This window comes from Ochotona princeps, chromosome 3 (assembly GCF_030435755.1).
Source record: "Ochotona princeps isolate mOchPri1 chromosome 3, mOchPri1.hap1, whole genome shotgun sequence".
Taxonomy (NCBI): domain Eukaryota; kingdom Metazoa; phylum Chordata; class Mammalia; order Lagomorpha; family Ochotonidae; genus Ochotona; species Ochotona princeps.
Window position 1 is genome coordinate 39,910,914 of NC_080834.1, and position 72,089 is coordinate 39,983,002.

The following is a 72,089-nucleotide window of genomic DNA, read 5'->3' on the forward strand; positions in this document are numbered from 1 at the left end:
ACATATTGCAAAATCACTTGTACGTATTGATAGATGCATTTCCTGCTAAATCTGACATATGTTGATATCTTGTTTTCTTGGCATTAAATGAAAATAAAAACAGATTTCCACTCAACTTAAGAACACTTGGCTAAAAAAACTGGAAAACAACTGAATTTAATTAAGCACAAAAACTATGGTTGGAAGACATTTTCAGGCATGGAGCCTGAATGAATCCAGCTATTTTATAATTCTTAGTTCATATGAACAAAAGATATTACAATTTCAATTTAATAGTTGCAATCTTAGGAAACTTAAATCAGTATGATTTGAGTCAACTTTTTTCATACATACACTCTGTGAAACCAAGTGCCATTCGAATGTGGTAGCAGTTGGGATCTTAGCAATCCCTGATGGTTACTCGATTATTGGCAAAGACCGAACAAAGAAAGTTATCAGAACTCTAACAGGGCAATTGAATAAGAATAGAAATTGGTGAACAAGTAATGACTATTGATAGTGTTCCTGTAAAGTTTATGAAATATTTTGGGATGTTTCAGTTTGGGAATGAAAGTGAAAAAAATTGTGACTCAATAATCCAGATGCTAAACAGAACAGTTGGTAACAGTCTCCAGGGAGGAACACCAAGTTGTTTCCCAGATCCTACACTTCAACAAAGTAATGGGTCTATTAATGGTTCCTAAGGCAGACCAGGAAAGGGACCCCAAGTGATGGCAGCATTGTGATTTGTACTCTGTTGTGTTCCAACTATGTGAGGAAAATGGGTCTAGTAGTTCAAATCTCTAAATTTTTATGTCTAAAGCAAATTTATGTAATTCTTTGTTTCCAAAAAAACACATAAAACAGAGCCAGACAAATAGCGAAGGAAGAATGGTTGGTGTTAGGGATGAGCTCCTAAGGAATTCCTGACATGAAATGATAAATAGATAGTCTCGAGGCCTTCCTAAGAGACCCTACAGGGCTAATTGTATATTGTTAACAGCCTTACATGGCTTAATGAGAGTTGAAATTTAAACACGCAAGACATTTTTAAGCTAACTGATGCCTTAGAGTTGGCTAGTATTAAAGAAAGGGTCTTGAAAAATATGTGGAATATGCATGTGATGTGCAAACTATGTATGATTTTTTTTAAAACTTGAGAGATACAAACGAAACACAGAAGTAAAGTTCCCATCTTCTGGTTCTCTTTGAAAATGCTATAAAAAGTTTGCTTATTTGTTTGTCTGTTTGTTTGTTTTGGGGATGAAGGAGGGAGCCAAAGCCAGGAGGCAAAAGTACAGCCTGGCTTCTTAAGTGGCCGAAGAGCATGCCAATCCAACTATTTGGGCAATTACGGATTACTTCCAAGGTCTGAAACAGCAAGAACTTAAAATCAGGAGGGGAACTTGGAGTCAAGTCCAGTTACTCTCATGTGAGCAAGGGCACCCCAAGGAGAGGTTTATGTGCTAGAAGGAATGTCTGCCCTTGATTTAAATGCTTAATTGTGCTAAAATGAGCTCATCTATTAATTTCATTTTTCCACCAATATTTTGAGATCCCCTCATGTTTATACCACAACAGTTTATAAACACTATGCTTTCCCATATCTGATTCATCACCCTGCTTCTACCTAAAGAGATATCTGAGCTCCTGTATATTTAATGCAGTGTCAACGTACAGCAATCTACTTTTGGGACGAGAGTGAATCTTTCTAGCAATGCCCAGAAAGAATCTTCAATTGTTTGATTGCCTTATAAAAACTCTTTATCAATCAACAATGAAGTCACTTGTAAGGAGCATAATTCATGCAGATCATAAACACTGTTGCTTCATTTCATGTTTTGGACTATTGATTAGATTACGGCGGAGCTGTGACATGCCTTATTTCAAGACGAGGTAGGCATGCTGGTCTCAAGGATAGCTGACTTACCTCTGCATATATTTATGCATGCTTGTTTCTGTTTTTCTTTTATGATAAAAGACATTTTTTTTAAAAATCGATATATTTATTTGAAATACAAAGAGAAAGAAGAACGGAGAGACAGAGGGAGAGAGAATTTTCCATGTGTCTATTCGCTGCCCAAATTATAGTAACAATCTTGCTCACAACAGCCAAAAATGGGCCAGACTACAACCCTATATCCATCTCCGATACAGTGCCTACTGAGGTAGTGTTTGCTATGATATAGGGGAGAGAGTGGAGAGAGTAGGTGGGAGAGGATATAAGGGGAAATCCTGGGGCCTAAGGAACTGTGTCATGAAAAATAAACTATGAAAAAGAAGAAATGTTAAATAAAATATTTTGTTCTAAGAGGGTGAAGGAAACAGAGTCAGGCTAGAGGTGAACATGAACAGTGACGCATTCACAGTGATCTTGAGACAAACTCCAAGGATAAACTGGCCCTTCAGAGATGATATTCATTAAGCCAAAGGAGAAAGGTCCTTTAACCAGCTTTAATCTTTGTAGCAGGCATTCGTTGGTCAAGAGCAGGTTTAACTTCAGGCAAAGCATAACTCTAGGTTGAGAGAAATTTCCAAAAAGAACCTAAACAAGACTCTTCAGGATAGGCCAGCACGGTGACATTATAATCTAAGCTTCTACTGTGGCACCAGCATCTTTGTGGGAGCCAGTTCATACCCCAGCTTCTCCACTTCCCATCAACCTCCCTGATTTTAGCCTGGGGAAATGGAGAAGGATGGCTCAAGTCCTTGAGCCCTTGCACCCACACAGTAGGTGGCTGGGAGGAGAGGCCTGGCTTCTGGCTTCAGATTGCCCTACCTCCAGCCATTATAGCCATCTGTAGAGTGAACCAGCCTTTGGAAGACCCCTCTTTCCTTCCTTCTTTCTGTAGTTCTTTCAAATCAAAATAAAATAAATCTGCATTTTAAAGAAAATAGATCCCTCATCAGACAACACTTCCAGTAGACAGGGGGGAGAGATTTTCCCATCCAGAATGGGACAACATCGTCATAGCATCCACTACAATATCATTGTGGTTAGAGGTTACATTCCTCTTGACTTATACCTCAGTCCCTCAGTAACCTGACCTCATGACTATTGCAATACAGTTGCCTATATCCTTGTTTAAGTGTGGATCAGTGTGATTAACACTCATAGCTTAATATAAATAAATTAGCTCCTAATAGATTCTGTCCTCCAGATTGCTTACACTACAAGAAGAGCTGCTTTCTTGTTATGCGATACAGAGGATTTTATTACTGCAGATGATGCAGTATTTAAAAACATTTTTCTGTTTATATAATTCTGATCCAAAACACAAATACCGTATTTTCCAAGAGGCTGATGTCAGATAATTCTGTCTACAGTTTACTGACCTCAAGGAATTAAAGAACAAGTATTAATAGGAAATGCATTCTTACTGATATTTGAAGAAAGCATGAAAATAGAACTGTATTTTATGGATTTTTGTAGTTATTTTGATTCAAAAAATGTTTGTGCCACAAAATGAATGACATTTTTCCAATGCCAAAAGGGCCAATTAATAATACTCGTCTCTGTCTGATTTTAGAAACTTACAGAATATACGAACTCAATGTATTTTGAAATTGTGTAAAAATTACCATCTCTGATTCATTATGATTGATTCATTTGATTCCTTAAAATTAGTTAGATGTGTATTAATCATTGGTATTACAGTCACAGAGAATGCGATGCCTTAACTTACTGGATGAACAATGGATGTTCCTGTGTTTGAATTTTCCGGCACTGAGTACCACGTGTCACCTGTGGGCAGCAGAATGAGCGCGGGATTCTGTCTCCAGAGAAGCCGCCAACACTTCCTGGGACTCCCAGCACACACCACCTCTCTTCCAAGACCAGCCGCGAAGATGGATTCACAAAGCACAGACTCACTGTCCTTCTTTCATACTTTCGGCAGCATTTTGTGTCTCTTTTGAATTTATTATCTTGAAATTTCTATAGTTGCATTATGCCTGTGAGATTCCTCTATATCACCCTGGATGTTTCATTCAAGAAAGTTTGTTCACTATTTTCAAGGTGCTCTACAACACGATGATGCTTTTATTTATTTTTTAAAAAATTATTTTTTAATAATCTTACTTAGTTGATTAGGGAACAAAGGGTCAAGGGCTACAGGGTGAAAGTGGGTAATACCATTGTTTCCACACCAATATCATTTTTCCCTGTATCTGGGGTCAGGGAAAAAAACCAAAGGGAAAAGCCCCACCCAAGTTCCCACCCATCCCAGATCCCCAATGGGAGGCACGCTCTGAGGGTCCTGCTCATACAGTTTGATAGTTCATCAGTTCTGGATTGCTGCCAATCTCTCAGTTCCAATCGCAATGAATCCTATTCAGAATCCACTGGCTGACAGTCTCTTCATGGTTGGGGTTCTAAGATCAGCAGTTCAGTTGCAGGGATCTCCAAAGAAACTTCATCTGAGATGATCCCAGGCCTGATTCTTGCACGAGTTTGCTAGTACACAGTCCAACACCGTCCGTCACACCAATCAGCTTATGCTCATGCTGGTCGTTGGGATTGCTGGGTTCATTCTGTTTCCAGCCCTGTCTTCCTCGTGAACCAACGGGTGTTGTAGTCCAGTTTGATCCTGCCCACTTCATACTCGGTCCTCACGCAAACCAGTTGGAGCTGCAGCCTAGTTGGGGTGACTCCCCATAACCCCCACCAGTTCTGCCCCCTACCCTGGTTCCATGCTTGCCAGTACGCACCGCAGGTTTGTCAAGTCTGTCCCACATCCTGTTTAGCTCTCGCACGTGTCGATGGGCATTGAAGCCCAGCTCAACCCAACCAACCTACTATCCAGCCCACACACCTACTGGCAGGTGCCCTTCTGTCCAGCCACCCCTGCCCCTGTCCTGGTGTTCATGCTGTCCAATGAGAGTGGTAGCCCCAAAGGAGGTGCCCACTACTTCCCTTCTAGGCCACACTCACTCCCAGATTATGCACTCTCCAGGTAGTTCTGGCATTTGACTTGACAAAATTAGCTCCCAGTGCCAGCCTCTGCCAGCTAGTACTGCAGCTAGCCCAACCAACCCTCACCCACTCTAGTTTTTGCTTGCACCAGTCGGAACAGTCAGCCCACCGTGGCCCTTCCCTTATCTAGTCCACATGAGGCCCACAGGTGTTACAGCCCTGCCTATTCTGATCTGCCCCCATCCCGACTCACGCTTTCCAATGGAAGTAGTTGTCCAGTAGGGGAGCCCACATTCCCCTGTCAGCTTTGCCTCCTCCCCCTGATTGTCACATGTGCTGTTTGGGCGCTGCAACCACATCTGGTACGGCTCATCTCACCTTGGCATTCCTTATTGTGTACTAGTATATGTCGCAACCGAACCTGGTTCCACCCACACATGATGATGCTTTTAAACATTCCACATATCCCAGTAAAGGGATACTTGAAGACAAATTTAAGAAGTTGATGGTCGCTCCGACTAAGCTGTAGTCCCATTGGTTGATGTGAGGGCCGAGTATGTGCTCGGCAGAACCAGGCTGGACTGCAACACCCATTGGTTCCAGTTGAAGTTGGGACTGAAAACAAAACCAACCTAGCAATTGCAACCACCAGCTGATTGTGGCGATGGACTGTGCCGGGCCCTGTGCTTGCTAGAACATGCAAGAATCTGGTCTGGGAATACCTCAAAGTTTCTTTGGGGATCTCCCCAATGAAACTGCTGGACTCAGAACCCTAGCCAAGAAAAGACAGAAGAAAGAACAAGTCAATCAACCACCTCAGCTATATGTTGGCAGTGAAATACTGGGCAAATGAAGACTCTGTGATGGACTATGTCAATCAGTGGATTCTTCAACAACCTCATCGTGCTGGGAGAGGTGAAACTGGCAGCAATTCATAACTGGTGAACTATTAAAACCACTTGAGCAAGTATCTCAGAGCATGCCGCACATCCGGGACTTGGGGTGGGTGGGAAACTGGGTGGGGCTTCCCCCTCAATATCCCCCTTTACAAGAAGGAAACAATATGGATGTAATAGTCTTACCCACTTCCCTATAGCCCCTGAACCTTTTTTACTGTAATTAACTATGTAAAGATTGCAAAAAATATAATAAAAAATTAGCATGATTCAAAAAAAAAAAAAAAAAAAAGAAGTTGATGGACTCCCTGGAAGAAGCAATTTGGTAAGTAAAGTTACATTTTGGCTAACCATGTTGGCCGCTTTCAGTTACCTTTGACAGCAGTGGAGGTTGCAGTCACTGCCCAGCAGGAACCGAAATGTATGAAGTCTGCCAAAATGATTATTAGCAAGATTCATTGTTAAATCCAACAGGATTTGGAAACTCTAACACAGTGTAGTCTGAGTTTAGAAAACAATGCTGAAACACAAATAAGAGAAATTTGCACAATGAGGAATAATATATCACATATAAGTTCATTCAATGAATCAGTGGCTACTTGAAATAGATAGCCCATCGAGTGATTAATAAGCCATATTTTCATTAAATGCCTCAATTCCACCGTGTTTTAGAAGATCAGTATTTCTCAAGTTCTTTAGGACTTCAAAAATTTCTGGCAGAAGTTGTGGTTCAGATTGCCACATTTGCATCTGATGGCAAAGTCCAACTTTGAATCCTGGCTGCTGCAATTCTGACCCAGTTCTTTGTTAAAGCACCTGAGAAAATGGGAGATGGTCCCAGCAGTCAGACCACTGCCACTCAAGCGGGAGACCCGGATGGCGTGATTAACACAGACCTGACCCAGCCCAGGCTGTGTGACCGTACAAGTAACTAGATGATGAAAGGGTTTTATCTTTTTCTTTATATCTTTCTGTCTTTCCTTTTCTTCTCTGTCACTCTGACACCCAAGTTGCTGAGGCAAATTTGTCATCTGAACAAAAGGACCCAGCAGAGCACATGATATAAGCCTCTTCTACAAAATAAAAATGCCTCACCGTACACTCTAGGGGCACATGTGTGTAGTATATGCACGACTTGAAACCTACTGCCTTTCTTGAAGGAACCAATTCGTGGCGGGTTGAAAAGTTGAGGAGTTCTCTACTGATAATGGGAAACAAGTTTGTGGTTAGGTAAAGTCATGTCTTCAAAATTCACTTCATAAGAATAACCCATATTGTGGTTTATATAAATATGGGAAGCCACCAACTCTGTACAGCAATATTCTAGTAGCATTAAATAATTGTGGGCATGTAGCAAAGTGGTATTAACCAAAAATAAGAAAGAAGGAATTTGAAAAATAGTGTAGGGCTTGAATTCTAGAAGGTAAAACTACAGCACCGGAAGTTTCTTATTGAAAGCCCCGAACTGAGTAAATGTCAAAGTCACTGGAAAGCAGACACCTACCTGATCAAGTGAGGGAACACTGTCCACAGTGACGAAGTAAGACATCACAGGAACTGATGGATGCTTTTCATGATCTTTGGCCTTGATTTTGAAAGTGATGGGAATCCAAAAACAGGCTTTAGAAAGCATAATTATCTAATGTTACATTCATTGTTAGAGGGTCAGTATAGAATGAAGAAAAAAAATCACAAATGATAGTAAATGAGCTGACTGAAGCTTGGTGAGGTAACTTCAGAAGAAATAATACACGAGTTATAAAACATAACTGCCAAGGTTGTCTTCTCTAAACATCATACGCGGGGGTAAATAACCAACTAAACTCAAATTTTAAGTGCAGCAATAATAAGTGTATTTATTATATAACTGCAAGAAGCAAATGGAATCATATAAAGACCTTAATACAATCCATAAAGCAGTGATGTACAGGCTCACCAAGAATATGCAAAATTTCCATGAAAATTGTCAGTAATCATTAGATTTTAAGAACAGAGGATTTAATGTTTTCCCAAATAAATATTTTAGTGATTCATAAAAATTTTATCAATGACAGTTACCAATTAAAACTTCTTTAAGTAATTGAGGACTTACATAGCTTCACACACACACACACACGCACACACATACGTACACACACTCACACTATTCCCAAGTGTTAAAAGAACTTATTATTATATTATTTTTCCCAAGGTACAGATCACTTTGCCAGCTTCACTGATATCTTATACTTCCGTGGAACACAGTGCAGTTGCGGTAAGGCATGCCATTGATCACGTTGACATCTTAGATTCATGTAAAAAAAAAATACACAACTTCATTAGGTTCAATGATGACAATCCTTGACCGGTTTGTTTTGTTTTGTTTTGTTTTGTTTTGTTTTGTTTTGTTTTGTTTTGTTTTGTTTTGTTTTTTGGATACTTACGTCTCTCGTGAATAAGTGTTGAAATTCCATGGAGTAAAATATGTTATTTGACTTGGATCTTAAGAAAATCATTTTCCTCCTGGGATAGACAGGTGGTTACCAGCGCAAGTAGAAGTCAGAGTGAAAACCCAATGATGTTGTTCAACATTTTTGTATAAACTAGGACATTACTGATAAGTTAGAGCAAATTTAGTTTTAGTGCTTTTGAAAGGTGGTATTTTTATAGCACACATCTTCAAAAAGAAATTTCATTTTAATCTAAGTCATGTTTTGCTTTGTTGTCTGAGGTACCTGTTAGTTTCAACTACAAATCAACAATGACCTTTGATTACATGGAAGCTTAGGTTTGTTACCAACATATTTTGTAGACATTTTGTATTTTAGAAAGATTGACTAGAGGGAGGAAGGAATGAAGGAAAACAGAAAGGTGTGTAAAGAAAAAATTAGAAAAGGTGGATGGCTGGCCATGGTTAGGATATTCTTCCCCTGATCTAGTTTCCTACTAAAGAATGCCACGGATGAAGCTGTTGACTCAAGTGTTTGAGCCTCTGTTATGCTGGAGACCCCAGTGGAGTTTCAGACTCCTGTTCTCAGCCTGACCCAGCCCTGTGGATGATGTTTGGAGGGTGGATTAGAAAAACACAAAATCTGCATCTCTGGCACTCTCTTCTCTAATCCCTGTTCCCTTCAAGCAGTCAAAAAAAAAAAAAAAAAAGTCAACAATGAAATAAAAAGTACAGAAGGAGGGAAGAAAGAGCAAGCAAACCAAAAAATGAAAGAATAAATTTAACCATAGCTCATTGTTCCGAATTTGAGACCTTGTTTTATGAATTCTAAGTGTTAGCTGTGTATTTTGAATTAAATCAAATAAACAAACGGATTCATAAGGAATTCATATACAACGAAAGAACCCTAATGACCAATGGTATCTCAATGGTATCCTCCACTACTATTTGGTCAACAAGAATAACTTAACAAATCTCAAAAATCTAGAAGGAACAATAAATACTTAAAGCAGGCATTTCCTTTTTTTTTGGCTTCATACCTTATAGTTATAAAAAATATGAAATCTCCAAAGATATTCATGTATATGAAATTCAGTTAAGCAATTGTATGAAGCTAGTATAAATAAAGTTCTTCATAAAAGGTAGCAAAGACATAAAGCTGATCATGAGGAAAGAGTGATCTTAGCCTAAATCAGAACCATGAGGCCTATTCCTAATGTTTGTGCTAGGTGGGAGACAGTCAAGCACAATACATTCCTCTGAAATTATTTTCAGTCTGCTGACTATGATTTTCAAGAGATTTATTCATTTTTATTGGAAAGGAAGATACATAGAGAAGGAGAGCCAGAGAGAAAGATCTTGCATCTGCTGGTTCACTCCCCAAATGGTTATAATGGCAGGAACTGAGACAATCTCAAGCAAGGAGCCTGGAGATCATTCTGGCTCTCCCACCTGCGTGCAGACCTACAACCCTTTGGACTGTCCTTTACTGCTTTTCCAGGCCAAAGGCAGGGAACTGGATGGGAAGTGGGGCAACCGTGACATGAACTGATGCCCATACAGTATCTCTGCCTGTTCAAGTGAGGATTTAGCCATTAGGCCACCATGCCGGCCCCTGATTATGTTTTCTTACACAATGGCTTACTTCTCCTTCAATTGTCTACATATATTCTCCTAGATTTCTTTAGTCTCAAGAATCATACTATACTTATAACAATTCTAAAACCAAAACTGAGACACAAAATAAGGGTATTGCTATATTTTAGGTATATTTAATAGTTATATGTGATCTGATTTTATACATCATATCCTCTTGAAATAAGGAGAACATTCACTCAAGTTCACATGGAAGTGCTAAAGGGGCTATGTCATGGGGAAAGTATGTTTTGGAGGGTTGTTATAATGATTCTACTTAAATTTCTTAGGAATATGTAGACCTATGTTATGAGAACATTTCTAACAAAACTGGTAAAATGTGTTTATGATGCTCTTAGTAGAGTTAAGTCATGCAGTTAAAGTTGACCTTTCCTCAATTACTGAGCTCAATCATTAACAACTTGCAAGTTGAATAAATTAAGAACAAATTACTGCATCCCCTGAATCATGAAACAATCTGTTCTCCTACCTACAAATCTGTAAGCACATTGGGACTATCAAAGTTACATTTTATTTTTCTGGACTTGGAGAATGCTGTAGCAATCACAGTTGAGTATCTATAAAACTTAGCTAGCAAAAATGTGAAAGAAATGTTAAATATGAAACATAAAATGGAAAACAGGTGCTCTACTTTTAAATGAAAGGAAAACTAAGTAAAGAAGGGGTAGGAGCTTCATTGGAAAGTGAAGCAAATATAATGTATTCACAATCCCCTAATATGTGTGAGCATACACAGAAGAGAGTGAAAAAGTAGTAGAAGGAATATCCATAGATCAAGAGGAATGTGCCAATTTCAGGGTATATTGGATACCATCTAATTGATATTTTTCATGATTTTTACAACACAGGTGTTTTTTTTTCTTTTACAAATAAATAGTAAAGACTACAACGTTTAAATGATTTTCCCAACATCTTCTTTGGAGGTAAGTTGAATCGTGTATGCACAATCCCCAATGGTGTGATCTTTCTATTACATGAGCTCTGATTAATTAACCTTTGTCTTAGCATCAAGACAAAATTTCTCCACCAGGTGGAGAGAGTATAGACGTACACATTTTTACATAAGAAAATGACTATTGTCTGGCACCGGTCTAACTACTATTTAATGGAGCATTTGTCCAATACTTAAAGCCTCAGAGGACTTCTCTTCTCCCTACATCTCTCCTGCATCCTCTTATCTCCTTTTCTCTCTGCCTTCCCTCTCCCTTTTCTTCCCTCTACCTCTCCCTCCCACTTCCTTATTCTCTCCCTCCTTTCATTCCTTGGTATCTCTTTTAGCTCATTATGCTTTTTTTTTACTTCAATATAAATAGGATGTCCCAATAGTGTATTCTCTTTCTTAACTTTAAACAAATCCATACTAATTGTGGTCTTCGGTTTATGCACACATGTGCTAGCCCTATGAATTCTGGGTCAAACGAACAAGTCAGTCAGTCTGAATACATTTTGCCTTTCACATTCAAAAATCTGGCCATTAGAAAGGGAGGCTGAGTGTGAAAGATTCTGGTACTGAGGGATGGAGGAGAGTTGGGGGGAATCTGGCATCACATTTGTAACAGACTCTTTACATTTGATAAACCATCAAGCTTCCTCTACTGAAAAACTATGCAAACTCAAATCAAAGTTTGCTTGCTTTGTGCCACTAGAAACACCTTTGAGTTAATGCAAATTTTGCCCTATGCAGTTGGAGGGAGATTCCTCACTGGCTCACTTAATGGAACACATTACGATGGTTTTATCTTGGCTGGAACCACATTCACAATGGATATAATATTTAGCGTGGCAATTTGATAGGACACTTCATTGTTTGTATATGTCTGCTCTACTGGCCACAATTTGGCAAAACAGAATTTTTTCACGGCTAAAACAATCTAAGAACGTGGCATACATCTTGCAGAGAAACAGAAACATGTAAATGAAAGAGAAACTCTATACACTCCAAAACCTTTCAACCAAAATAACAAGAAGAACCGTGCAACGAAGAAGAAAGGCCAAGATTCCTTCTGTTTTAACCATGTAACCCTTCCAGAAGTGAATTATTAGTTTAGCCTGAGCAAGAGCCAAGATTCAGACTAGACTGTGGTAGGAAAAGGCCATAGGTATTTTACATTAGACAAGAGATGTTTATTTAAAAGAGCAGCTTGGGGTGTGTGTGTGTTTGTGTGTTTGACAGTGTAGCGTACAAGAGGATTTCAAAAGTACTCGTGAGGTGAATGTTTTCCTAGTGATTAAGACCCTGTCTCCAAGTGCTGACTTTATTATTTATCTATTGCAAATCCTGGAAAGCAGTAGTGAAGACTCAGGAGATTCAGCTTCTGCCACCTGCATGTGGCACTGGAATTCTGCTCCTGCCCTCTGGCCTCACTACAGCACAATCTTGTCCATCTTGGGCATTTGGAAAGTGAACCAGTACATGAAAGCTCACTGTTCTCTGTCTCTTCCTCTCTCAAAAAATATTCATGGGAAATCACAATTTTCTTTAGTTCAAAGATTCGTGAATTGTTGAAGTCACTTCATATATGAGATGCAGCACACATCTATCTCATCCTATAGAACTGAAGGCAGTGTAAATGCAAGAAACACTGATGACTTCTTTTTTTATAACTTGCATTTTTTTTAACATATTGGTTACTCAATACCATATCAAATAATTCCATAATGATGTAAATTGTTATTGACGTTATGTTGTGGCTTTTAATTGATCAGGACGATATTCTGCCAACTCTGCCTTCAGACCAGAGATGGTCTCCCCAAGAAACCGCTGAATTTATCTGATCAATAGGATGCTGGACTCTATGCTTGGTATATGCTTTCAATAAAAGAATCTTGACTGAATTTGAACTGTAATACTGCAACAAGGTGGAGGAATCCACCATGGGGGGATTTGGGGAGGGGTTGGGGGAATCCCAGAACCCATGAAACTGTGTCACATAATGCAATGTTATTACTTTTTTATGTCTGTCATATCTTCCAATTATCATTTTATTTCATCGTCCCTATACTTGATTCAATGGTAGATGGTTTCCCTAGAGCCAAGCTTAACGTTTGAGTTAAAATGCTTAATTGTAGAAATAGAACAAACATATTTGAAACAAAACTGCACATTTCCTGTTAGCCTTGATGATTTATCACAATGGATCTCAATTTTTGTTTTCCCCAAATAGTTATCAAAATAGTTGCGCTAATATCCAGGACAATTGACTTCTCATCCTTCCAGGCTGAGTTTTACGCAATAACTATCCTGTCCATTTCAGTCATTACTTGCTGTCTCTGACTTGCTGTTGTAAGGAGGTACACATCGATACACCAAGACATTGTGCATGAAGGCTGAAAGCACTGTGTGCCTAGTGGCTCTCAAATACTAAGAGGATTGTGATGATTCAAATAAATATTTAAGAAAGGTCCTAAATCAGCACAATATTTTAAAATGTACACGTTCATGTAAGATAGCTTCAAGTTCAAGCCAAATTACATCATTTTAGCCATGAGACTTTAAGGAAGTCATTCAATCGGCTAAGATTTCCCTGTGCTATGTGAAAGATTCTCCTTGAGGTTCACGGAATTATTAAATTAAAACAATATTTAACAAGAAGTAAGACCTCCCCAGAATAATTGTAATAGTGGAGATATTGGTATATAATGAGGATATAAAATATTTATTTATTTATTTTTGATTAAAAAGGCCTGTTTGCCTAGAACAGCACTGATTGTCACACACCAGCCCACACCAATGCTAAGGATGGGGGCCTCTTTGGCAGTGATGGGTACCATTACCCAACTGTTTGGTGGAGTGGTCACATATGGCAGGGTCAAGACTCTATCCAGCACACGAGAGAACCTGGTCTGGGGGTAGACTCTATGGGGTTGTGTGGGCCCAACCCTGTGGAAATACAAGTCCCCCTGGTTAGTTCGCAAGCTGGGATTGGGATGAACTAAGCTAGATGTGACCATGCCACCTGCTATCACACACGGGTGCAGGAACCCAAAACAGTCAGGGCTGGTCAAAGCAGCAACACCTGAAAGTGCATCCCTTAACAGGATGTGGGGTGGGCCGTGCTGCCACTGGAAGAGGACAGAATGGGCAGGGCTGAACAAACCTTAACTCACAAGAAACAACAGAAATTAGGTTGGAGCACAGGTCATGCCAAGAAGGTCCTTGCACCTACTGATCTGCGTAAGACAGGGATGCTAAGCCACAGCATCTAAGGGGACAGGACAAGAGAGGGGCTCTACCAAGTTGAATCAGAGCAACCACTGGCCTTCACGAGATCTAAGGCTGGGAATAGGCCCAGTTGGGCAGCTAAGGGAATACTCTAGCTGGGTTGAGTTTCCCACCAATGAGGGCATGGGCTGTAAATGGGGCTGCATTCCGATCAGGATACAAGTATAATCCCACTTGGCACAAGTGTGGACTGGGAATGGACGCACCAGGCCGGGCCAGACTCCAACACCATCTGGTGCTCTGCAGAACCAGGGAAAATGTATGACAGACTAGGCTAGGTCTCAGCCCTTACTGAACCATGTGTAAGCTGTATGGGGGTATGGAAGAGCCATGGCTGGGTTGAAACATCCAACAATAAGAACCAGATTGGGTTGAAGAACAGTCAGGAAACACCACTGTTCCTGCTAAGACAGGAGGTGAACTGAACAGGGCTGGCTCATGGACCCACTGCTATGCGCGAAACCTGGCAATGGGAGAGTTTCTGATGGAGGAGCCTGGGCAACTCCTCTGGCAGGACATAGTCCCTGCAGGTAAGCACAAGAAGCACAATAAGAAACAGCCCAGAACAGGCTATGGAAATTATCCCACTGGTATACACATGGCATGGATTGGGGGCAGACCAGGCTGAACCAGTTCACATCACCCGCTGGTGAGTCCGAGCGCCAGAACAGAGCGTGGATCGAGCCAGGTTCGGTTGCGACATATACTAGTACACAATAAGGAATGCCAAGGTGAGATGAGCCGTACCAGATGTGGTTGCAGCGCCCAAACAGCACATGTGACAATCAGGGGGAGGAGGCAAAGCTGACAGGGGAATGTGGGCTCCCCTGCTGGACAACTACTTCCATTGGAAAGCGTGAGTCGGGATGGGGGCAGATCAGAATAGGCAGGGCTGTAACACCTGTGGGCCTCATGTGGACTAGATAAGGGAAGGGCCACGGTGGGCTGACTGTTCCGACTGGTGCAAGCAAAAACTAGAGTGGGTGAGGGTTGGTTGGGCTAGCTGCAGTACTAACTGGCAGAGGCTGGCACTGGGAGCTAATTTTGTCAAGTCAAATGCCAGAACTACCTGGAGAGTGCATAATCTGGGAGTGAGTGTGGCCTAGAAGGGAAATAGCGGGCACCTCCCTCGGGGCTACAACTCTCATTGGACAGCATGAACACCAGGACAGGGGCAGGGGTGGCTGGACAGAAGGGCACCTGCCAGTAGGTGTGTGGGCTGGATAGCAGGTTGGTTGGGTTGAGCTGGGCTTCAATGCCCATCGACACGTGCGAGAGCTAAACAGGATGTGGGACAGACTTGACAAGCCTGCACTGTATAATGGCAAGCATGGAACCAGGGTAGAGGGCAGAACTGGTGGGGTTATGGGGAGTCACCCCAACTAGGCTGCAGCTCCAACTGGTTTGCGTGAGGACCGAGTATGAAGTGGGCAGGATCAAACTGGACTACAACACCCGTTGGTTCACGAGGAAGACAGGGCTGGAAACAGAATGAACCCAGCAATCCCAACGACCAGCATGAGCATAAGCTGATTGGTGTGACGGACGGTGTTGGACTCTGTAGTAGCAAACTCGCGCAAACTGGCTGATCTTAGAACCCCAACCATGAAGAGACTGTCAGCCAGTGGATTCTGAATAGGATTCATTGCGATTAGAACTGAGAGATTGGCAGCAATCCAGAACTGATGAACTATCAAAACTGTATGAGCAGGACCCTCAGAGCGTGCCTCCCATTGGGGATCTGGGATGGGTGGGAACTTGGGTGGGGCTTTTCCCTTTGGTTTTTTTCCCTGACCCCAGATACAGGGAAAAATGATATTGGTGTGGAAACAATGGTATTACCCACTTTCACCCTGTAGCCCTTGACCCTTTGTTCCCTAATCAACTAAGTAAGATTATTAAAAATAATTTTAAAAAAAGGCAGATTTACAGAGAGATGAGATATATATATATAGAGAAAGACCTTCTGTCCACTGATTAACTCCCAAGGGGTTGAAATGGCTGGAGTTGAGCTGATCCAAAGCCAGGAATCAGGTGCTTCTTTTGGGTCTCCCACATGGGTGCAGGGTCCCAAGGCTATGGACATTCCACAACTGCTTTCCCAGACCACAAGCAGGGATATGGATGGGAAGTGAAGCATCTGGGACTTGAACCAATTCCATTTGGGATTCTGGCCTGTGCCAAAAAAAGGACTTTAACCACTAGGCTATTGCACCGGGCCCTGTTGCAAACATTTTTTCGCATGAGCTAGTGAATGAGATATTCTTTCTCTCTCCCTTTCCCTCCTTTCAAATACAAATACAATAAAAAGATAAAGCCCCATTAAGATAAAAATCCACCTACCAAATTGTGGCCCAGGGATATAAAAAACTGTCTTTCATTACACCAAGATGGAAAGGGAAATCAAAGTGGCAAGAGGTTTGGACTGTGTTACCGAATGCATCACCTAGACAGTGTGGGTAGAAATGTTGGCATCATTCTCAAGGAAAGACAAGTCCCAGGTGACAACCATCAAGGAAGCAAGTGCCTTGGTCACATAGCTACAGGGAAATGAATTCACCCATGACCCTGAGAGCCAGCAGGCAGATTTTTTCCACATGGCCTTACAATAAGGAATGTAATCTTACCAATAACTGGATTGCTGTATTGGGGGGCCAAAGCAGAGGAGTGAATCAATTTTACATGAATTTTGAGACCATAGAATCTGTGAGGCAAAACGTATTTGCTATTTTATCCTGTGGTGATCATGATAATTCGGCAGTTGCAATCATAATCTAGTCTAATATAATAATGTAAGTCAATCTCTACTAGTAAACTCACAAACTATAGCTATGGTGTTGTAAAAGTTTTTATAAATTTATATTTAAACAAATCAAAATATGAGATGTGATGAGCATTTTAACTTTGCATCTCAAACTAGAGACTTGAGTGTATATTTCAGCAGAGGAAATGTTAACTCAGAGATATACTGCAATTTCCAAGTCTTGCATCATAGTAAAAATCACGACCAGGTTTTCTCAATATTGAGGATTGTGAAGGAGGAAGAAAAGCACAGCAATAAGAGTCCAAAATTAAAACGCCTTATGATTCCCAGATGTCAGTCCAGAGCTACTACAACAGTGAAAAGGCCTAGCCAGGCCCAGGGTGCTTCTACAAACCTCCTCCAAAGATGCTTCACAAAAGGAGATGGCTGCATAGTAACTCAGCCTTTGCTGAAACTCCAGCATTTGTTAAACTATGTGAACTCTAGGAAGATGGCCGACCATAGAGAGCTGGTGTAGGGCAGTGTGGGGACAGAGGGGAACCGATTCAGCAGAGAAACAAACCAGGAGACACAGAATTGAGGGGATAGGTGTAGGAAGGTCACTGGAGTTCGCTGAAGTAAGAAGATCTACACAGCGTGGAGAGACAACCATAAAAAGGAAAAAAGAGGAGACAGCACGCCGTGAGAATCTTGGTGAGTCGTGATCCCAGCCAGGGGGAAGGCGGCGGAATCTCAGCCGTTCCTGGGAGGACAAAGGCGGTTGGAAGGACAGGGGTCCAAACCCACAGGGGCGCAGACCACTGGAGTGCAGGAGATCCTAAAGGAGGCTACTGGATTGAACAAAAGGGGCATCATCCCACGAAGATAAGCGGGGGGGGGGGGTTTCCCAGAAACTTGCCTCCCAGCAGGTCAGCAACTTTGAGAGAGTGCAGAGGAGACTGGAGCTGCGCTCTGGGTCCAGGTTACAGTAATCCCCAACTCAGCTCCGAAAGGTTGACTAACTGCAAGAGTCCCCAGTGGAAACTGCTGCTGGGCTCAGTCTGAGCATTAGGAACGGGGCAACACTCGGCAGAGCCTCCCTGGACAGAGGTGCAGGCTGGTGGGAGCACAGCTACATGACTCCCACGGCTCTGCTCCCAACAGCGGAACACCTTTGAGAAAGTGCAAAAAAAAAAAAAAAAAAAAAAAAAAGAAAGAAAAAAGAAAAGCCTTGTAAAGGGGGCAGGGCAGGACTGTGAACTTGAACAGATCCCCTGCTGTGCTCAGCTCAGCAGGAGACCCCGAAGCAAAGCCTGTTCTGCAGAACCGTGGGGCAAGTTCTCCCAGCGGACCTGTGTCCTGAGGTGGCACAGGGGCCCCAGCTACACGCAGCTCCCACCCCGAGACCAAGAGGTGGGACTGGCTCTGTAGACCTGTGGCCTGAGGTGGCGCAGAGGCCCCTGCTACACGTGGCCACAGCCCCCGCCTCGAGCCCAAGAGGCAAAACGAGACTCTGCGGACCTGTGGCCTGAGGTGGTGCAGAGGCCCCAGCTACACGTGGCTCCCGCCCCAAGCCTAAGAGGTGGGACCAGCTCTGTAGACCTGTGTCCTGAGGTGGCCCAGAGGCCCTGAGCCCAAGAGGCAAAACACAGCTCAGTAGAGTCAACCAACCCAGACGGAGGCGTGGAGCAGTGTGGCCTCCAGTGAGGCAACGACTTTGAGTGGGAGCTGCAGGGGGAAGGCCTGGCACTAGGGCTGGGACATAGAGTCTCCTGACTCAGCTCGGGGCTGTGGTCCGCAAACTCCGAACAACAAACAGCTGGAACCCCCTGCTGTGATTAGCTATACTTAGGCCAACACTCCATACAGCAGTTGCTGGGTCAAACTTCCTATAAGCTGCAGCACCGGGGCAACGGCTCCGGACAAGCAAGTCAGAGGCTAAAATCCCAAAATGGCAAGAAACAACAACACAATGAGGAGAAGTATCAGAAAAGGTAATGACTCAGAAGAAAGATCAAGCATTTCCCCCCAAAACAACCAAAAACTAATCTCAATACCTGAGATGCAAGATGATGACATAGAGGAATTACCAGAGAAGGAATTTAAGAAACTAGTGATGAGATTCATCAGAGACAGCGAGAAGCGCTGGGAAGAGTCCAAGGAATTTGAAAACCATGTCGTTGCAGAAATAAATCAAGTCAAAAAGGGAATCCTCGATACAGAACACAAAATTGAAAGCCTAAACAACAGAATGAACACAGCAGAGGACAGAATATCAGAATTGGAAGACATTCAGAATGAAAGGCAGCAGTTCATCATACAGTTGGAGACAAATCTGGAGAAAGCCAATAGGTCCATACAGGAAATGAAAGACAACCTCAAAAAATCAAATATTAGAATAATAGGCCTTCCAGAAGGAGTGGAAAAGGAGATAGGCTTGCAACGGGTGTTCAATGAGATAATACAGGAGAACTTCCAGAACACCGGAAATATAAATCCAGCACAAATCCAGGAAGGTCAGAGAACCCCCAATAGATTCGACCCAAAGCGATCCTCACCCAGACATGTGGTCCTCAAACTGCCTTCAAGCGAATACAAAGAAACAATTCTAAGACAAGAAAAAAGGACAAGATTACTTTCAGAGGAAGGCAAATCAGAATCACAGCAGATCTCTCAGAAGAAACACTCCAGGCAAGAAGAGAGTGGGGCAAAACCTTTCAAATCCTGAAACAAAACAACTGCCAACCAAGAATAATGTACCTAGCAAAACTCTCATTTATATTTGAGAATGAAATTAAATATTTCAACTGCAAAGAGAAACTAGAAGAATACACTAGCACGAAACCGGCCCTAGACAACCTCCTCAGGAAGGTGCTAAACCCAGAGAGAAAAAATGAAAACCAAAATCAAAGATGGCAAATGGGAAGACCTCCCCACTAATATCCATAAGAGGATAGTCAACCAGGCAGAGATTCTAATAGTCGCAAATACACACTTGCACACTTACACACACTCATGGCAGCTCAAAATCAATTTCTCTAAATATTATCTCTAAACACAAATGGCCTAAACTCACCAATCAAAAGACACAGATTAACAGACTGGATCCCGAAACAGAACCCATCAATCTGTTGCCTACAAGAGACACATCTAACCAGAAAAGCCTCTAAGAAACTGAAAGTAAAGGGATGGAAAAAGATATTTCATGCCAATGGACGAGAAAAAAAGGCTGGGGTAGCTATTCTAATTTCAGATGATATAGACTTCAAGCTGACAGACATAAAAAAAGACAGGGAAGGTCACTATATATTGGTGAGGGGACTGATACATCAGGAAGTAATCACCATTGTGAATATATATGCACCAAATTCCAACGTGCCTAGCTATGTGAAGCAATTACTTACAGACATAAGAGGAGACATTGATATGCATACAATAATAGTGGGTGACCTTAACACCCCGCTAACAACAACAGACAGATCAACAAAACAAAAACTCAACAAAGAAACAACAGAGCTCATACAAACAATAGAACAACTGGACTTGGTAGACATTTATAGAACTTTTTACCCCAAGGCCACAGATTATACATTTTTTTCAGCAGTACATGGCACCTTCTCCAGGATCGACCACATGATAGGACACAAAGCAAACCTAAATAACTTCAAAAAGATAGGAATCATACCATGTACCCTCTCAGACCACCATGGAATGAAATTGGAAATCAGCAATTCAAAATGCCCAAGGAAATACAGAAACTCTTGGAGGCTAAATAATATGCTATTAAACGAACAATGGATAAGAGAAGAAATTAAAGATGAGATCAAAAAATTTATGGAAACCAATGAAAACTCTGACACAGCATTCCAAATCTTATGGGACACGGCCAAAGCAGTGCTGGGGGGTAAATTCATTGCAATTGGAGCCCATGTCAAGGCCCAAGGGAGGCGTCAAATACAGGAACTAAGCACACACCTCCAGAATTTGGAAAAACAGCAGCAGAAGAGCCCCACATACAACAGGAAACAAGAAATAATCAAAACAAGGGAGGAAATTAATCAGATAGAAACAAAAAAAAACTATACACAAAATCAATGAATCAAAAAGCTGTTTTTTTGGAAAAATAAACAAAATAGACACCCCACTGGCCTGACTGACAAAGAAAAAACAAGCGAAAGCAAGAATTAACAGCATCAAAGATGAAAAAGGCAACATAACAACAGACACTGCAACCATTAAGAACATACTCAGAAATTACTACAAAGTACTATACTCCAACAAATCAGAAGACCACCAAGAATGGAAAAGTTCTTAGGCTTATATAACTTGCCAAAACTTAGCCCAGAGGCAACAAACGACCTGAACAAACCCATAACTGAAGCAGAGATTGAAACAGTGATTAAAGATCTCCCAACAAAGAAAAGCCCAGGCCAAGATGGCTTCACTGCAGAATTCTACAAAACATTCCGAACAGAACTGACCCCAATCCTCTACAAACTCTTCAATACAATAGAAAAAGAGGCAACTCTTCCAAACTCATTCTATGAAGCCAACATCACCTTAATCCCAAAACCCGACAGAGACCCAACTGAGAAGGAAAACTACAGACCTATTTCTCTGATGGACATCGATGTTAAGATTCTCAACAAAATACTAGCCAATAGAATTCAAAAAATCATCCGACAGATCATTCATCCAGATCAAGTAGGATTATCCCTGGAATGCAGGGATGGTTCAACACTCGGAAATCCATAAATGTGATAGACCACATCCAAACATTGCAAAACAAGAATCACATGATAGTATCAATAGACGCAGAAAAAGCTTTCGACAAAATCCAACACAATTTCCTGCTAAAAACCTTAACCAAGGTAGGAATAGATGGAAAAATCCACAACATAATCAAAGCAATATATGAAAAGCCCAACACCAGCATCATACTGAATGGAGAAAAACTGGAACCCTTCCCACTGAAATCTGGAACAAGACAAGGATGTCCGCTTTCTCCGCTGCTGTTCAACATAGTCCTAGAGGTACTCACTGAGGCCATAAGACAAGAAAAAGAAATCAAAGGAATCCAAATGGGAATCGAAGAAGTCAAGCTTTCACCATACGCAGATGACATGATTCTCTACATAGAAGAGCCAAGAGACTCAATACAGAGACTGCTAGAACTTGTACGAGAGTTTGGTAGAGTGGCAGGGTACAAAATTAATGAACAAAAATCAACAGCCATAGTGTATGCGAACAGCCCCAAGATGGAAAAAGATTTAACCAGCAAGATACCATTCAAAATAACTGAGAAAAGTATGAAGTATCTGGGAATAAACCTAACCAAAAATGTAGGAGACCTATTTGAGGAAAACTACAAACTGCTTAAAAAGGAAATTGAACAAGACCTCGAAAGATGGAGTAACATCCCATGCTCCTGGATAGGTAAAATCAATATCATTAAAATGTCTATACTGCCAAAAGCAATATATACATTCAACACAATCCCAATCAAATTGCCCAAAACATTCTTCATGGGAATGAAAACAATGATCCAAAAGTTCATCTGGAAACACAAAAAACCATCCTGAAGAATAGGAAGTTAGCAGGGAGAATCACAGTCCCAGACCTCTGGACATACTATAGGGCAGTGGTTATCAAAACAGCGTGGTACTGGCAAAAAAATAGAGAAGAAGATCAATGGAGCAGAATAGAAACACCAGAAGGGAACCCACACAAATACAGCCAAATAATCTTTGACAAAAAGACAAATGACAATCCAGGCAAATGGGAAGGTCTGTTCAATAAATGCTGTTGGGACAACTGGTTGATAAGCTGCAGAAACAAAAAGATAGATCCACATCTCTCACCATACACTAAGATCAGATCTAAATGGATAACAGATCTAAACCTACATCCAGAAACCTTTAAACTTTTGGAAGAAAATGTTGGAAACACACTGCAACACTTAGGGGTAGGCCCTCACTTCCTAAAAAAGACTCCAAATGCAGTAGAAATCGAGACCAAAATAAACAATTGGGACCTCATCAAACTAAGAAGCTTCTGTACAGCTAGAGAAACAATCAACAAAGTAAAAAGGCAACCCACAGAATGGGAGAAGATCTTCGCACATGACATAGGTGATAGAGGTCTAATCTCCAGAATATACAAAGAGCTACAAAACAACCAAAATGTCAAAACAAACAAGCCACTCAAGAAATGGGCACGGGAAATGGGCAAACACTTCACAAAAGAACAAACCCTAATGGCAAATAAACATATGAAAAAATGCTCAAGTTCCCTGGCAATAATGGAAATCCAAATTAAAACATCAATGAGGTACCACCTAACACCAGTAAGATTGGCTCACATGAATAAAAGCACCAACAACACTTGTTGGCGAGGTTGCGGGGAAAAGGGAACCCTACTCCACTGCTGGTGGGGCTGCAGGCTGGTACAGCCTCTATGGAAATCAGTATGGAGAACATTCAAACAACTCAAATTCAACATACCGTATGATCCAGCAATAGCACTCCTAGGAATATATCCAGAACAATTGTTTTATGAGAAACCAACATGCACTCCTATGCTCATAGCAGCACAATCAGTAATTGCAAAAACATGGAAGCAACCAAAACGCCCATCAGCAGAGGATTGGATAAGAAAGCTATGGTTCATCTACTCCATGGAATACTACTCAGCTATTAAAAAAAAAAAAATGCAGTTCTTTGTGGCCAAATGGGCCAAACTGGAAACCATAATGCTAAGGGAAATGAGCCAATCCCAAAAGGTTAAATACCACATGTTTGCCTTAATTTAAGATGACACGATGTTATGTATAACATGTTATGTTAGGTTTGTTATATGTTGTGTATAAACCAAAACTGAAATGTCAATGAGATGGTCACAGACGGTGGTTAAGAACTCGCATTTGCTTTTACCATATTGGTTACTCATTACTATGTCAATTAAATCCATAATGATGTAAATTTTTGCTGATGGTATGTTGGAGCTTTCAATTGACTGGGATGATACTCTGCTGGCTCTGTCTTCAGACCAGAGAGGGTATACCTAAGAAGCCGTTGAACTTGACTGGACAATAAGATGCTGGACTCTATGTTTGGTATATGCTTGCAATGGGGGAATCTCAACTTAAACTGTGGTTATGCAACAAGGTGGAGGAATCCACCATGGTGGGAGGGTTTGGGGAGGGATGGGGAGAATCCAAGTACCTATGAAACTGTGTTACATAATACAATGTAATTAATGAATTAAAAATAATAATAATAAGAAAAAAAAACTATGTGAACTCCACCTTTTCCTCATTGATGAATGTGATGTTATTTGAAAGGAAGATAGAGATTTCTCATATGCTGGTTACTCCCCGAAGTCCACAACAGCTGGAGCCGGAACTTAATCCAGAATTCCCTGGTGCATGTCTCCCATATCTAGCAACACCTGTAAGACTTTATAAACTGTTTCAACCTATCATAATGATATCATACTGGCATTGATGCATTCTCATAAGCAACCTCAAAGCCTTTCATGATACAGGAAGCGGAACTTTAAATAATGTACAAACGTGCTTGTTGTGGTACCACGTGAATTGACCTTAAACTGTTATAAAGAATAAGAGTATAACCTCTAAACAAGGGTAACACAGTTTTGTAAGTGAAGTAGATTCCTGGTTTGCACTTGATGTTTATTTTATATCTAATTTTTATTAAATAGGTATTTTGCATCATTAGAAACAATTGCATGCTAGAGCATTTAGAAGGAAATACATTAATGTTGACAGTTTATTTAATTATGTTGCAATAACTCAAAGATAAAGTAGGGGACTAAAACTGTGGCATCAAGGATCAAACCTCTGTCCTCAGTGCTAGCATCACATATAGATGCCAGTTAGAGTGCTGACTGCTCCCCTTATGAAGCAGATTCTTGCTAATAAGTCTGGAAAAGCAGAGGGTGATGGCTCAAGTGGCTGAGCACCTGAACCCACATAGGTGACCTGGGGGAGACTCAGCTCACAGGAATGGCGGCCATGTGGGCACTGAACCAGTGGACAGATTATCCTCTGTGTCTCTGTCTCTCATCATCTCTCCATAACTCTGTCTTTAAAGTAAGTAAAAAGTAAAACCTCTGCCAAGATTAAACAAGATGTTTGAGATGTGTTGACCTTGTGTGATTGGGTTAGATGGCAAGCTTCCACTAGTGAGGGTAGGATTTGATGTTTCTGCAGAAAGTAAACACTACTAATGTGCTATTTTATTGGTAAGAACACTAATTTGGAAAAAAAATGATATACACAGGAAAGATATTGAGGGAAATATATTATGTCTGTTATAATCTCAACTCTAATGAAAACGTTGCTTACCACCTTAATTCATAAGCACAGCCTGTTTTCAGGCAGAGTCAGAATTTTATTTATAACTGAACTATGTGGAATATGTCTGGCAAAAAAAAAGGCCCTACATATTTAAAATCATGGCTTCCTTGGTGAAAACTAGTGGAAATCCTGTTGGACAGATCAATCTTCAAGACAGGTTCCTTGTGTGTTCTTATGCAAACCCCAACAACACATGGAGTGACAATCTAAAGCTACAACAAAATGTGCATTTCCAGAAGTAAGAATTCATGAAAACAGCATCAGCAGACCATAATTGATTTAGGAAACTGAAATAATCAAATGCAAAATATATTAAAACATGTATAATTTGATAGAATAAAAATCTTTGCAAAAATTGGAGAAACAAACAAATATAAAAATAAAGAAGTGTGATTGGGGCCTGGCACAGAGGCCTAGCAGCTGAAGTCCTCACTTTAAACATGCCAGGATCTCATATGGGCACCAATTCTAATCTCGACAACTCTGTTTCCCATTCACCTCCCTGCTTGTGGCCTGGGAAAGCAGTCAAGGACAACCCAAAGCCTTGGGACTCTGCACTCATGCAGAAACTGGGAAGAAATTCCTGGCTTCGGATTGGCTCAGCTCCAGCTGTTGTGGTCACTTGGGGAATGAATCAGTGGATGGAAAATCTTCCTCTCTGTCTCTCTTCCTCTCTATATGTATTTGACTTTGAAATAAAAATAAATAAAAATAAATAAATAAATCTTAAAAAAAAGAAGTGTGATTGAGGGAGGGGGTGAGTAGTTATTTTCTTAGAACTGTACTATTCACTACAAAGTTAAAAAAATGAAATATAATCAAAGACTAGGGAATAATAAAAAGAATGTTCTAGAGATAAAAATGTAACTTCACATTCTAAAAACTCAAAATGCAGTCGTTTAACAAAGAACAGGTGAGGCATATCTGAATATTTCAAATGTGCAATTGGAAGAGAGATTGGGAGCTGAAGCCTAGTGAAGCACCAAGTTACCAAAATGTTGTAAATGGAAAAAAAATGTGAAAGACATAATGAAGATAATAAGAAGTCAGAAAAGATCTAAATGGATCCCTGTAAGTTTTAGGAAATACACTAACAGAAATAAAATTTAAATTTAGACACCATTTGTGATGAAAGATCTCATTTTGGAGTGCTACTTTAAGTCTCGGTTGCTCTGTGTTTTTTTTTTTTTGTTTTTTTTTTTTTTAATCTGACTTCCTCCTAAGACATCTGAGAAGACAAAAAATTTTCCAAATGCTTGAAACCCTGCCAACTATATGGGATAGTAGGATAGAGTTCCTGGACTGGATCCTGGCTGTCGCCTAACATAAACCTAACTAAAGACATTTAGGGTGTGAACCAATAGAGGAAAGACACCCCAGTCAACTGTCACCATTTCACATTGCTTTTTAATTAATTAATTAATTAATCATTTTTAAAGAAAGTTAAACTGCCCAAAAGTCTTCAAGTAAAAGCAACATTTTGAGATTTGATTATTGTTTATAGACCTTATGTATACTTGAGGAACACTGGTTTTCCTATTTCTTAAACTCTTTATAGAGAATCAAGTGATTATAAAGAAATCAGAAAGTATACTATTGCAACAAATTAGCAAAAATACTTTTAAAATGAGGGAGGGAAAGACACAAAATGGGGGATAAAAGACAGAGGGAGTGTAGGGAAGGATTGGGCATATTACTATGCTGTTAAAAGTGTAATTGTAAAATAAGCAAACTTCCTTTTTATATATTAAAATAGAAGAGATTTTTAAAAATCTGAGATGTTTAGATCAATAACAAAAAAGCATTCTCATTAGTTTAAAATTGTGTATATCTATTCATACATGGCAATTCAACAATAGTACTAATGTAACTATAGGATTAGAGTACTAATAGTAACCACCCACTAGTACTAGTAGTACTAATGTAACCACTGATTTTGTTACAAAAGGTAATATGAAGGACCTTGGATCTATAATAAGGGCAAATGTTTTATTGCTCGATTGCTTGTAGGATAAACATGACATATTATGTTTGTAATGTTCCATGGTTTGTAAAAAGAGGCAACATGTGTCTACTTACATAAATCTTATTAGTCCATTGAATGGGCAGACGGTAGAAAATGGGAAGATACTATCATAGGATGAAGAGGTGAGACAGAAAAGAACAGAAGAGGGACAGGGGTAAGAAAAAGGGGAAACCGTCCTGTCTAAATGAGATTTAAGTTAAAGGATCAATGCCCAATTTTTAAATATTAGCCCATGGATAAGATGACTAAGAAATTCAAAACTTCTGAATGTGAACCTCTGCATCCTAGGACAGATCCTAGGAATGTGAGAAAAATCTCCAGCTCTCTGTCTCTTCTCTACTCATGTCTTTTTATAATAATTACATCTTTTTTAATGCTTAAAGAATTTTCAGAATGAAATAATGTATATTAAAATGTTTTGTAGGGTGGCTTTGCGATACAGTGAGTTTAATTGCTGGTTGAATTGTCAGTATCCCATATCAGTACCAGTTTGAATCCTGACTGCTCTACTTTCCATCCAACTCCCTGTTAATGCACCTGGGAAAGCATTGGAGAATAGAACCTGTACCCTGTGGGAAAGCTGGAAAATGCTACAGCCTCTTGGATTAGACCTGGATCAGCCCCAACTGTTGGGTTATTTATGAACTGAACCAGAGAAGGGAAGACCTCTTTCTTTTTCTGTCTCTCTATAACTCTTCTTTTCAAATAGATAAAGTTTAAAAATATTTTTAAGGTATTTTGTAAGTTAAACAATCAAACTGATTTTCTAATCATTGTATTGTTGCTATTATATTTATAATGAAGCAAATTATCGTAATAACCAAGTAAATTTACATGATTTTATGTTTTTGAAAATGAGATCTTAAGATGATTTTAAAAAACGATCACATGTAACATTTTTCAATTGATTTATGACCAGAATGAAGTGGTGAGAAAGAGAAAAGTGATGCCTGTGCAATGCAACAAAAAGGATGATCACAATACTTGTGAGTCACAACAAAAATTTAAACAATCAAAAATAGAATGTTTGATAGTATACGAGGCCCCAGATTATTTATTTCAGTATCTATTGTTAGGAGTTAAAATTGCTTCATGCTGAACAATAAATCCAAAAAGGATTTGTGTTTCCATATCAATAATAATTAAATTTTTTTCTATGATCTCTGTTAAATCTGTTCTTCTAGGTGAACACAATTTCATTTAACTTAATTGAGTTGTTTTTTTCTTCTTTCTTCTAATTTTAAAGTCCTTTAGTAAATTTCTTAGTGTTTATACCATCATGTTAAACATAACATCTATTCATATAATTCCTGTTCGTGTTTGTTTATTAAAAATGCTAATTGAAATGGAGCCCTCTGACACACAGCAGGAACATGCCAAATGTAATGTTATCCAACCACACCCAACTGAATTCCCAGAATTTTTGTTGCTCAACATCACTTTTGGTATTACAGACTTGAAAACTTATGAACACAGTAATCAATTTCTTCTCTTCTAACATAAAATAGTATAAATTTTCATTAGTAAATAAATGTGGCAGGCTAACACAATCTATTCACTGATTTCTGAGTGACTTCTGCTAAAGCTACATATCAATACCATGAATAAAACATCATAAATTATGGAAAGTAATTTACTAATTAAGAATCGCTTTATTTACTATAGAACACCTAATGTATTATTGATATTTTGTTTTAGTTTTCCTTAGTTAAAACATTGATATTTGCTGTTTAAACAGAATCTATATAAATTTCATGTATTTGAAAATAGATAAGGTGCATAGTGATAATTCCTAATCAATTATATTTGTAATAAAATTTCTACTTCAAATATTTAGTTTCCTTATTTAACATTTTCTGTAATTTATATTTTTTCCATTTCAAAAGACCATATAATCTATTTCTCTAAAAATAAATCAAACTTTATTGATTGATTCAGTGGAAAAATATCTGTAGCAGCTATTCAGAGCATCAGAAGTTTCTCAAAAGCTGGTTTCATTTTAGTATCATTTACAATTAGTCACATGTTATTAGAATCCTAGAATGCTTTTGGTGATTTGCAAAGCATGGACTATTCCTATAAAGTTTATAGTTCAAATGCTTTGGAAATGCATTAGGTTGCAAAGCAAGTTGAAGGTTGGATTGACAAGCATGCAGACAAGATAAGCAGCTTCCATCCATCTTTACAAGTAGAGATAAGAGGAGTTTTAAAGGCATGCTTTCTAGAGGAGGAAAACAAGAAAGGAAAATTCCAGAGTAATGACATGCTCTGAAACTACCACAAAAGCATCTACTGCTGGCATGAAGTTTCTTTTAAATGATTATAAAGGCACAAAAATCATATTCAGCATTTTCATGTCTCCTATTAAATGCTCATAATCCATTGAATAGCCTTTGAAGTAGTTCATGATTCTGCTAAAAATCACTTGAGTAATTTTTAAAATTTCATTTTAATTGGAAGACAGAATTAGGGAGACACACGCAGAGATATTCCATCTGCCTGTTCACTCCCAGAAGCCAGGAATGGAGTCAGATGCCAACAGCCAGGAGACAGGGCCTCCTCAGATTTCCCTGGTGGATGCAGAGGCCCAAGGACTTGAGCCATTTTCATCTGCTTTCCCAGGCCATAAGCAGGGAGCTGGTTTGGAACGGAGCAGTGCGTGAACCTGGTCACATATGGAATGCCAGCACCACACTTTACTAATCCAGGGCACCAATCCCTCCAATCCCTTTAAGTACAAAATTGTTTGAAGTCCATGAAAGGTCACAGATAATGTCACTGATGAAAATTCTTACCTCTTTTTTCAACATTCCTTATGTTTTTCAACTCACAGATCGCTTTGTTTAAATCCAGTATGATCACAAATTTGCATTTGTTCTATTTTAGATTTCGAAGACTACATGCATTCATTACATTTAGAATTATGCCATTTTAAGATGTATTCTAAAATTTACTTTCAAATAACCTTAGAAAGTATTTCTATTACTTTTAAAATCATGGAACCAAGCTAAAGTTTCAGTTTTGAAAGTTGTACACAGCCCATCAATCAGAGTTATCACTATGTAAGTTGTCCCTATCAGACATCCTTGTCTGTTGGCTCTAAGGTCTTCAGAAAATTTGGATTTTAGAAACTGTAGAGCATTATAGGCAGCTTTTAAATTCCTAACACATCAGAGGAATACATCAGGCAGTAAATTTCCTGGGAGGCAAATTAAAACTTGATGTTTCATTGATATTCTAGTTGATATTGCTAGAGAGTAAAGTGCAGTGACAGTCATCACAGCGGTTATGTGAAAGATGAAAAGGCTTCATGTTTAAATCAATTATTTAGAAAGGTGGATATACACGCATATGCACACACAGAAAGACAGGGAGAAAGAGAGATCTTCTGTGCATTGGTTCAATCCCCAAATACTTACGCTCAGTACTTAACAACAGACAGGTCTTAGTCAGTCAAACTAGAGTGGGGGACTGAAGTGAGATCTCCCACAAGCTTGGCTGCAACGTGAACAGCTGCTTGCATCCTCCCAGGAGCTGGAATCAGAAGTTGAGCCAGAACTCAGGTTTGGTCTTTGTGATACAGGATGTGGGCATTCCAATCCACATCTTAACACTGCCCCAATTCCCTGTCTCTCAAACACCTATTTTTTTTCTCCTTATGATCAAGAATATCAGAAATATTCTGTTGGACATCTGAAAGGTGCAGTATAACATCGGCTCCTTTTTGCTACCGCATCATTCTTCCTTTGTCTTATGACCTTAAATATTTTTGGTCCTATTTGAAAATACTGTGATATGTGCCCAGCACTGTGGCTAGTGGCTAAATCTTCTTGCGACCACAGGGATCGCATATGGGTGCTGGTTCATGACTCAGCTACTCCATTTCCCATCTAACTCCTTGCTTCTGGCCTGGAAAAGCAGTGAAGCATGCTCCAAAGCCTTTTGACCCTCCCTGCACCTGGATTGGAGATCAGGAAGAAACCCCTGGCTCCTGTCTTCAGTGTGGTTCATCTGGCCATTGCAGCCACTTGGGGAGTAAGGCAGCAGAGGGAAAATAGTTGTATCCTTCTCTTCTTCTAAATCTCCCTTTCCAGTAAAAATAAATAAATCTTTTAAAAAGAAGTACTGTGATGTGGCCAATGGTGTCTTTCAGATCAGAAAAAGAGGATTTCTCCACAAAACAAGGAAAATTAAAGTACCAAATCCTGTCTCTGAATGTTCTTTTAAATTATCCCACCTTGATTATATGATGAAACACTTTGCATTTGTCTCCCTGTGTATGTCTAAGCTATTCTTGCTGAGATGTCAATTAAGATCACAATTTAGGCCTGGGAAATTGGGACATAGCTTTTGTGTTTCTGTGGCTTTCTGGAAATCATTGGTCTCCTTGTTGCCCTATTCTGATACATGGGCTACACATGAGATTGATCTCTTAGTCAGAAAGATACAAAAAATCCTTACCTGGACCTTTGTTATGGATCCTACTCATGGGCCTCTCTGGCTAAAGGACAAGTCCTTTCTCTAGTAGTTTTGAAATTTGTTGTTTTGATTAGGTTTTAAAGGAGAGTTTCAATAACTTACCTACCCCCTAAGTGTCTTCAGTTACTCTAGGTACCATTATTTTTGCCTTCTTCACTTAACAATACATTGTTTTCTTTGTTTTAATAACTCCAGCAGTAAGAATAAGAAGCAATTCAGTTCCTTTATTTTTTATTCCGTATACAAAGTTCAGCAGTAAGAATGACAATCATTTCAGTTCCTTTATTTTTAGTTATTTATTTTTCATTCCACATACAAAGTTCACATATTGGGAGATATGCAACATAGTGGTCCTCACAATGGAAACACTTGGATGACAACAGGCAGCTGTCCCCATCCCAAGGTACTGTGGTGGTTGGGAGGCTGGCATGATTTTTATTTCTCCTTCCCCTGAATAGAACAAGAAAAAGAAAGCGTACAGCGCCTTGACCACTTTCCCCTGATCCTCAATCCTTCCGACCCTGATCAACTATATTAACATCATCAAAAATAAAATTAAATTAAAAAATTACTGTTCCTCTACATAATAGAGTAGTAACCTAATGTGTTATTTCAAGTCAATTATTATGGTATGTAGAACTCTACCTAGTATCAACAGGAATACAATTTCCACACATGCAAAATCCTGCAAGTTTGATTTGGGCTTATAATGTTTAGAATTGACATGCAATTTGGAGGACAGTGGATGGTACAAGAGATATAGAACTCAATAAATGGTGATGTTTTTATGATTTTGTGAAAAATCACAGAAGTACTAAAATATCTCGGCAGCTACTGGAGAGATGAAATGGCCTTGGCACAATATACACTGCAAAATTTTACTTCCTTAATGTTACTGACACGTATTCACAAATCAAAAGGCCTTATTGATGATTGCTGCACCGTAGCTCATGTCCATTCTTTCATGGGTTGAAGGATACTCACTGTCCACCTGTCATCTCCGAGGAGGTCTTTCGTCATTAAACCAAACCAAAATCCCTTTAGTTTTATTCATGACCACCTGGTTCAAGCTCACGGAAATGTGTGGTTAGGGTACAGATCTCAAACAGTGCAAAGGTATAGCTTGGAGCCATGTTTGTATTCATGTTTCTCACCTTGTGTTTTGATGTGGATTGTGTTCTTTCATTCTTCTTTAGCAGAGAAAAACATTATTGTGAATACAGACTATGACTAAAGGGCAAATATCACGCACTTTGGGTTGGAACAGTTTTATTATCTTTAAGATAATCATGTGACTCATTCCATCAATATTAGCAAAGTGTGTTTGTATGTCATTCATTCAATCTACCAGGATTTGGGGAGCAAATTATGTAATGAATTTTATGCCATTTTATTCATTAAGCATTAATTTTCTTTTTTAGATTTATCTATGTATTTTCGTATGTATGCATCTACCTGTGTATTTTACTGGAAAGGCAGAGATACAGAGAGAAGGAAAGACAGAGAGAAAGATCTTCCATCTATTGTTTGACTCCCCAAGTGGCCGCAATGACCAGAGCTGAGCTGATCTAAAGCCAGGAGTCCGGAGCTTCTTCCAGGTCATCCATGCAGGGTCCCAAGTCTTTGGGATGTCCTCAACTGCTTTCCCAGTTGACACATAGGGAGCTACATGGGAAGAGGAGCAGCTGGGACATGAACCAGTACCACATGGGATCCTGGTGCATTCAAGGCAAGGATTTAGCCACTAAGCCACCTTGCCAGCCCTATTTACTATACTTTTCAAGGAATGTTTGTAGAAAAGCCATTGTTCTCCTTTAGAAAGTCACTGAAGCTTCTCAGTACTTACACAACGTGATGACAGATATGATGTTGACTATATAATAACCCTTTGGATGAACAGAAGAGCATTCAAAGTGGAAGAATAGGGAAGGTTAATTGACTTATTGGAAATGATAGTGAAAGAGAACAATTAGGCCTGACAGCAGAGAATCTCTAACTGGGATCCCATAGAACAAGTAGGGAAAGAGCCCACACTGGGAATATAAAGCACAGCGTGCTATCGGTAAGTGATGGAGGGGGCATCATCCACAAGAACATTGAGGTTAAGCAAGTCAATGGCAGAATGATATGAAAAGAATGGATTGTGAGAGGTGCAAGGGAAGAGAAAAGTGAGACCATTCTTAAAGGCCTCCTTGCAAATCCAAGCAATTGCGTAAGAACCAACTACAACAAGATGTTTCAAGCCAGAGAAAATACAATTTGCAAACAAAGAAGAACATGCCTTAAATTCTCAAAATTCTGAAAAAACACCACTTAAAAAATCAAGTTTTTCAAGCACTCTTTTGTTTTTTGCAGACTGAAAAATACTGCTGAGAGATTGATGTTGGTATTCTATGACCAGTTTTCAGAAAGACTGGGCTCACATATTTAAGAGAATCTGGATTTGGGAAATGTGTCAGCAGAATGCTAAAGGAATTGAGTTGGTAACTGAAATATAGTAAGGTTTGAGGTCATTTAAAAAAATCACAAAATGATTTTGGTATTACTCTTTCATTTACATTTTGTCTATAAGACCATTATCAAAGTATTCATAAAACATGGAGAAACATACTTCAAATGTTTTTACTTGATCATGCAGTTATCAGTGGGCAAAAGACAATTGGATTAAGTTGCCAGTTAGATTACCAAACACATTACTCACTAAAATAACAACTCTTTCCCCAGGAAGAGAGAATGCTCAATGTATATGCTGACTTTTCCACCATAAAGGCTTGTTCTAAACCATCTACTTTTCTGAGTACCAATATGATCCTCTATGAGACATTGTAAATTGTGGTGTACCATTGGTAAAATACAGGCTTTTTTTTTTAAATGAAACCCAGTCACCGCATGCGCGCACACACACACACACACACACACACACACACACACACAGAATTATGACAGACTGTGAGTGAAATTTCTAACTCGAAGTCAACTCAAAGCCGTGCTCCTTTTAGATCTCTGTGTCACTTAGGAGTTGTATCACTTTTGTGCTAATTACAAATTTCCTTTTAGAGTAAATAGCTGAATGAATGCGCTGTCTGAATATTAGTAAAAGCTGTCACTAAAATGTATCAATTACTCCAGTTTGATGACAAATGAATCACTGTCCGTTACTTTTAGCAGGCATTTCAGAGTGAAACAAAGCTTGAGTTGTCTGAGAAAGGAAATTCCAGAATCCTAGACAAAGCTGAGTAAGAACAATAAGAGGCGGTGAAATTGCTTTTAAATGGAGGAACTAGAGCAAAGGCCACACAAAGCAAGAAATCAACAACTCTACTGTGTTCATTCATTGGAGAAATATTTCACTAGTCAGTGGAACTTAAAAAAGAAAATAAAACCAAAAGTCAACATTGGCTCATCCAAAAGGGCCATGCCATGGAAGGATACTGAAGCAGTCTCCAGATGCTGACAGTGCCATTATCAATACATTATTACAGTAGTAGTTTATTATCTCACAGGAGACACAATTTAGTTTCAAAAATTAGCATTTCATATTTCTTACTATGAAGATACAGTTTGGAGTAACACCATCTAAAGACAATGTTAAAAAATTCACATGATGAAGCAATGTTTACCATGCCTTTTTTTATTGGGGTTTGCTATTCTGAAACACACAGTTAAAACAAACCTAAAGAACTGTTTTTAAAATCAGAAAACAAAATTGGACAAAGAAGTTCTATTCTTCTCTTCCAAAATCAGGCAACTAAGGGTAAAGACAATACAGTGCTTACTTTTTCTTGAGGAAACAAAACTATACAAAAGAAGTTTGAATATTTTAACAATGAAGAATTGATCAGAGCTTGAGAAAATAGATATGCTTGGTCTGACTTTCATATTGTACAATATGTGCTTATCTCAAGATTTCATGGTGGTATTCCATGGATAGTTATAACTTTTATATACCCATTAAAGAAATAAAGGACAAAAAAGGAAAAAAAACAGAATTGATGATAAAAGTTACAGAATAGGAGGAGATTTCAGCTCAAGAAGTCTAACAGGCATGTGGATTCTCGACTGATACTGTAACAAGTGCAGAATCACCTGAGGATGGTGTTAAAATGAAGTTTATTCTGGAGTGCCCCCCTGCTCCACGCACATGACCTCCTGTTAAGAGGTTGTCAGGATCGCACCCGATTCCTCCCTCATGCATTGGTATAGTCGTTTTACTATTGTTTAGTGCCGCTTTGAGTCTCTTGTCTATGAACTACCAGATTTGATCTTGATAGGCTATATTGTACTTTTTCCTCACTCTTTTCATGGTCCTGAAAGACTTCCCTGACTCCAGAGTGGAGCAGGTGGTAAGGAGGAAGCTTGGATCCCAACCATGAAGACTCCCAGACCTTCACCACAAACTACTAATACGAGCAACAAGGACTATATCCCAACTGCCAAGGAGGCCACAGGGAATTGGATGCCCTTGGAGGCCGAGTACTCTGAGGTCACCCACCCCCCAACTGGAGCTTCCGCAGGGGATGGAAGAAGTCCAAATACTACCGTGCAGAAACCAACATCATCGAAAGACAACCAGAAGCCCTGAGCAGTCCCCAGAAACAGAAGAACAATAAACGTCCTTTGGGACCAGGGAGGAGAGCTTTCTCTGGTCCGAGCCTGGCTCCACCTCTGGACCTCCACCCTCCCTCGCAATGACCATCGGGATGGCTCCGAAAACCACTCATAGCAAACAAACAATCATACAAACTAAAAAACCTAAAATAAATAAACAAACAACAAAAAGTAGAGCTTGGAATCTGACAGGAAAGAGCTGGCGTGGATTGGCTCATGCCTCGCTGGGTGGGACACAAAGATTAGTCACTCCTCACCATGGTGTTGGGGATTTTCCTGCACACACACCCCCCCAAAAAATGTTCTGCACCTTAATTGTCGACAAATGTCTTGTTAGAGTTACAGGCCAGTCTAGATTATCCTAAAATCTGCCAAGATCAGCAAAATTATACTTCAACACAACAGATGGCTAAATACTAAAATGAAATAGACACGAGACGGCTGAATGGTACCTTATACCCATTTTAAGGTATATAGCAGCCGGTCCTGTATATAAACTAAAATTGAAATGTCAATGAGCTAATCAGAGGTTGTGGTTAAGAACTTGTTTTTTGTTTTTTTTTAACATATTGGTTACTCAAAACCATGTCAATTCCATAATGCTGCAAATTGCTGTTGATGTTATATTGGGACTCTTAATTGACTGGGATGATATTCTACCAGCTCTAACTTCGGACCAGAAATGGTCTCCCCAAGAAACTGTTCAACCCATCTGGACTCTATGCTTGGTATATGTTTGCAAGGAAAGAATCTTGATTGAATTTGAACTGTAATGCTGCATCAAGGTGGAGGAATCCACCAGGGGGAGGGGTTGCAGAGGGGTGGGGAGATTCGCAGAACCTATGAAACTGTCACATAATGCAAAATAATTAATAAAAAATGAAGTTTATTAACATGGATGTTGGGACGGAGCCTGAGAAGCTATGCTTTTTTAGTTTTAATTTTTCATGATGTAGTTCCACAGGCTTAAGGATGTCTCCTTACATCCTCCCCATTTCCCTCCCCGCCCCACTGCTGTCCCCTACACTGTTAACAGTAACATATTCCTTCAGCTTCAGTTACATGTCCAACACGCTGCTATTTAAGTGTATAATGACACTACGTATAGACAATGGTAGAAAGTCTAGTGTCCTACTGCTAAGGTATATTTAAAACAGTTTACTTGGGGATCCATCTTTTATTTGGGGTAGAGAAACATGCCGTCCTGTATCACTGCTTGCAGATTACTTTTCGGTATACTAATCTGCACTGTATCATTATTTCTCAATATACTAGTCTCCCTTATAGAGCCCCCCTCCTCTCTCCCTCCCTTTCTCTCTCTCTCTCTCTCTCTCTCTCTCTCTCTCTCTCTCTACTTATCTATTGATTTTTCATTTTGCATGAACTCTGTCTTATACTAGGTAGGACGTATGATATTTGTCCTTCTGGAATTGGCTTATTTCACTGAGCATAATGGTCTCTAATTGCAAGCTCCCAGGTCATAGCAATCTGTTCTTTGGTGGGCTTCAAAATATGCAGGGATTATATGCCTATTCTATTGCAAGCACTCCCAACAGAGAATTCATTTCTTCAAAATTTAATTTCAAATCTGTTTTTCCTTATGTTAGTGAAAATGCACTTGTTAGTATTTCCCATGCATTAATCTCGGTTCAAGCCTCCGGAATCACAATTACAAAATTCAGTTTTTCTTTTACATAATATATTAAACTCACAAACTTATCTCCTTGAATCATTTCTTTTCCAGAAAGTTATATCACCAGTGCAGTGCTCTTTTTTGTTGTGCTTTATGTTCTAAATTGAGTATTTCAGCATGTGGTTTATCTGACATTGAGTGACCCAGACTCAATACAGTTGGTCATCTGTTGCTGTAATTCATGATCCTGCGTTTCCGTTAGGCACGTTGATAGACCTAAGTTTGTGTAAAGCTCATGGAATCAGCCTTGCTTTACCATACTCATCAGACTGATACTTAACACAAGATTAAAAATGTCATGCATACAGCTCCCATTGCAAAGGCCAAAGGATAGTAATTAAACAGCTCCTCTCTCATTCTTGCTGTTTTTCCTTCTCTTCCATGGTGAACTCCTGTGAACAGTTTTTCACTGACCTCAACACATGGTCCTGTCATCGCTTTCACAGTATGGTTTCACAGCTACCACTACTGAAATCCAGTCAATTCTACTTCTGCTTAATCTCAACGTTTATGCTCATGCTCCAGTTGTGTCAACCCTTATTACTACCTCTCTTCAAGTCTCACATTCTAATCATTGTTTCTACCTAAATACTATCTGCCCCTCCCTGGTGCACATGCACCTTAATTTGTAACATTTTGTTTATTTGCATAGCTTTACACACATTGTTGATCATCGTGGTCCTCTGATATTACTGTCATTTTGCTTTATGGTGTTTTATGGTGTTTTATTTTATTGTGTCTTTTTAAAGTTGACATTTCAGGGCAGTTTTAAATTTGTAAACATTATGAAGCATTACAAAAAATCTCATATGCATACAGTTTCTATTAACATGTTATATTAATGTAGTATATTTGTCAAAGTCTGTAAATACCTCCTTCTCAAATTTTGTACCATACTGGTGTGATAGATAAGTGACTTCATAGTTTTAGACCCAGTGCTCATACAGCGTAGCTATAATCTCTTCTTTTTCCCTAATGCAATTCTGAGTAATTCTTACTGTTTTCTCTTTTCTTTCTTTTTTCTTTTTTGGTAACCAAAAATTTAATCCCAATGACTCTCACAAAACATATTACAAATGACAGCATGAAAAAAAATAATCTTACACAGTAACTCAAAGTTCAGCTCTACAACGTACCCTTAAACTGGCAGGACGTTGGTATTTTTTGAAAGCTCAATTTTCCCAATAAAGACTATTACACAGCATATATATATATGTATATATATATATATATATATATATGTATATATATATATATATATATCATATATATATATATGAGATCGCAATTACAGAAGGGATTTATGACCTAAGTGAAGGCAAACGTTCTTGAAACTTACCAGATTCTAAACCAACTAGACAACCTCTGCCCAAGATAAGACTAGTTGGGTTTTTCAAAACCTCTAATCTATTTTAACATGCAGCTTTTATCTTCACCTGCTGGCTTGCATCACAGCAGCTTTCACAAACTGCTTGTTTATCTAAAGTCGCTCACATACTAAAATAGCAGCTATGAGAAAGTACATCTCAGTTCAATTTTTGACAGTGTTCTTTAGTTGGGCAGGATTTAGGCCAGTCTATGCAAGACTAAAGCTCAAAACTAAATTCAATCTTGCTGAAGGGAACATTGTAAAGCAACAATTCTTGGTATCACATGCCTCGTACAATCCATTTCAAACCATAGAGAATTTTTGTGTGCCACTGTTCCAACAGACAAATATGAACACCTAAAACATCTTTAAAATGCACCAAGCTTATGAAGTCTCAAACAAAACTTGAATTTTCTGTACATACTCCTGGCAAATGGAAGTAATTTCCTGTACACTACTTCTCTTGCAAACTGGTCTTCTATTTTTTTTCATTTGACCTCGATCAGCTCTGAGACCTAGAGCAGGAGCGGGATGGCTTGTGATCTCTCTCCCAAGACAATATTTCTCTTCTTCCGTCTCTAGAAAGCGGCCTGCTGTGGATGCCAGAGAAGCTTTTCCGTTTTGGAGATCTGCATCTAGGTGGAAGACTTCTACAATAATCATCTCGAGGGCGACGACCCCAAGAGGGAGGTGGACCACGATTTTGACTTCTTTTTCGCCATTCTACAGCTCCACTCTCACCAGGCAGCCACACAGCGTTCTTCCCTCTAGCGTGAGGACGGCATCAGCTGCATCCCGGGGGTCTTCGAATTCAACAAAAGCAAAGCCAGGAGGGTTTCTTGCCATTGTTTCCAAGATTACCTACGTAAATCTTACAGTCCAATGGACAGGAATCACATTGCATTTCGAAATCTTAGGTGGGAGCGGCAGAGATTCAGCTCTACAAGCTCCAACAGAGCTTCTCCCTCCGTGGCGGCCCGGCTCCAACAGAAACCCTCTCCCACCCAGTGTCCGCGAAATGGCGGCAAAATTCTCACTGTTTTCATAACTCCTTTATGTATAAAAATATATTGCAGAGGGAAAAAATACCTTTCAACCTACTGATTTTATAAGTAATGTGAATGATTCAATCTTAGGCATTAATTGCATTGGGGAGCACAAATGTTAACAGATAGGCAGATTAATTTACCAATAAGTCACTGATATTATCAAGGCTAACTATAGTGTGATCTCTCAGCCTCCTTCTTTTCCTAATAGTCTCTGAGCTTCCTGTTTTTTTTCCCTTCTCCCATACATGCCAAAGGCCAAGGGTCCATATTTTTTTCTTTTACACCATCCTGTCTACAACATTGTTCTATCAATTACATTGTCTGACTTGTATTTTCTTTTTTTTTTAAAGATTTATTTTTATTTCAAAGTCAGATATACAGAGAGGAGGAGAGACAGAGAAGAAGATCTTCCGTCCAATGGTTCACTCCCCAAGTGAGCCGCAACCGCTGATGCGCGCCGATCCGAAGCCGGGAACCAGGAACCTCTTCCAGGTTTCCCACGCAGGTGCAGTGTCCCAAATCCTTGGCCCGTCCTCGACTGCTTTCCCAGGCCACAAGCAGGGAGCTGGATGGGAAGTGGAACTGCCGGAAATAAAACCAGCGCCCATATGGGATCCCAGGGCGTTCAAGGCGAGGACTTTAGCCGCTAGGCCACGCCGGGCCCTGACTTGTATTTTCAAAGTTTCTGCTGAGTTTATAGTCTTTTCAAATGTCCCCCATATATTTCTCTTAAGTATGTATTTTTATTCTCTTCACAAACTTGATATATTAGATAAATAAGCCAGTATTCTTTGTCTAAACTTAATTCTTGGTCTTTAAAATTGGAGTCCTTGGGACCAACACCATAGCCTAGTGTACAAATTTCTTGCCTTGCATGTGCAGGGATCCCAAATGGGCACCTCTTCATGTACCAGCTGCTTCACTTTCCATCCAGGCCAATGCTTGTGACATGAGAAATCAGTCCAGGATGGCCCAAAGCCTTGGGACCTGCACAGGCATGGGAGACCTGGAAGAAGTTCCTTACTCTTAGCTTCGGGCTAGCTCAGTTCTGGTGATGATAGCTACTTGGGAAGTGAATCAGCAGATGGAAGATCTTTCTCTTTGTCTCCTGCTCTCTGTGATTCTGACTTTCTAATAAAAATAAATATTTGAAAAAATGAAATCCTTGTCATCATCCTCTCCAACAAAATCTCACAGGAACCAATTTATGTCACTTTTATCATTTAACATTTGCTTAGTTATTCTCTTATGCCCTCTTGAAAGCATTTTGTTCTTTCTTAAAACTTCCTCTCAGAGTTCAGTGTAGTTGTGAAACATAGTTCCTCCTGTGATGCCAGGGTCCTATATGATCCAGTTGTGTTACTTACAGTTGAGTTCCTAGTGGTTGCCTGGGAAAAGAAATGGAAGGCGGGCCAGTACTTGGGGTCCTATCAACACATATAGGCTCCCCAAAGAAGGTTCTGACTCCTGGGTTTGGTCTGCCACAGAGGTATCATTGTGACCATATGGAGAGTAAACCAACACATGGAAGACCTATTTCTCTCCAACTCTCACATTCTGTAACCCCGATGTTCAAAAGAAAATTTTTAAAATGTTCCATCGTTTTTGGGGGGATTCAAATAAGTTGTAAACTGTAACAATTCTATCCTTTGTCACTATGTATAATGTATTCAAAATATCACTACAGAGATGACTGTACCCTATGCCCTCAGCTTCATTATGTTTTACTTTTCTAAAAATTATTGTTATCATTTTATGATACAATTCCATAGACCTTGGGATTTCCCTTAACCCCTCCCCAAATTCCCTTTCCCCTCTCCCAACTTCCCCTATATTATTACTAAAGTATAGTTCTTTTTTTTTTAATTATTTATTATTTAACTTCAGTAATTACATTGTATTATAGTTCTTCATAAGCAGTCAAATGTCCATCACTGCGGGCATGGACGATGGTAAAGAGTCCTGCATCCTATTGCCAAGATAAAGTTAACAGTTTTATTGAGAGTCCATCTTTGATCTGGAAGTAGAGAGACATACTGCATTATATCTTCACATGTGGATATTATAGTCTTCATTACAGAGTTACTATGCATCCCCTTAAATGAAAAGCCACAGTACAAAATCAACAATAGGGTGAAAAATAGAACTTTACAACGCCATGAAGTTAAATAACATGCTACTAGATATGATAGTCTCTATTACATAATTACTGTACATCCCCTTAAATGAAAAACCACAAAACAAAATCAACAACCGGAGGAAAAGAAGAAACAAAAATGCATGAAATTAAATAACATGTTACTGAATGACTAACGTGTCAAAGAAAAATAAAAAGGAAAATCAAGAACCTTCTTGAAGAAAAATGATGCTATTCTATGATCTATGAGTCAGTGAAGAATTTAATGAGGAAGAATGTGTTTTGAAGAGATGAAACTAGATAAAATAAAATCAAAATCTATGTTATTTTTTACTGATCTTTGTTGGTGAGATGTATGTTCTGTAGGCAGCAAATACATGGGTTTTGTTTTCTGTAATTCAGTAGGTCAGTCTATGATATTTGATTCATGAGTTTCAGCCTTTTACATTCAGGGTTAGCATGAATTGGTCCTGTCATTCTAGCAATGGGTTGTTCAATGATTTGGTCTTCTGTTGTTATTTTACTAGGATGTTCTTCACATTTGCCTTTATTTTTCTTTTTTTAAGATTTATTTATTATTTTTATTGGAAAGGCAAATATACAAAGAGGAGGAGAGACAGAGAGGAAGATCTTCCATCCATCCAATGGTTCACTCCCTAAGTGAGCCGCAATGGCTGGAGCTGAGCAAATCTGAAGCCAGGAGCCAGAAGACTCTTCTGGGCCTCCCACACGGGTGCAGGGTCTCAAAGCTTTGGGCCATCCTCGACTGCTTTCCCAGGCCACAAGCAGGGAGCTGGATAGGAAGTGGAGCTGCCGGGATTAGAACTGGCACCCATATGGGATCCTGGAACATTGAAGGCGACTGCCTTGCTATCATGATGGGCCTTACATTTGCCTTTGATTTTCGTGAGTGCTATTCTTCTCTATCAAAGAGAACGTCTTTAAGTATCATTTGTAGGGCAGGTTTGGAAGAGGCATATTCTTTTTCTTTTTTTTTTTTTCTTACTGTGGAAGTATTTTATTTCATTTTCAAAGATAAAGGAAAGTTTTGCTGGTTATGTAATCCTGGGCTGACAATTTTTTTGCTTTTAGAATTTGGAATATGCCGCCCCATTCTCTTCTGGGCTATAGAGTTTCCTGTGAGAGGTCTCTTGTAAATTTAATTGGCATTCGTTTATATGTCAGTTAATTTTTTATATGCATATCTAAGAATCTTTTCCTTTTGCTTGATTGTAGAGAGCTTGATTATCATGTGTCATAGTGAAGACCACTTTTGGTCAACCCTGTTGGGAGTTCTGAGTCCCTTCTGGATGTTGTTTCCCAATTCTTTCTCAAGATTAAGGAAATTTTCCCTTATTATTTCACTGAATTCACCTTTAAATGATTTTTTTTCCCTCATGTTCTGGGAATCCCATAAATCTTATATTTGGCCTTTTCATAGTTCTCTTTCTCCAACACCTCTAAAATTCATTGCTTTATTCACTCTCTGCTTTTCCTTATACTTGTCAATGCATGTTTTTTATTCTTTTCTTATCAACATAATGTATGTATATATTATGTTGATATTATGTGTATATATTGATATTATATATATATTATTTAACATTATGTTATAACATAATATATTGTATTTTATATATATATAATTACATTATATATATAACATAATTATGTATATTATGTAACATAATAGACGTCACAACACGGCTTTGACTTTCCAGACATTAATCAACCCTTCATATGGCTACCATTATTACCATCCTAAAATCCACTAAACTTTCACTTATATTTTGCACCATACTTGTTAAGTTCTTAGAAGTGAGTTAAGACTCATAAATTCCAGTTTGTCATTTTATGGGTCAGAAAATCAGTTAAATTAAATAAATCAAAGTATTGGAGTCATACTATTCTGATGTTTTAGCAGTTTCCTGAGTATTCTATCAGGGCATGCAAGTTAGGAATATTAAAACTTCAGAAATATATTATTTCACAATTCTCCAGCCCTGAAATCTAAATTAAACCTATCAGCAAGGATGTAATTTTTGTGAGATCTATACAGGAGCTTTTTCCATTTTTTGCTGTTGGCTATTATGACTGGATTTGTTTAGTATTAAGACTCTACTTCTGTCTATATCACCTTCTTTGTGTGTGTGTCCTACTTACATGTATGTACCTATATGTGTGTCATATATATATATTGTGATGAGACTTACCACTGACCTTGAATTCCATCTCAATAATCCAGGAGGACTTCACAACAAAATCTTTTAACATAATCACATCCTCAAAATCTCTTTTGTGAAGTGAGATAATAATAGCAAGTTTGGGGAATTAACACATGGACATGTCTTTTTTAGCACCATCACTCAGTCCATTAATATCTATATGGGATGTTATAGTAATCACTATGAAGTTTATAAGTATCCCCGTATGCTTTTAATGATTTCAATGTATTTTCAGTGAAATTCTCTTATTTTATAATCTAATATAGACCCCAATCTTTCAGTGATCAGCTGAAGATAGACCCCAGAGGGATCACAAAGCTAATCAATGAATAACAAGTTTACTATATCATAAGCATTCTTGTTCAGTGTTTTCTAACTACTAAAATCAACTCATCAGAGCAGAAAAACAGGTCAGTTTCTTTCCAGTATCTATACAGAATATTTAAATATGATGCATGTCTATAATATGTACTCATTAATGCTTTGCACCCTCTTTTTCACAATCTCACCTCCACCCTTACCCATAACACTTTTTATTTTCTTCACAAGATCACACAAGGAAAGCACATGTGGAAAATGATATTTGCAACCAAAGAATGATTAACAGAACTATCCTGAAGGCAAAATGAGTTCACCACTGTAGAATAACCCCTCTTTCCATGTCAAGAGACTATTTCCTCTGCCCGAGTCAAACACTTGCAAAAAAAAAAAAAAAAAAAAAAACCACCACTGATTTAAGTCCTCCTCTCATAGCTACTACATAATGCCCTAATAATCGGGGAAAGTGAAATATAAGCTAGCATTCCTCGACCACTATCAAATACTGGCATGATCCAGTCTCAAAAGTTCTTCTGCCTGTCAATTTGTCATGAAGTTATTGCCTTTTGTGGATAGGCCCTTAAGAACCATAAACTGTAAGTACTAAAAGTCTGTAATATCTACATAGAAATAACATATTGATTGATTTTCTTTTACTGAATATATCATAGGTGCAGATTGAAACTTTTCAGTAGACCTGCATGTTTTCCTGTTAATATATTTTAAAAACTGAAAGGGAAAAATCAATTTGTGATAATAACAGTGTGTAGTTCTGTGGACATACTGATAAGGACACAATCAAGGTCCACATACCAGCTCAGCTGTGCAGCGCATCTTTGTGTCTAGCTGAGAAGGATGGAGAAATAGGTCACTAATTACACTCAGAAGGGAAGTGACGCAAATACCACTGGGGAAGATGATAATGAAAAAGAGGATACAAATGGTTAAAGTTTAGGTGAAAAATTGAGTAACATGGACCTAAAACATGTGAACTAGTATATCTAGAGCGAAAAAACATCAAGCTCCACATGTACGAAAAAGTCAGAGACTTAAAAGTGATAGGAAAAAGCAAAATTCCATTGAAGGAGTGTACAGCAAGTGTGTATTCATATAAAAGGAAAAGAGAGTGTCCAGATAGTTTTAAATTAGTGTTAAAAGTACGGAAACAAAATTCAGTCGAAGTAGCAGAAAAACATTTCCTAGAAGCAAAATCTATTAAGAACAGAGAGTAATTTCCCTTCACAAAATTGAAGCTTCCTCATCTGATTATTTTAAAATGAGACTAGACAAACCAGTAGGCAATAGCTAGTACCAATTTTAATCCCTCACAAATTGGCAGAAAGACCCAAGAGATGATCTAATATGGTGATTGACCACATATTCTTTAGTTTCTACTAAACATGACTAACCACTTGTTTTGTTCAAATACCCATTGCCTCCCAGAAACCGAAACTGGTACTTACGACTCTATAATGCATTCAATGTGTTAAAAACTATTAACACATTGAATGCATTACATAAATACTCCCAGAAAAGAATTCTGTCAAGCACTAAGGGTCTAGACATTATTAGTTTCTAATGGGAAGACAGCAAAATTATGAAGAGTTAAAGAAAGCTGTAATTCCATGCTAACCACACCACAATGTGATTGTTGATTTTGAGTATTCAGAAAGCATTAACATGGTCTACAAAGTTGTTTATTAACTATAATGACAAACTTCTCTTCTACTCCTCTCCCAAAAATTCACTATAGCCTCTCATCTTGATTCAACTTATCTGGCATCACAATATCTTCTGATCACGTACACTCTCAATTCTTCATGTCATCTCTTCATCTACATTGTGCAAAAGAAACTTTTACTTATAATTCCATGCTTTGTATAAACATAGATATAGGAGATACCATCCTCTAATTGCTTCCACAAAATCACTCTTATTTCAGCAAAGTACATATCACAATTATATCTCAACTAGCCAATAAAACTCTCTAAAGTATAGTTTATAATTGTATATATTATCATTATACTGGCTACTGTTTAAACATCATATATGTTAGTGTCTGACATATAGGAAGCACTTCCTGAATATATTTGGAAAAAGACATCCATCAGCACAGCAATGGCATGACAAACTACCCTAAAATCTAATATCTTAAAATAGCCATTTATTTATATACTTTTGTGCTTGACAGTCAGATGAAAATTCACCAGTTAGGCCCCGAATGAGCCCAAATTTGGAATTATATTTTAGAATGAGATTCTGTTCCTTAAATCAATGGCTTGCCTGATATGTGTTAGGATTTCAACAGAGAAATTCAAGAGAAGCAGACAATAATCATTAATATTTCTAAAAGTCATGCAAAGAAGTAAAAATACTAGTCTTGTTTACCCATATCCCAATTATCCGAGCTTTTCATGTGATATAACCTATTATCAGAGACACAGACAAGTATTCCATGCTAGTAATGACAGGAAATGGAAAATTACTTTGCAAAGAGAAATTGCTTAGAACAGAAGAATTGAAATTGACAGTTTTCCATAACATAACAGTTGTGGGGCAATTAACCCTACCGGCAACCTCAGAATCCCTGCCTACATGGCTGTAGATCAAAGTTGGAAAGACGAGAAAAATGAATGAGATTAATTAAATTAAGCTCAGAATTATGTATCATTGTGCAGTTTTCAAGTCTCTAAAATTACCTTATTTTCTTACAATGAACCTTTGCATTTTACATAAAGTTTTCAAATATTTCTCCAGTAGGCTTCTCTAACAAGTAAGTTCTCCCTTCATATAAGCTGTCTCACTTTTCCAATCAGTAGAAGTGGTATTTTGATGCTTTTTTTTTTTTTGGAAAGAAAAGAATTCCAATTTCATTGCTTTAAAAGCATCATATGTACATAGATTCTCATAGATGAACTTTAATAGAATATCTAGAGGGATAAAACATCAAGCTGCACATGTATGAAAAAAGTCAGAGACGTAAAAGTGATAGGAAAAAGCAAAACTCCATTGGTGGAATGTACAGCAAGTGTGTATTCATATAAAAGGCTAGCATACAGGGAAGTAAAAATACGTTCCAGGAAGCACCTGTACTCACTCCCAAATAAGACGAGGGCTCCTAACTAAACAAATATGCCTTGACAATTTGATACTAGATTTTTTTTCCCATTGCCTATACAATATGAAGATACACTTAAAGAGCAGAATGTTAAATTTGTAACTGTCACTAAAATACTATACTACTGTAATAACATGGAGGGAAAATGAATGGAGGGGAAATTGGATTCGGAGGAGGAGGAAAGCAGTCCTATGCATACAAAGCTGAATCATAAAAAATAATAACATTAAAAAGGCATAACATGGAAACATTTACATAATTTAAGCACAGTTTTTACATCTTTTAACGTAAAAGTAGGAAAAGCAATAAAACTGACTATTAAACATTTAGTTTTCCAGTGTGGGCAGCCTGTGACTTGGCCGTTCTTACCTTAGTTAACACCACTATCGGAGCAGCACTGTGTATGCCATTACATTTCCACAAAAGAAATAAATACAATTTAAGGAAGCAATCATTTAGGAATGACTTACGTGGAAAACATTTCATACTTAAACTAACACACAAACGTGCAGTTCTAACAGAAAAAGCAAGAAACTGAATCTCTTACAAAGAGAAAAAAAATCTTAGCTCATATATGTAGGAAAGTTGAAAGACATGAGATGTTAAGACAAGAAGCATCAAGAAATTATAAAATTATAAAGAAATCAAATATGAAGGAATCTGAGTAAGAGTCCTAGTGGCTTTGGAGCAGGCAGCGTGGTACAGATCCACTCCCTCACAGGTCCAGAATTCAATTTCTATTGTCTTGCTGTACTCAAAATTCATTTGCAAACTGAAAACCACTTCAAAAGGTTTTATGAAAGTTATTCTAAAAATTTGCTCATCCCCATTCCCAAATGTTGATCGAGCTACACATTTGTGTATTTCTCTGTGTGTTGAATTTGTTACTAAGTTGATACTCAAAGGACGTTTCAAAAAAAATATTTCCTGATGTGGCATTTGCTCTGAATATTTTAGTCTAGATTGAGGGTCAGAGAATGGTTCATTTTTACAAACTTTTCCTCCAGGCCCTCTCCCTCACTTAGTCTGGGATGTGCACTACCAGCCACTGATTTTTATCCACAATCACTTCTGTCATATTTTCATTTGTTATAAATACTTAACGTTCCTATTAAGGACTGAATCAGAGTTTCACTGAGCAGTCTGGCCTTTATCTCCCTTTTTGTCTCATCAACTATTACTCTGTAAAACAGTTTTTTATTATATAATTTTAGTCATCTGTATCAAAAATACTCCTTTTTATCATTACTATAAATTTTATTTTAAAATAATGACTACGTGATTGATCAGGGTGGGAAGGATCGAGGTTTAGGAAAAACTGGCTGCACTCATTGCTTCTGAATTTGTCATTTTTTTCTTATTGCTCCAGGGGAAGGGGCGAGACAAAGGGGGAACCACTCACTAGTTTTCCACATGTCCTAGTACCCAGGGATGAGGACCTACCACCTCATATCAACCCAGAGGCTCGATGTGTACTTATTCCAATGGTTCTGTCCAAGTGGCTTCAGGTGTTGACCCTTTCCAACATTCGTCACCAGCCCTGAAATGTCCTCCTTCCTCTTCTACTTCCTCCTTTCTGTCTGATTACGGACATTTTATTCGCCTCTGTATTTCAGGTAAAATCTGTCTTTCTTGATAAGTCATTCTCACATACGCATCTTTCACAGCAATCCTCCCTCCTGTCCCTGAACTCTCATTGTCCCTCTATATTTCACTTCTAATTTGACAATCTGGCCCCTTTTCCCTTCAAGTTCCTTCTGTTTTGCCTATCAAATGCCACGGACACATTCCTTGGAATTCGCTGCTGTCTTTACAGAGTTGCAACATTATCTCAGCATTGGTCTAGGCTGCTCACAATCCCTGACTTGATTCCTTTATTCATTTTTCTTTCTCATACATTCCTAGATCTGGTATCTCTACTGGATTTTGTTTGAATAAGTATTCTGTTACTGTGGTGAAATACCTGAAGCTGGGTTCTTTATAAAGAAAATCAATTCATACAGTTCACAGTTCAGGAGTTTCAAGGGCATGATGCTAATTTCTGCTCAACTGAAGTAAGTGTTTCCTGGCAGATGGCAACATAATGCTACAAGCACTTGCAAAATGGGGGACAGAGAAGGGGAGAGAGGAAGCCAGAAAGAGTGAGGTCTCAAAAGAACTACATTACCACTTCTGAGGGCATATGTTCAAATAATCTCATCAGCTGTCACTAAGCCCCGCCTACTAAACTATTGAAAATTTTTAACATCACTACTCTAGGGATAACTGTCCAACACACTACATTTTAGAAGACAAAGTTAAATCATATCCAAAACATAAAAGCTATCCAGATGCTTTTTATTTGAACCTTATTTATTCTATTTGAATGGTAGATTTAGGGGCCAGCACAATGGCTCAATTGGTCAAACCCCTGCTTACAAGTTCCAGCATCCCACGCATGCACTGGTAGTTGTTTTGGCTGATCCACTTTCCATCCAACACCCTGTATATGACCTGGGGAAGTAGTGGAGGATGTCCAAAGCCTTGGTGCCCTGTACCCAAGTGTGAGCCATGACAGAAGTTCTTGGATCCTGGTCTCAGACTTGACTCAGCTTCAGCCATGGCAGCCATTTGCATAGTAAATCAGCAGTACATTATGAGTACGACCCTGACCAAAGTGAAAAAGCAAAACCAGAAGTCTGGGAATCTAAAAGCTAGGGTATCATCCATTGGGTGACTTAGAGATTCTAAGTGTCTTGAAGAGATGCTAGATGACAGACTTCCTTTGGGAATGCAACTCAATCTGTTTCTACCCCCAAAGAAATGCCCTCAGTCTCCAAGGTTTCACACCTGCAGAAACATCTTCCATGAAACCTCTCCTTCCAAACCTAATGGAACTGAAAAAGGTATGTGGTCGGTCTGAGAAAAATCAGTGCTAGAAAATCAGTGCTAGGAAGCCTGTAGTGCTTCATTTGTTAGCAGATTATTTTGAAATTTACATAGCACACTTTTGGTTCAGCCACTCTAGGTAATATGCACATTAATCTAGAATACAGGTCGGTGAGAGCAATGTGAGATGGTTTTATGCATGAGAGGAAACAGACTACAGAGTTTCAGCATTGCGGAAAGAAAGTTGCCTTTAATAACTTTAAATACAAGCCTTATCTCTCATGAGACCTGACTATATAAACCTATTTCCTTGATCATTGCTATTCTTCATAATTTAAAGATCATTTGTTCAGAAATGTCTGATGAGTGAGAACAGAAACAAAAAATCAAAGTAAAGCGTTGTTATAATTACTTAAGATACTATTATCAACTTTTAAATTTTGGTGTCAAATTTCTTAAAATTGTTTAGTTGATAAGTAGAATTGTGAATTATGTTTCAATAAAAGCAGATTTTTTCCTTCATCTTTTTTTAAGATGCAGTCATTTTTTATTGGAAAATCATATACACAGAGGAGAAGAGACAGGGAGGAAGATCTTCCCTCTACTGGTTCACTCCTCAAATGGTCACAATGGTTGGAGCAGAGCTGATCTGAAGTCAGGAGCCTGGAGCTTCTTCCAGGTTTCCCACACAGGTACAGGATCCCAAGGCTTTGGGCTGTGGTCAACTACTTTTCTGGGCCACAAGCAGCGAGCTGGATGGAAAGTAGGGCTGCCAGGACACAAACCAGTGTGCATATTAGATCCTGGCAAGTGCAAGGCGAGAACTTTAGTTACTAAGCTACTGCACCAGGCCCTTTTGTTAGACTTTTAAACATTTAGTGTAAAACAGAAAATGTGTTAGATTCTGGAAATAAAATGTTAACAAAACAAGTTGTCTGTCCATAAGAGTATGGCTGTTATTTTCTCCTTGGGCTATAATTTTAACTATGAATGCAAATGTGTACATGTACATATTTCTGTGTACTTACGTATATATTGCACTATTCCTGTTTTCCTGATACGTAAAGATAAAAGGGTCAAATGTTAAGGTCATTTTGTTGGATGAACATGATCAGAGCCTTTTGTAGCTTCTCCCTACACAAGCATGAGGTTAAAAGCAACAGTGAAAAACCAGGTTAGCAAGCATTTTCTGAATCTTTTACATTGTTCTGTCTTGCCACTGGTTTCTGGTTTTGTGCCTAACTTGACTGATGTTCCACTAATTCTCTCTGCTCAGTTCTTGGTAACACTCTTTTCTTGAAAATTATATTTACATTCTCTCTTGCTGATGCACTAAAACCATGAGCCATCTTCTCAAATATCCCTGTCTGCCAGCACATGTCTGCTGTTAATTACACAAGACTAGAGCTCAGATGATCAGCTTGGACTATTAATAACAACACTCTTTTGGTACAGATATTTGCAGTAACATTGAATTTCCAACTTCCATTAGTTGTACCAGGGAATAAATGTTTTTGTCCTTGGAAATATCCTTGAGTTCTCTTGCAAAATTTCTTTCTAACTTAATAGATTGTTAAATTGATTTCCCTCCCTCCTTCAATAGATTATCTTCAAACACTTAATGAAGGTACTTTGCTGTAAAACTCCTTTGTTAAGACACGGATTTCTAAGGCAGACCAAAATTCCAAGTTACTGAAATATGCAAATTACCATGCTTGTAGATTCAGGACACCTTTATATTTTTCATTATAGCTAAGTACTTTTGATTTCTAAAGATAGTAGAGATGTGTTAAGCAAAATGCTATTGCTGCTGTTGTTTTTAAATAATACAAGCTTTCCAATTAGATAGAATAAGTTGAGTACAATGAAAACTAAAGTTCAGGAAACTAAGGAGGTAACTCTTCAAGGACAGCTTGTGAATTCACGGAGAAAGAAGGAAATAGGAAGGTGGTTTAATGTAATATAGAGCCTTGGGTGACACCAGGTCCTTATCTTTTGAACACATGTGAATGGAGATCCATTACCCTTCCCTAACATCCCCAAGGGTTTCCTCAGGAAGGGCCTGTAGTACACCACTGTGGTACTGAGGCAGAAGATATTTCAGAATGCCCACGCTAGCCCTGCTTTGTGGTGCAGCACAATAAGCCACTTCCACACCAAACATCCAATATGAACTCAGGTTTAAATTCCAGATATTCCAGTTTTGTTCAAACTTTCCTTTAATGCACAAAACAGCAAGGGATGACCCAAGTGCTTCCAGGTTCTTGACTTTGGCCTTCCTCAACTCTGATCATTTGGAGAATTTGGGGAGAGAAGGTATACATGGAGGTTGTTTGCCTGTGTCTATCTGTCTTTCTCTGTCACTCATTCTTTCACCAACCTGAAAAAGTAGAGCACAGCATAATAGAATCCAATCAGTACCAATGTGTAAGATTAGATTCATATATTGTTTTTGCTTTATGAAGGCATGGTAAAGTACTTCCTGTTTGAGAAATCAAGTATATCTATACACGCAAGACTAAATCCTCTTTCTTCACTACTGCTCAATCTACCTGTCCAGTTCCTATTTGAAATTTAAAGACTCAATGAAAGAATCTCAACTGATTTTGAACTGTGGTGATGCAGCAAGGTGGAGGAATCCACCATGGGGGGAGGGTTTTGGGAGGGGTGGGGGGAATCCCAGTGCATATGGGACTGTGTCACATAATGCAATGTAATTAACATATATATATATTTATTTATTTATTTATACACAATTTTTTTAAAAAATGAAAAAAAATAAATTTAAAGACTCAAACCTTGCATTTATTTACTAACTCTATTGTAGGGATTGGTTTCTGTCCGAACCTCTTTCACATAGCAGAGCATTGTAACATGGCCTCAATCTCAAAACAGCTCTCAACACGAAAGTGCATATTGTCCTACTTCACCATCTGAATTCCCCTTGCTTTCTTAAATCTCAGAGGTTATTACATTTAAATATTATTTGAAAACATGACATGTTAGCTTTAGAATGAAATAACCAATTAATGGTGTGAAGTATATTTGTAATTAAATAACCTTTTTGAGAATAAGGAATAAATTTTCTGAACACAGGTTGCAAATTTATAAAACATGTGACTGAAATTATTAAGATCACCATGCAATTAGAGATATCTTCATGATCAATCTTCATTGTAATAGAGAGCTTTGTTTTTCCCTCTTTCAGTATTAATCTTATCATAGAAAGTAATACCATAATGGAGAAAAACTAACCGTTTGTTGAGCATCTAGAGGGATTGAGACCTGTTTAAAATACTTAATATTTATTAACTCATTTATCATTGTAGCAACTATCCCCAGGATCAGGGCAATTTGATGACTTCAGTGCTCCAAAGGTTAGGAATAGCCAAATTAGGTCTCAAATCCATATCGTTGGGCTTTTAGGTGTCGCTTTCCATCCAGTTTATTGGACTGTCATTTCAATTGTGTTTCTTACTTTTACTTTGTTTTGTTCCAGTACATTACTTAGCTAAACTAAAGGGAACTGAGATAGCACAAGAAATTTCTAGTAGTATAAAATGTCTCTGGTTCTGGGTGTGTGTAGGAAGAGAGTTTTCCTTTGACTTTTACTAAAGATTAATCAATTTGAAAATCAGAGTAAAAGAGAGAGAGGGAGACACAGAGCCAGAGAGATCCTCCATCCACTGTTTCACTCCCTTCATGGCTGCATGGTTGGTACTGAGCCAGAAAAAAAAAAAAAAAAAAAAAAAAAAAAAACCCAGGAGCCAGGAGTTTCATCCAGTTTTCCCATGTGGATAAGAGAGGCCAAGCCCATGCAATATGCTCAATTTTCCCAGGCCCATTACATGGGACTGGATCAGATGTGGAGCTACCAGGACATAAACCAACACGCACAGGATCCTGAAGATGCTGGTAGCAACTTTATCTGACATGCTGCCAATGCCAGCCCATCTTCTGTTCAATAACAATTACATCATTACAGCAATTCCAAGTATACTAAGGTGTTCTCAATTATTTAACCACAAAATTATTATTTTGACTTTTCATGTATTTGAAAGTATAGTTTAATTTGTTGTTAATGTGTAATTTTTATTATTATAACATGACTCCTTAAGTTGTGACCTTACCGTTTTCATCTTACCATGAGTAAATAGAACCACAATAAATTCCTTATCCAAACCTTGAAAAAAAAAGTTCTTACAAGCAAAATGTACAACCAAGTTGTATGTGTTGTATTAAGTAGTAAATTTGAGCAGGAAAAAAACTAATATCAGTTTTTGCCTGTAAGTTGTTCAGTTTTGCGTATATTTATATATTTTTCCATGTTTGCTTAAATAAGTAACAGCTGTTGCAGATTGAAGAAATCTCTGGTTCTGAACGGTTATGTTCTTTAGTTCCTTTTGGATAGTGTCATATATGTAACATTTAATAAATTAGCATCACTTAAGCATTCATATAAAATGATCTAAAATGAAATTCAGATGCAGAAGAATTTAAAAAAATTCTGAGGCAAAAGAATTTTTGCAAAAGGGGAGTGCCAATTAATGGGTATAAAATTTCAGTACCTCCAGTTGAAGAGATACAGACATCTACTGTAAAGTTTATGCTTGTAAGAACACTGAACAAGACACAAAATTATGTTGAGGATAGACTTCATGACTTTTTTATCACAATAAAAAATGAATAACATTACCTTTACCATTTGGAAATTGGGAAACTAAACCGAAAAGTTAAATGCCTTTTCCTATATTGAATATTTAAGGGTTACACATTGTGTAACCGATCCTTTACCACAAAGCTAGGAAAATGATACATTAACAGATGATCATTATTCTCATGTTTGGTAAGTGTCTCTTTGTATCTCTTTATTAAGCAAGAAGTAACTCAAGATTTCAAAATAGCCCCGTGAATTGGCTTCTGCCTACATGAAATCTGGCAGAAACTCATGTCAGTAACAGATGCGTACAAAGCGATAAGAATGAAAACTCGATGTGCTTGACTCATGACATTTACTGCGTATTGCATCTGGATGAAAACTGGATTAAGAGAAAACAATTGACTCAAATTTCCAGATGTTTGATACAGATGTACAAAGGATTAAAATATATATATATAGCTTTCATTTTTTTCAAGGTGTAATTTTTTTTTGTCATTTACCAAATTACAAATAAGCAAATGTTACCTTGTTGACATTGGTCAAATTCTTTTTATGTAATACTTTCACACACTTAACTTTGACTTCATTGGGAGGATAATGTGATTTAGAAAAACCAAATGTCCCAGAGTCCCAGTTTTGAAATATGTTATTCCTTTCAGTGAGAGAAAAGATCATAGAGAACTACCACACCACATAATTGTGATTATTAATCACCAGGAAAAATTTAGTCATTGCCCCCAGAGATATAACCTTTGAAAACAAAATTATTTGAGGGTAGAGTCATTTTATTTTAAGAAGGCTTAAATTTACTCTTTGGACTAAGTGCTCATGCATTGATCATTTCACAAAATTTTGTAATGGAGGAGTTCCTCTAATACATAAATAAATGGGTCATTTCTTCAACGTTTTTGGATATTAGTAGTCATAAAAACACTACCACCAAACTTTTTTTGTTACTTACCAGCAATTAAAGACATTTATTTCAGAGCCAACTAAAGTTGATTGCATTATTGTTTGCCTTCACTAGAGTGTTCTGTTTATTAGGTGCTACAATGGCTTAGCTCTGGATGTGAAACATGCAAGAAAACATCCTAAGGCCAATGAAAACCTGCCTTTCAGTGTCTCTGGTTAAAACAGCTTAAAACAGACATAGACATTTTACATTTTGCATTGGAAAAATTCAGCAGGATTGCTACAGAAAAATTGCTTAGTTCAAGCAAGAACCACTTATTTTAAAAATTCTTTTAAACTAATTGGGGCCATCTACATGACTCAAAATGCTAATCCTTTGTCCTTTGGCACCAGGATCCCATGATGGTGCTGGTTTGTGTCCTGGCTACTCCACTTCTCTTCCAGGTCCCTGATTATCGCCTGAGAAAGCAGTGTATAGCTCAATTCCTTGGGTCACTGCACCCACGTGGGAGACCTGGAAGAAGCTCCTCGCTCCCAGCTTCAGATCAGCTCAACTCTGACTGTTGTGGCCACTTGGGGAGTCAACTAGCATATGGAAGACCCTCTCTCGCTATCTGTCCTTCTGTCCATAAATATGCCTATTAAATAAAAATAAACAAAATGTAAGAAAAATAAACTAAGATTTATTAATGTGTCTTCTTTTGTTCTGTAAAAAGGAATAGCTAAGAGATTAAAATATAAGTAAACTTTCTCCTAGTTCTTTATTATGCTTAGTAATGACAATGTAGAAAAATCAACTATTTATTAGGAGAAAAAAGCTAATGTTTTTAAGTATTCTTTCACACAATTCTATAAAGTACTATAACTAAAACAGAGCTAGTGTTAATATTCAATATATTCATACTGGAAAGTCTATCTTTTTAAAATATGCATCGTAACATGGAAACATAGGTGGACATTCAGTTTTTACATGAAACCAACAATGGTAAAAATGAAGATAGAATATGGGCAAATCCAGTCATAAAGCTTAACAGGTTTGAGAGGCATAGGACCAGAGAGATGCAGAGAGCACGAGAGAGAGAGAGAGAGAGAGAGAGAGAGAGAGAAACAGAGTGAGAGAGATAACAAAACAGAAGTCTTATCTGCTGCCTATTCTCTAAATGTTAAGAAACTAAAAGCCCAGGACTTGATTAAGATCTCCTATTTGGGGAGCAAAAGCTTTATTTCTTTGTCACTACCTCCCAGGATCTGCACCATCAAGAACCTGGAGTCAGGAGCTAGAACCTGTCATCCCAACTACATTCTGACTGTGGCATGACTGCTGTTGTAACCACCCGTCTAAATACACACCAACAGGATAGTTATTTTAATGCGTGATGTAGCAACCAAATAAATATGCAATTCATTTTTAGTATATTTAGTGATCAATCATTCTTGTGTTAAAAGTAAAAATGTAAGAGTATATATACAAGGTCCTCAGACAGAGCTTTTTCGCTATTGCATTCCATCTTTCTGAGATTAGAATATTTTAGTTTTAGCTGTTATTTGAGTAAAATATAATAGAAGCACAATTCACAGATTATTGCGTAAAGACAGAATTCTGTGAAAAGGCATAGATGTAGAGATTGAACTTGAATCACAGGAATAACTTGACACAATGTTGAATTTACATTCCCTTCTTGTGAACCAATGATAAGCTCTGTATCAGGAAGAGAGCTGGGCCTTCAGCTGAGGCACCCCCTTATGATGTTTACCAATCACTACCAGAGATGTTGCATTTCCGCCTCAGCTCTTCTCGCAAACCTAGGTTTCTACTAATACAGACCGGGGGAGGTATCAATGAAGGTATGAGTAGTCAAACCCATACCCACGGAAGACCTGGATTGAATGAACAGCTTCCGGCTTTAGTCTTGACTCTCTCATTCTCTTCCTTCATGTGTCTGTGCATGTGTGTGCATATGTATGATGCTGTCACTTTTTAGTTGATAATAGGAATAAACAAAAAGATTTCACAAAGGGTGCTTTCTGCAGCTATATTGATTTCCTGTGAGATTGATCAAATTAAAAAGAACAATGAGGGCCCAGCGTGATGGCTTAGTGGTTAAGGTCCTCGCCTTGCACGCGTCAGGATCCCATATGGGTGCCGGTTCTAACCCCGGCAGCCCCACTTCCCATCCAGCTCCCTGCCTGTGGCCTGGGAAAGCAGTCAAGGACGGCCCAAAGCCTTGGGACCCTGCACCCGTGTGGGAGTCCCGGAAGAGGCTCCTGACTTCGGATTGGCTCAGCTCCAGTTGTTGCGACTGCTTGGGGACTGAATCATCGGACGGAAGATCTTCCTCTCTGTCTCTGCTCTCTGTATTTCTGCCTTTCCAATACAAATAAAAAAATAAATCTTCATTGAAAAGAACAGTGACAGACACAGGAATTCTGACACACATATATGGAAAAAATAATGATTACACAAATTGGGTGTGTTCTCAACCCATTTTTAGAAAAAGTTTTTGTTTTTCTTTATTTGAAAGGCACAGTGTCACGAAGAGACAGAAAGAAACATTTTTCATCTTCTGGATCGCTTTCTTCTCCTGGGTCCCTGTCCCTGCATGGGAGACCTAGAGTTCCTAAAATGAACTGCAATATCCATTTTAATGCTGACCAGATATTCTTACAATAGCATGGTGTTCTGCAGTAGAAATGTGTCTTGAACATTTCCAAGAATGAAACTATGGACAATTTTCTAAACTTAATTTCATGATTCACCAACTCACATATGAATGATATTATAGGTAAACCCAGATTCTGGTTCAGGAAATTTCAAACATATTGATGTTTAAATTTTTTTTTCCTTTCTTGTTTTTCTTGTCTTTTCTTTTTGTTTCTTATCTTTACTTCCTTTCTTTGTTTTATTTATTTATTTATTTATTTATTTTACATTTACTGATCTATACTTTCAGTAAGGTTTTCTTATGAAACTACTGGGCTGGACCCGGCACCCTGGCCTAGTGGCTAAATTCTTGCATGTGCCAGGATCCTACATCGGTGCTGGCTCCCGTGTAGCAAGTGTAGCAGCCAGCTATTTCTTGGAACCCACCTCTCTTACTATGCAGGAGATTTCTGCTTTCTTTCTTAGATTTCCAATGAAGACCTGGCAGCCCCACTTCCCATCCAGCTCCCTACCTGTGGCCTGGGAAAGCAGTCGAGGACAGCCCAAAGCCTTGGGACCCTGCACCCGCATGGGAGACCTAGAGAAGCCTCCTGGCTCCTGGCTTGGGACTGGCTCAGCTCCTGCCATTGCAGCAGCTCAGGGAGTGAATCACTGAATGGAAGATCTTGCGCCCTGCTCCCTTCTGTACATCTGACTTTGCAATAAAAATAAACGAATCTTTAAAACAAAAACAAAAAATACAGTTCTAAAGCAGTTTGGTAATATCTTTGATTTTAAGGTTAAAATAATATAAAAGCACTGTAATTCCTGTGTAAGGGAATGTCCTACAGATAATCTGTTCGTATCCAAATACAAATCTAATTAAATGGAGAACTAATGTGCAAGTTATCTTATTTACCTTGAAATAAAAATTTTCTTAAGTTTCATTGAAGTTTTCTATAATAGTTCAGCTTTCAATAACGCCATCATTTGGCATTTTGAATTTTATCTAGAGTTATTTGTGTTTTTAATAATAATTAATAAAACATTCTTATGTATGTATATAGGTATATGCATATATATTACTAAGTTTACATGCATATATAAATGCAAGCATATATAAATGTATGCACACATATATGTGTGCATATAACTATGTTATAGATCGTATCATTATAATGTTGTGAATATCGCTTAGTACATATCTGACAATTTTATTTGTTTGTCCTTGTTGTTCTAGCTAGTGAAGTGAGATTTGCTGAGGTTAGAAACCTTTTGCCACAGCATCAGGATGGGGACTCCAGGAGAGGAAAATCAGAGAAAATGGTGGAAGGGACTGAGCCGAGAACCAGCTGGCAGCCGTGAGAGGGCGGGTGGGGACAAAACCCATGACAAGGCCAGAATCAGTCATCTTGCCCAGCTTGTTCAAAACAAAAGCCGTCAGGAGGGTGTATCTGGCAACTCCTTTTTTTTCTCCTGATGATCTAATCTCTGAAACATGGAGTTGCTTCCTCAGAACCATTCCCATGATGAATTGAGAAGCTCAGAAATAAGGTTCATGTTCCAACAAGGGCTTCCCCTAACTGTCTGACAGTTGCTATTCTTATGATTAAACTATAAACTCAGGAATGGCCTTCATGGGAGATACCCTCTCGGAGCACTTCAAATTCAATAAAACTGTATGTTAACAGTTGTTGTGTTTCATCCGTTCTGCTTTATTCCAAACAGCATCATTTTGAATATGTTTAAAAATCTGTAAAGTGACATAAAGTGAGTATATGAAAACATGGGAGCAGCAGATAATTAAGTACTGTTACATATAAATTTTCATTGTTTCTTAATGAATGCGGCTAATAAATCAATTATGCCATGGCACAAATTGCATACTATTTTTCCTTTAAAAATGTATTTATCTGGACCTGGTGAGATAGCCTACTGGCTAAATCGTTGCATTGTGTGCATGCCAGGATCCCATATGGTCATTGGTTTGTGTCCCAGCTGCTCCATTTCCCATCCAGCTTCCTGCTGGTGGCCCCAGGAAAGCAGCAGAGGATGGCCCAAAGCCTTGGGAACCTGAGCCCATGTGGGAGACCAGGAAGAAGCTTCTGGCTCCTGGCTTTGGATCAGCATAACTCTGGCTGTTATAGCCATTTGGTGAATAGACTAGCAGACAGGAGATCTTTCTCTTGTCTCTGTAGATATGCATTTCCAAATAAAACAAAATGAAGTAAATCATTAAAAAATCTATTTATCCATTTATTTGAAATGCAGAAGGGTATGTGTGAGAGAGAGAGAGAGAGACAGAGACAGAGACAGAGAGAGATTATGTCATTCATCAAATGTCTGCTACAGCCAGGGTTGGGCCATTTCAGCTGCCGAAGCTATGAACTCAACCTTGGTCTTCCTCACAGGGCCCAAATATTTAAGCCACCATCCCTTGCTTTCCCAGACACATTGTCGGAAAGGGGCAATGTATAGACTTGATCTGGTGTTGTCTTCTAAGATTTCAATGTTGCAAGTGACAAATAAACTAAATTTATCACAATGCTGGCCCCTGTATGTCAGTCTTTAAGTAAGTTTTAAGTAAACCATTCAGTTAGAATCAGAGTACATGGGTCTGGCGGGCTGGCCTAGCAGCTAAAGTCCTTGCCTTGAACATGCCCAGATCCCATATGGGTGCCAATTCTAATCCTGGCAGCTCCACTTCCCATCCAGCTCCCTGCTTGTGGCCTGGGAAAGCAGTCGAGGATGGCCCAAAAATTTGGGACCCTGCACCCGCGTGCGAGACCCGGAAAGAAGTTCCTGGCTCCTCACTTCAGATCAGCTCAGCTCCTATCATTGCGGTCACTTAGAGAGTGAATCATCAGATGGAAGATCTTTGTCTCTCCTCCTCTCTGTATATCTGACTTTGCAATAAAAATAAATAAATCTTTAAAAAATGAATCAGAGTACACTTCTTACAAAAACATGTGAAAGAGATATAAAGAAGGAAACATTTGGCATAAATATTAATTGAATACTCTTACAGTGCATCTTCAGTCTTTAATATAGCTCTAAAAAGATTGTCTCATGTTATGTGAATTAAAAATGTTCTTTTAAAAACAAAAAAAAGAAGAAAGCAATGAAGTGAAAAATAAGAAAGAAGAGGAAGGAGAGAATAAGGGAATATTCTTAAAATTGTATCTATAAACTATCAAATCTCTTTTTATATGAATTACTTTACCACAAAAGAATCAAGCAAAAATAAATTTAAAAAGTCATGATTTCTGACAATACTGAATAAATAGAGAATAGACATTCAAGCAAAATGAAGTGAATTTTCAAGGTTAAAAATCAAAGTTATTTCAACATTTTACCACTGAGGGCAAAAGGTGAGTGTACCTAGAACACAAGGAAACTTCGCAAGACCAGTTAATGGACATTACCATACTTTCCTCTAAACTCTGAAGTTTTTCTGTTAATGTATCGTATCCTTCAAGCAACACCCTGGTGTAAGTGGAAAGTTGGTGTGATAACAACAGAAGGGAGGCTCTCTACTGTCACTGTTGGACATTGCATAAGGTTTTCCTACTTTTTAAGAGGGGTCCACAATGTGTCCTTCAGAAATTTTGGCAAGATTTAAAAAAACAAAGTGCTAAGTGCTTGCCATACAATGGGAGCATCAACAAATACAACTTTTCCATGCCATAAAAAAAAAGTATGCATCAAGCTTCAACATGGCAAATACAAGATATTTGGTATCTCTTTCATGGCCTTTAGGGAGCAGGTTTGTTTAGTGTGAGACTGAAACAAACTGATAAATGGTAATGTCCCTGGGCCATAAAGTCTTGCATCTCCTTTCTGGGCTTTCTAATAGTCACTCAGTTTGCCTAATACAAATTTATTCTAGTTATCCTCATACCTCTCCGCTAAGGCCCTTTTGTTATTTGGCCATGTGATGCTTTTAACACTCTGTAAGTCAGTCTGACACACAGCAAGTCCTGGAGCCCTCATGGTAGGGCTTGTATCTGCCAGATAGCTGAGTCGTCAATTCTAAGGCATATTCTAAGGAACACTTCAGACACGCTAGATAGGACCGAAGTCCAATTGCTTGCAGTACCACAACTGAACTCAAAAATGCCTCCTTCTTTGGTTTTGCTTCTCCCCAGTTCAAGCCAAAATAAACTACCTGCACTCAAGCAATTTTCACAGGCTGCACTTCAGGAATAAAGAGAAGTCACTGAGGGCTTAATTAAAGCATAGTGATATCTTTTTGGTTTTAATAATATCCAAACATTCTGGGTAGTAAAATACAGAATACATGTTACATCTTCTAGCCACAGGGTTTAAATAAAGCATATAAACAAACATCTGAAATCGCTATAGCTACTGCCATTCCAACCAATTAAGGCAACCGATGTCCAAATTACTGTCTTCTTAGAGTGAAGACTCTTGTTTTCCAATATATTTAAATGGAATGCAGCCAGAACATTAAAGAGTTATGGTGTCTCCTTACTGCTATGCTTGGCAGAAATGCCTAATGCAATTTGAATCTGCCTAACCCCAGTTGAGGCTTTATCTTTTACATTAATCATGTGCAGACTTTCGGAAAGACAAGAACTCTCAAAAAACACAAATGTCCGTATCTCTAGACCTTCCAACATTGCAGCCACTATCTGAACGATTTCTCCTTTCTCTCAATTATATGAAAGAGGTGAATTTAATACTTAACAGTAGGAATTAATTTTATGTGGTCTATCTCTGACTTTCCATAAAATATCGGAATATTCTTTGGCTAGTTTTGGATGTAAGGCATTTTCTTTACATATTTTCCTTTTTTGTCTTTAAGAGCCATGACTCAGTCTTTACAAACCAGCCCCTAAGCATGAATCCAGAAATCTGCTGGACCTAGAACTTCTGTGTTCAGCTCCCACTTTATCATTCACAATATTTGCACCAGAGGGATGTTCTCCAAAGGTGTGCAGGTGAAAACTTCATATGTAGCACAGTGGACCTGACACTCTCCCACTTAATCTACGCCATACTTCCCAAAACTTAAAACTAGGAATTTCAGAAGATGTTTCACATCGGGTTATTTAGTCCTTGCAACTCTGAAGTTAACACTACAGGGCCTGGCACAGTGGCCTAGCAGCAAAATCTTCACCATGCATGTGCCGGCAGTTCATATGGGCACGGGTTCATGTCCATGTGGCCCCATTTCCCATCCAGCTCCATAATGTGGTCTGAGAAAGCAGTTGAGGATGGCCTAAAGCCTTGGGATACTTCACCCATGCAGAGACCCAGACGAAGCTCCTGGCTCCTCACTTCAGATCAGCTCAGCTCCTACCATTGCGATCACTTAGAGAGTGAATCATCAGATGGAAGATCTTTCTCTCTGTCTCTCCTCCTCTCTGTATATCTGACTTTACAATAAAATAAATAAATAAATCTTAAGTAAAAGAAGTTAACAGTACAGTGTATTTTACTGCAATGTAACTAAAATACTTGGCAAATTAGAAAGAAATGTAAGATGTGCATAGAAAAAGAAAAGATTGTAGCACAATAACACTTGGAAAGACATGTAGTAGCCATTAAATGGAAAGGATCATGAATAAAAGAATTACAGGGATGATATGCCAAGACAACATTATTTTGATCACTCTCTTGACCTACAACATGATTTCAATACTAACACATGGTTGTATCATATATGCAGACCACCCAAATTTCAGTATATTTTTCTTAGACTTTGGCAGAATTTTAAGTAAGTTTAAACTTACACTGTAGAAATTGATAGCATATCCTCTCTCTCATCTTACAGTAAACCACAATTTAATCTTGACGTACAGTATATACTGGTGGTTGAGACATGCAGAAACCCCACTGTTTGATTCTGATGTTTTATATAAACAGAACATGGTTAGCATTTGGCCTCATCACTACTGTTGAACTTTAATAAAACTGCTTGATTTGTATTTCAGTTATGTACAAAAATGTACATTAATTAGGTAAATTTTATCAGAGTCCTGAGTGGATGGATGGGAAGTTTGCTTGGTTAGAACTATAGGACAAATATATCTCTTCCCTTAGATGTAACACCGGTGATTAACAACAGCAACAACAAAAAGCCATTACACAGAAGTTTCAAGTATAAGATCAATAATAACATTGTACAAAAATTCAATATTTGTAAAGGAGAAACTTGGTCTGATAAGGCCTATCAGACAAAAGTAGTCAAGCAGCTAAACCAAAGATGGACCGTGCTAGCCTTTGTTTATTATCACATGCAATTAAACATAAAAACTCGTTAAGGGATTAATCATTTGCTTTGAAAATGGAAAAGAATATAAGCCACATGAAAATTCTGCTCCAGGGATCAAATATTCCGTTAAAGATTTAGGAAAAGTGATTGTCATTTTATTTATGTGCGTAACTCCTGGAAAGAGTGGTGCAAATCAATCAACATGCAAATATGTGTGCATATAGGTTTCATGTAATGGTAACTGTAATCTCATTCATAAAATCAAGTTTTAATTATTGCAACTATGTTTTTCTATGTTTTTCATTATTGTTATTTAAAATCTTAGTTTAAATTAAGACTACACGCTGCTTCAGATATTTCGTGTACAATTTTACTTGTGAATACTTGAAAAAGATTTAGTATACTTGCACATAAAATGTCCTTCCCTTTAAGCACTATGTATAATATCATTTCTAATTTATACATGTGCAATTGTGTAATCACATAAACTAAATTTAGCATCTGTTTGTTTACCAGTGTCTTTGCTAAATAAGTCTTGACTTAATATAAAGAGATACTTAAGTTGTTACATTAGCATTAGAATCTAGATCCTTTTATGAATTGATTATACAATAGTATTTTATGAATATAGTCATTCTATTCTATGTGTTTAGTGTTTGTAGAACTTTTTGTATATGTAAATTATAGATAGGGAAGATATCTGGCTCTAAAATTGAGAAAAACAAATATCTTCCTTTTGCAGAATACACAAGAGCTAATAGCTAAGGTAAGAGGAAGAGCTCAATTCATGCAAACAGTGGTTTGATATCAGGAAACTAGACCACAAGTTGGAGAATGGGGACATGGGGCTGGGGTAATTAATGATTTGATTCATATAAAAGTAAAAGTAGATTTCCTAAATACAGGGGATGAGAGAGATGAAAAGATGAGAGGTGATTATTTTCACCAGGATGCCAATAATATTAGCATACTTCTACGGACGCACAACTTTTCTCATATTCTAAATAGGTGATCTATATCCAGCAATATTTGAGAACTGATTTTCACATAAGACAATAAAATAGTGTGCTGCATGTATGTGGAAGTGAACTCATGCTTATAGGTATATAAGGGGTATCAGCTTGATGTCTTCCAATTTCATTATTAATTAAATAGGAATTAATAGAAAAGTGAGAAGGGAGTTATTATTCCCTGTAGCATAGACAACTAATAGAGAAGAACATTAGAGAAGAACATAGAACATAGAACATTTGAGAAGAACTATAAAGAAAGTAAAAGAGGCAGAGTTCACTGAAATCATTAATACATGGAATATATATCTCTGTGACAGAGTCCCAAGAGAACTCTGTTAGTTTTTCCTCCAAGTTAGGCCACAGCCGGAAGATACCATCTCTGAACCAAAAAGCTTCCCTCACCAGACGTCATGCAATCTTGAACTTCCCAGTCGTTGAATGTAGTAAATACATTGTATATCATAGATCTCATCCATAAAATGGACTTAGACATCAACATGGAGGCATAAATGTAGAAATGTCATGGCCTGTGCCTGCACCTTGTGGTGTTCCTCCCGCACTGTTCAGAAATGCAGGTGAGGACATCTGGGTACAAGGGGCTGGCCTGGTGTCTGTGGGCCAGGAAGGCTTGACTGCCTCACATTTAAAACTAAACATGCATTATATTATATCAAGAATTTAATTAGGTTGTCATTCTCATGGGTCTATGCCCTAGAATAATTATTCATTGTTTTTTTTCCAGACTTTGGAATCAATTAACAATGAATGATTTGCAACACCACCACAAATCTTTGCGTATGACCTCTGTATCAATTAAATGAAGTCAATTCAATTCTAATCCTTATTTTCTAGACAAAAATGTTAAGCAAAAACTCAGTGACACGTCCAAAAGAAAAAACTTTACTACTTACTGTGGAGTCAGGCTGAGGGTCAGCCCATGTGTTAAATCCCAAAACAAGGCCTATTCTTGTCATGCATTATATTGAGCATGTTGGACACCAGTGCACTTTATTTGCAGGTTGCTTGTCAGTTGCAGCCAGGTGTACATAATGATGCCCTATAAACCATCAATTCCAAAATGACTTCTTGAGTAAGCTCTAGATGAGGTGAGAAATGATATTTCCTTTATTTTAATGCTGACAAAATTAAATACAGTTTGAGCTTTTATTGAAAACTACATTTCAATTAATACTGCAAAGCTTCTAAACCTGCAAGAAATAATAGCTGAGTATGTTCCCCTCTACTCGCCATGCCCATAAACTCATATTTGGCTTTCAAGATGGAATGATAAATTTTTTCTCTGCCAAAATCTTGATAAGAATATTGCATATGCATTTATAGCATCCCCTAGTATTTACTTCAGTAGACATATTGGAATCCATAAAATATTTGCTTGAAGAAAAGTACTCTTAATATGTAACCATTCTCCCCAACATATTAGATGCTTGATTTAATGCCTAACCTAGGTCATCATATAGAAATACAAAAAGCAAAAAAGAAAATAAATTCATTGTCATGTAGAGATACATATGTATATTTAGTGCTATTTTACAAGACACAAACATGTTCATAAAATACCTTCTGTAACCCAAAGTACTCAAAGATCCAATAAAGTCCAATGAAGCAATATTTTTGTAATTCTCATATTTCCTTATCAAATTTCACCATCAAGCAGAAGAAACTGAATCACCTAATCCTTCCTCTAAGATTTTTAGTTCCTTACATACTAAAACAGATGATATTTCTAGCTTTAAAATTTGAATTATATTCAAACCCCCTGTTAAAATTATATATGAACTCGTATAAAACCAGCTTGTATTGGCTTTATATTGGCAACTTGAATTTATGAAATTAACATATTTTAGGATTAATATCATGAAACATAAACTGGAGTACAGTAGTGCATAAAGGTATAATAATTATGAGAAAGTAATCTCCTATTTCCCAAGGTTTCAGCTATTTGACAATGCTGGCTCCCTAGGTATAACTGTTTTTCAATTCACACCTGAAAACGAGTGCAAAAGTGGTTTGCTTTTGAGTTATTTTGGAGTAATTTGTGGTAGAAAACCAGTCACAATATATTTTTTAAGTCAATATAGATTAGGTGAAATAAGTCGATGTTAATTAAATGATTTAATGCATTGGAAGGACGGGAGCATCAAGCCCCTATCAGAAAACACAGGAAAAACTTTCAAGTTGAGTAGAATTACTGTTGCGAAGTAATGATTAGCCACCAACTGGCTACCACCAGGTAGAATGTTCAGTGTGTGTAATAACATACTATTCACATGACAGCACAGGGATCTTGAATTTGGACCCCAGAATGTCAGAGACATCACTGGGGTTTGCAATTCATGTCTAGAGCTCTGACTGAACAACTGTCTGGAAAGATAAATCTACAAATATTTAGTCTCCGAAAAGGGATGTTGAGTGGAAATCCAACATAGCTTGTACAACATTACAGCATATTTTAACTCAATCAGAATTTTGTTTAAGCTACACAAAACTAAACTGTAGTTTCTACTGGTCAAAAAAAAAAAAATTCCCAAAGTGTGTTATTTCCTAAAATGAATTTCATAGTTGTAAGTCCCTTTTAACACTTCATTATATTGAGAACTTGAGGAAAGATGCTTAGTGCAGAAATTAGAATGCCTGCATTCCATATCAGAGGACCTGGATTTGTCTCCCAACTTGTTTCAAGTTCTAATTTTTCCCATAATGAGCACCTGGAACTAACAGGTGATAGATATAACCCATATAGGAGACCCAGATGGGATTCCTGACTCCAGGTTTTAGCCTAGCCCAGCCACAATTATCTCAGGCATTTGAGTAATGAACAAGCAGAATGCAGGTGCCTTTGTTTGTCTGTCTCTGTTTTTCAAATAAATAAAAATAAATAAATAAATAAATTATCTGCCCCATGTTCATCCAGTATTGATTAACTGATATTCCAGGCATTCCTAGCACTCCATAGTATTGATTTAAACACCAAAAAAGATTATCACTTGAAATGTATAGGGAAGAAGAATTTGGCAATCAGGAAATAATTTTAGTGTTTATCAACCTGTACACATATGTGACAGGTAAAACACCTGCCAAGAAATCAAGTTTAACAGATTATTTGGTGATGGAAATCTGAACTATAAGTTATGATTACATTAATGACTATGTTTCTGATGTGCTGAATAATGAAGACAAGGTAACTAAAACTAAAATTATAGTTACTATGGAAAACTTTAGTCTATCAACAGCAACTCTTGAAACTGACTTAGGCAACTACCCATTTGAGCCATCTTGTCAGAAAATCAATGCACAAATAGTCTGTTTGTTAAAAGGCATTAATATGTAATGAAATCCGGAAATTTGCAAGTTTCCAAGGAAAAGAATGCAAAATAATGGTCCTTTACAAGAATGATTTGGCCCATCTCTTTTTCTTACACTATTATGTTTTAAACTGAGTATTTTTCAGTGTTACTAAGTAAAAGGGAATTGTCTGCACTGTGATTACATTTTTTTAGCAACCATAAGAGCGAAAATGACCTGATGCCAAAATTCTTATTAGCCTATGTTCTTTAGATTCTTTCGATGATTTTTTTCCTTTATTCTCTGGCCTATTAGACAACAAAACTGTGTGTTTTTGTGATAGAACATTTGTCTATATGCTTTAGATCTTCATGTAGATGAAAGTGAATACTTGTAAGTATTTGGGAGACATATATTGAGTTAACAAGCATGGACAATTGATCTATGTGTTTTTTTTCATATCCATAGCTGCCTACTTAACACATATTTCCATAGTTTAAGCAAAACTTTATTTCCCTCAAATTATAAAATCCTGGATATACACAGAACATCATCAATTAACTCAAATTAGAAAATAATACTATTGCTGAATACTGGAATTTGATTGAAAATATGGCTCTTGCAAGGTCTTTTGTTATTTCAGTGACAAAATTAGTAGTTATAAAATTTAATTGTGAGAAAGCCACTTCATTTTTACTTTTATTTGTTGAATTCTACTGAGTGGAAATGTAAGCCTTTGACTGTAGGGTAAATTAAAAATATGTGTTTTTTAAATTCTGTTATATGGGCCTGGCGGCGTGGCCTACCGGCTAAAGTCCTCACCTTGAACGCGCCAGGATCCCATATGGGCGCCGGTTCTAATCCTGGAAGCTCCACTTCCCATCCAGCTCCCTGTTTGTGGTCTGGGAAGCCAGTTGAGGACGGCCCAAAGCTTTGGGACCCTGCACCCACGTGGGAGACCCGAAGAGGTTCCTGGTTCCAGGCTCTGGATTGGCACAGAACTGGCCGTAGTGGTCACTTGGGGAGTGAACCATCATCGGACAGAAGATCTTCCTCTCTGTCTTTCCTCCTCTCTGTATATCTGACTTTGTGATAATAAATAAATAAATAATAAATAAATAAATAAATAATAAATTTTAGTTTATGACACAGTTTCATAGGCATTGGAGTTTCTCCTCCCCCCGTTGTTCTCCTCTCCAGTCTCTCACGAGGTGTCTTCCGAGGACCCTCAGAAGTCCATCACACTGCATTTTGTTTTTTTTTAATAGCTGAGTAGCATTCCATGGAGTAGATGAACCATAGCTTTCTTATCCAATCCTCTGTTGATGGGCATTTTGGTTGTTTCCATGTTTTTGCAATTACTGATTGTGTGGCTATGAACATAGGAGTGAAAAAAAAAAGATGTGGATGCGGTTAAGAACTTGCATTTTTTTAACATATTGGTTACTCAATACCATGTCAATTATTTCCATAATGTTGTAAATTGTTGTTGATGCTATGTTGGGGCTTTAAATTGATCGGGATGATATTTTGCCAGCTCTGCCTTCAGACCAGAGATGGTCTCCCCAAGAAACCGTTGAACTTATCTGGACAGTAAGATGCTGGAATCTATGTATGGTACATGCTTGCAATGAAAGAATCTTGACTGAACTTGAACTGTAATACTGCAACAAGGTGGAGGAATCCACCATGGGGGGAGGACACGGGGAGGGGTTGGGGGAAATCCCAGAGCCTATGAAACTGTGTCACATAATGCTATGTAATTAATCATAAAAAAGAAGAGGACTCTCAAATAAATCAATTAAATATATATATTAAAAAAATAAGTCCATCACACTGCCATTGAGGTGTTTCCCAATGATGTAGCTATTTTGCTGCTTCACTGTGAGTCCAGGAAACAAAGAATGAAAGAAAAAAAAAAGAAAAGAAAATTAAGTAAATTGAAATAGTGAGCCTTCTTTTCCATGGCGTTGTCAAATTCGTGGCAGGGGTATCGCTGTGATGGTAGCATGGCACAAGAGTGTCCATTATCTTCCTGTAGAAATTAATGCTAGCATATGACCTGTGTGGTTCAAATGGGAGTACAGTTGGACTAAATCATCGTTACTCCTAAGTAGTAGTGCTAACAATGATTAAAGGGGATATTAACAATCTCAGGTGATCATACGCAAACCACAAATAGGCAGAACCAACCTGAAGAATAAAAATCT

General features: G+C 38.2%; 1 pseudogene; it reads right to left on the minus strand.

Annotated features, from left to right (window-relative positions):
- Nucleotides 1-39,541: 39,541 nt before the first annotated feature.
- LOC118758868 (serine/arginine-rich splicing factor 3-like) lies at nucleotides 39,542-40,298 on the minus strand (annotated as a pseudogene).
- Nucleotides 40,299-72,089: the final 31,791 nt, after the last annotated feature.